General features: G+C 39.8%; 1 long non-coding RNA gene across 2 annotated transcripts; it reads right to left on the bottom strand.

The window, feature by feature from the left end:
* Positions 1-28,026: 28,026 nt before the first annotated feature.
* Positions 28,027-52,362, bottom strand: LOC132598154 (uncharacterized). Of its 2 annotated transcripts, none has more exons than XR_009565924.1 (6): positions 52,267-52,362; positions 35,534-35,686; positions 34,867-34,998; positions 33,284-33,477; positions 30,303-30,427; positions 28,027-28,171 (listed from the first exon to the last, which is right to left on the bottom strand). It is a non-coding gene; the product is annotated as an uncharacterized lncRNA (long non-coding RNA). The 2 variants fall into 2 exon arrangements; XR_009565923.1 differs by having other exon boundaries at positions 35,534-35,734; positions 52,267-52,347.
* Between the last annotated feature and the right edge of the window lie 19,727 nt (positions 52,363-72,089).

Genomic DNA, 72,089 nt, shown 5'->3' with positions numbered 1-72,089 from the left:
ACTTTTGTTTTTACAGCCAGAAGGAGTCTTAGTGACTATTTAGTTCCACACCTTCACTTAATAAAAGCAACACCTGAAGCCCAGAGAGGCAAAGTGTCTTATCTCTGCGGGGCAGCGGCAAACTCCCAGGCAGGCTGTTCCCACTGCCCCATCGAGCCCCTCTGAACCTGGCGGCCAACTGATGAAAACTCCGTGCTGAATCACTCGAGAGGAATACTAAAGTTCCCTGTTCTTATCTGTGTTCGAACACTATATGGTTACAACTATGAGGAAGTCACTCAAACTTTCCATGTCTCATTCTTCGCATTTGAAAAAAAAAATACATAATCCTTCATTTCTTGTCAGTCCATTTAGAGACAGAAATACACACACACACACACACACACACACAAAGAGGGCCTTTTAAAACAAGTAGAACTTTTGAAGGCATCATTTAGAAATTGAGTTCTCCTCAACCACCAATAGCACGATCAAGAGAGAAAATAAATTGCCTTCAGTCTTTAAACCATCAAGAAGACTCTATCTCTTATCCATCAAGAGCATCATTTAATTACCTACAGTGATACCAACTCAATGGACCACCTATCCCAATTAAGCAGCAGTGCATGCTAATTATCATTAGACTTAATTGGTTTCCCAATTCAGCAACTTCCCCGATCAAGTCTGCCCCAGTTAAGTGGCATTTATTGAACCACCTGCATCTTGCTTAAAAGAAACAAAAGAAAATTTCTCATCTCAAGTTCAGCGAATATAACCTAGTCTCACCAAGTCACGCTAGCCAGTTTCTAATTAATTTCGCAAAGCATATGCTGAGGTTGCATCCAGTATGCGTATCTTCTCCAATTAGACTGAATATTTTATTAAAATCAAGTAACATTAAGCAAAACATTTCAAACAACAATCAGTAAATGTGTGAAAATTAACAAATATTTACTAGCATTTCCTCTTTTCTTCTTGTACACATTTTTGGACCAAGATGCTATGATTATTTCATCTTTTCAGATTTTCTACCCTTGAAATGTACTTTTTTTGGTAATAACACATATTCTGAAGAGTAGGTAAGCATAAAGAAAGGTGAAATTATGCTTGTGGGCTCAACCTTCCCAGATAAATTTATGTGCATGATGGTTCCTTTGCTTAAATTACATCAGTGAACTAGATGAATGTAAAATCTGGCACTTGAGAACTGCTTAGGACAAGGAGAGATGCTGGCTGAATGGGATGCATAATCTGCACAGGTCTGGAAGGTCAGGGCTGAGCATAGATTGGAAAGAGAAGCCTCTCCTTCTGGAAAGCTGAGCATTTGGGGTGGCGAATAACATAAGCACACACGTGTTGGTGTGCAAAGTAATTGTTCCAAGTCCGCTCAGAGACAGCTCGAATGCGCTCTCGGGATTCAAGAAGACAGATGAGCATTTCTGAACCCTTCCTCCAGGAGAGCTAGAATTCTCACCTTAGACTCTTCCTGCCCATGTGAGAGCACAGCCCCAAAGAGAAAACATAACTCCAAGACTCCCGCTTTCCTCAGTTCCCCCAAGAAAAAGATGGACAAGAGGGAAGGTGGGAAGAGCTAGCAGAACCAGGTTGTGTCCAGGGACCACATTTCTTCCGAGGGCAGTAAAACTATTCAGGATTTCTCTGAGAAAGAGCCCAGAGGTCAGAGTGGTCTTGCTGAAGGTGGAGGTGGGGATGACAGTAGAGCCTGCCCCTGGTAGCACATGTATGGCACTGGCAGTGGAATCACCCAGCAGAGGGAGGGGGCACGCTGTGCCCTGGGCACGGTTTTTGGTCAGCACACTGGGTAGGCAAGGATTTGAGATCAACAGTGAAATAATAAAAAGGACCAGTGACACACTGAGTGGGAGAGAAGGGTGACGGATGACAGTACAAGGGCAAGGGCATGTGGAGAGAGCTACTTGGGATGGAGAACTTTCACACTTTCCCTGACAAGTGTAGTCCCATCTCAGATGGCCTGGGAAAGGTCCACCAAGGAATTCAAGGCTAGTCAGCAAGAATAACTCATCTTCTGAAGTTGCGGATTGTCTAGAAGATGCATCCTCAGGATCAAGGAAAGGGTGGACATTCCTCAGAAATTTCCCTTTATTTTGGCATTCTAATGATGTTGCAGCAGAGGAGTTTCTTATGCCACCAATAGAGAATAACAACCACAGTAATAATAATAGAGAATAATATTGTCATATTTGATCTCCGTTTTCTTTGGACTGGCTTAAAAACTTCAAACTTGGGCTCAGGGTTCCAAAAAGAGAATATATATAACAAAATGCTTTACCTTTTCTCAAGAAACTAGCACACGTTTAGATTATATGAGTTGATGGAGCCTATTACTATAGTAGAGCCCTTTATTGGCAACACCAAAACACAGAGAGTAGCCTACATCTCCAGGATTCTACTTAACTAACTGAAATCAGGATTCCTAGTAGTATATGAAATCACCTCAGATACAATTCTATATGTCTGCTCATAATTGAATTAAACTATTCTGGCCTGAAGCAAAATTGTAAGGTAGAATTATTGAAGGTAGAGCTAGAAAGAATCTTAGAGATCAGTTATTCCCAGGTACTGTTTTTGCATTTAAGGAAACAAAGCTTTAACCATTAAAGGATTTGGCCAAAGAAGAACCAAATTTCCAGATTATTATCTAGTGCAGTTTCTGTTACACAGGATGGAAACCTCTTATGAACTTTCACTATGATTCTGGTTTCTCCTTTCTTACCAAAATTGGAAAGATCTGGAATCAGTTATTTGTTGCTGTGCTTTCTGAAAGCCTTGCCTCCAGATCTGACTGAGTCAGATAGCAATAGGTCCTGAGACTCTGACATGTTCTAGTTGCCACTGGCTACTTCTCTGAGGAGATGAGGGGGGTGAGAGAGGGGGTCATTTCTGAACCCCATCAGGTAGGTGGAGAAGAACAGAGGAACCATGGGCTACTCCACTTCTTGGGGAATCATTCCAGTACTTGTCAGCAAATATATGATTAAGGGTCAACCGTTTGTAAGAAGGGTGAAAAAAAAGCCTCTGAACATTGATGCTTGTTCTTAAACTAGTTAATTCACAACGGAAAAGATTATAAGCTATAAAGATCTGTCAAAAAGTAGTACTAATTACAGTTATTTATGTGGACTACTAAACTATTGGCCTGAAATGTCATGGAACAACACATATCATTAAATATGTGTCAGATTAACTTTGTTGTAAATCGTATTTCATTCATTTTCTGTCATCAGCAATTACTGAACACCTGCTATACACAAGATTTCTATTTTTTTCTTTCTTTTCCCACTGATCTCCAACTTTCCCCTTTTAGTGTTTCCCTGTCTTTCTCCTTGTCCCTTGCCATCACGAGATGGCTCTAACGGACTTTATTGGTTGCCTGCTGGAACTATGCCCCACTCCCCACTTTTGATAAAGAAACAAAATTTTGTTCTGATACCCACATTTTTTCCATGCAGTGTGTCCTTGAGGAAAGGACAGCTCTAGCTCCAATAAATTTTGATTTGTCTAAATCAATTGTGGTAATTTAATTTCCTTTATCAATGATCTATTTAGAAAGGGCCATATGACCCAGCTCTGGCTAATGAAATATGAGGGAGAGTTTTAGAGAAATGCTTCTTAAAAAGTGTCCAGAAAAAATATGAGCTTTTCGTACCGTATTTTGACATTGAAATATAAGAATGGGATGCCTAAAGCTATAGCAGCCATCTCAAGACCATGAGGAGACTCCACATATCCACTGAGAATAACAGGTAAGAGAGACGGAAAGAATTTCTGTTCTCTGTAATATTGCTGAGCTACTGAATATCTGATGATACAGCCACCCTACTTGTGATCACATGTTGTATGAGATAATACAATTTTCTTATTATTTAAGCCACTTCGGGTTAGATTTCCTGTTAAATGTTGCTAAGTGCATTTTCTGACACTGTAGTGAATTGGTTAAGTGAAAAGATTTTGGAGTCGGGCAAACACAGGTTTGAGGGCTTGCTCTACCACTTACTATCTTTGCAACTCTGTTTTTTATCCATAAAAAATAAAATGAATAATATGGTGTTGTATGCATAGTATTTGCTCAAAGAAAGTTTGTTAGTAGTTAAATAGTGGTTCTGGGTGGTATCAAAAATTAACAAAGTAAAAAAGGATATTTAGAAGAAACATCAGAAACAGTATCAAGAGGTATAAAGCAGGCAACTCTAATCTAGAGTACTTTTTAAAATTCCAAATTCACTTTCTCACAGCATTGAGTCCGAACTGATAAGCTTCCCAAAACTACACCAGAGTTCTGAATGTGTCTAGGTCTGACACACAGAAAAATAGTAATTGAAGGAAATTTTTATTGACCATCTTTCAACATGTTGCTATGTCCTTCAGGTTATGCAAAAAATAAATAAGACACCTAAACAAAAGTGAACTTTGAGAAAATAAAGCTTATAGAACTTTAATTAAAAACATAATCATGTTTAAGTGGCACAAATTTATTTCAAAATTCAAAAAGATCTTACTGTCAAATCACTAACTTCCTTGCCATCTAAGGTATTTGTTAGTATATAAAAGTGTGTGTGTGTCTGTCTGTGTGTGTGTCTGTGTGTGATGCAGCGTACTTATCTCCTCCCTTCATATTAAAAATAGAATAAGTCAGATTATACATGGGACAAAATAAAAACTGGACAAAATAAAAAGAGACACACATTAAAATATTTACTGTAGCTAATCTAAACCTTAGACTACCCTACTAGTCTTTAAATTATTATATTCTCAAAGTATCTTAATTTCTCAGAATATTATATTCAAATGTTGTCTTTTTGAAACGGATGTTCAGACTCAAGAAATAGTACTTTGAGGTGATTTTATTTGAATTCCATTCCACACAAATTCCTAACATACTGATTTACAAAGAAGACCTGATAAAGCTTTTCAGAATATTGCTCAAGAAAAGCGGAAATGGAGAAACAGGCTACACTCAACAGTACCATCTTTGCTGCTGTTCATTGTCTGTTTGAAAGTTTTCTGCCAGTAAGGTATGACTTCACATATTAATGCCTAAGGGAAAAGGTTTATGCTTTGTCAGGTTTAGGAATGCACAAAAGTGACACTGATACCCTTTCTCCTTATTTTTCCTTCTTCAAATCCTTCCCTTAAAAATGCCTTCTGTAGTAGACTTATGTTAAAAAATGCAATGTGACTGAAAGTGATTTGAAGTCAAATAGCCCAGAAATGGTGGAGGAAGAAGGCAACCTGTAAGAGCAAATTAGGGTGGGTAAATATCTTAGAGGAATAACTGCTAATTAGGCCAGAGTACTTATCCAAAAACAGAGTGGAAAGAAATGCTATAAGAATGGGGATTCATTCAGCAAATATTGAATGATTACTATGTGCCAGGCAGTATGATGGGTGTTGGGGACATGTCTGTTCTCTCAAAACTCTCAGTAAAGTTTACCGTTGACAACTCACACCACACATGTATGTGGCTGATGTTCATTTCCAAGGTAAAATATTAAAAATGAAAACAACGATTATATTTCAGAGTTTTTTAAAATATTTATATTGGTTATATCCCAAGGAGAATTTTATATTTTGATGCATTTTGTCTTATTTTTAATGAAGAAGGTATTGTTAAAGGAGAATCCCTACCAACAGTTGCTAAAAAAGAAACTGGTTCTGGGATATTCCAGAGGTCTCTGGCAGAGGGGCATTCTGGGCTACAAAGTGGCAGTTGGATTTTCTTTCCCACACCTGGAGGGGCTCAGCACACAGCAGCTCACAGGTGTCACCCAAGTCTGGCTGAGGCTGGCTCCACTGAGTCTAGCCAGGATCTGGCTTAACTATTCTGCTGCCTGCCTCCTGTGAGCTTGGGCTGGAGTGCATGTATGTGGGTGGCTGAGAGTATATAACACTCCCTCTTATAACTCTCCATCCCTTCAGCATCTAAATAGTAGTCAAGCACTTAAAATAACATTAAGACACGTTCCACCTTGCCCTGCCAGTCAAAGGGAAAACGGAAAAAAATTGAAACCCTGCATTTCAGAACCTGCAAGAAGGGCTTGCTGATTTGTTAGGTTTAGTGGCTCAGAGGATATATTAGGAAGAAAAAAGAAAGAGGCAGCATACCCATTGAAGCAAATCTAATGGGCTGCTGGGGCCCAGAAGGGTCTACTACCTGAGCAAATCTTATTTATTATTCTTGTTTCACAATTAAAAAAAATTTTTTAAACTAATAATAATTTCCTAGACATTTTTCTTTTTTTGCTATGCTAGTCACATTTCCCAAATCCTTTATCAGCGCTGCTCTGCATATGAATGGGCTGTAATTGAACTGTCACATTCATGAAGGTCAGTAACCTTTCATTAGGAAGAATGTGTTTTCTTGATAAATTATAAAGTCCCTGAGGATTTGAAAGCATATTAAAAGAAAAAAAATCTCTCTACTATACCTTGAAAAACAAAATACAGATTTTTCTTTGTTATTTTGTGTGGGGTGTAGGAGAGAGTGATTGCTTGTATTTCTGTTTAATTTGCTTTATGTGGTTTTTTTTTTTGCAAGGGGTGGGGAATCCTCTCTACACCCCACCAACTCTAACTTTTTTGGTTTTTGTCAGCAGCCCTATGCAAAATTGTCTAATGTAACCTTTCCCTGAGTCCTTCTTAAAAGCAAAATGGAAAACTTGAACTCCTTCTCTAAAGAAATTATAGCCATTCTGTCTGCTATTTAAAAAAAAAAAAAATTATGGACGTTTTCTTTCTCATAGTACACTTCAGCATTTGCTATGGGAAAGACCAAAGTCATTAGGTGCAAATGAAGACCCACCTGAGTTATGCATATTCTGCTAATCCTACCCAATGATTTAAGCAGTAATTAACACAGACAAGCACTCAGCCATCCCACCTTTGTGTTTAAGATGGCTGACCCCAGAGTGTTTCAAGTCCTGCCAGGGATGTCTGCTTCTGCTTCCATGTAATTTGACTTGAGACCCCTCTGGGGATTTTCAACCAAAGCTTCAGACTTAACCAATACTCACTCCCTGCTGCCCTTTAATTCAACTGATCTTTGGTCAAAAACTACAAGTTATGTATGCCTTTTAATATGTGCCAGTATTTTAAATGGAAAGTATGGGAGATATCTGTCAATTTTGAACATAGTTTCTTTATTTGGCTTTTTCAATTTTAAGTTAAATTCAAAAGATTCTTCTAGCATTCTTGGTATTGAAAAGCACTTAAAACATTTAACATGAAATTTGAAAGACATTGGTGCAAAAACTAAGGCCACACGAGGGACTCAATGCATTATTTTTTCTGCCATATTGATAGTCTGCATGCTTATCTGATACACTTAGGACTTCAAGTCCTCACTACCCAAACATGTGGACAAGCATCAATGCAAAACATAGTCTGCAGGAGAAATTTTTAAATTTTCTATAAAAGAAACAAAGAAAAACAGAAGTCAATTTAGTACAAGATGGTTCCACTTTCAAAGAATGTTATTATCATTTGTAGTTCTGTTGGTAGCATGGTGGGTATATCAAAAGAACATCCTATTAAAGCAACTAGTATTTCCCTATAGTATTCATCAGGTTCCAACTCAGAAAACAAACCTATGTCAGATAATTCAAAAGGGGGAATGTAATAGTAGAAAATGTTTTCAATGTTTTTACAAGAGCTGAAGGACAACCAGGGGAGGAAGGTGAGTAGAAACCATAGTGAGCTACTACCACCCATAGGGCTAGAGGGACAACGAGAGGGGATGACGTTACTGGGACCTTAGTGCTGATTGCAGCTGCCCACACATGTGCATTGGGATGTTGCAGCTGAGAGCCACGGGTGCTCTTATAAAACATGATTTCAAAGAAATCAAACTAATTATTCAACCAAGTATGTCAGATTTTGCACCCAAACAGTTCAGCTGGTGGCAGCTGAAATTGCAGCATGTCTGCCTGGTAGGAGGTGGGAACATGAAGGGAGGAACTGACTAGTGGGAACTGAAGCCACTGATAAGACACAAAAGAGACCCTTCCTGGCAGAGAGAAACAGGGAAATAATCTGATGTCTCCTTCCCTCTGATCCTCCAATCTCCCACTAGGGCCTCCTGTTGTTAGGACTTAGCTGGAAGCAAGTTGGCCAGGAAGTCAGGAAATGTTGATGAAGGATTCAGCCCCAGTGATACAGGGAAAAGGCATGGGATACATTTGAGAGCAAAGAGGCAAATGACCTGCAGTAAGTTCCTATAAGAACATGCAATCTGGGGCAAACACTAGTGTTAAGTTCTACAAATAGGATACATAGGCAGGAGAATAACAGCATTAAATTATGACATTAAAATAGACAGTGTTATTTGGTTCACTGTAGTGGTCAACCAAAACAGTTCCTTAGAGATTTCTCAAGAAGTGAAAAAGAAAAAAAAAAAGAAAATTTTCATAAAGGAGACCCATTTTGCCAGTTAATGGCTAAAACTAACCATTTCCAATGCTCTGGTGTGAAGCTCACTGTAACAGTATCAGCACGGCCTTCCCGATTTCCCGGGGTGGCCTTGTTTCAGATTCCTGTGGGCTTCGTTGGTGCTCAGTGCAGTCGCCAGGCCATGTGCTTTGGGATGCTGAGAGCCATGCCTGCAGTTCTAAAACATGATTTCAAACTAGAACTATTTTTTTCAAACAATTTACATCCAACTAGTTTTTCTTTTTACGTTCCTTTGACAAATTTAAACATTAAAAAAAATCAAACAAAAAATCTTCCCAATAGTGCACATGAAGGATAGAATATTTGTTGACGTACATAAGAGTCTATTCGGGATTCTTATATTCCTTCTTTTTTAAAGAAATTCTTAATTATGGAATTCTGTGTTGTTTTGCTTTGTTTTATTTTTTTGGGCCGGGAACTTCCTATCCATTATTCTGGGTTACTTCTCCTTGCACAGACAAGGAAGAGTTTATATGACAGACTAAAGGTACAGGAGCATGTGGCAAAAGAGTCTTTGATGTAAGCTCAGAATTTCTAAGCCTTTAGAGAAGGTAATTACTCAGACTTCACACCTACTTGATTTCTTGGGTTGATGTCGCCCTTGCTCTGACAGTGGTTTCAAGCTAGAATCCTAGAAGCTCCTAGAAAGTACAAAGTAGTGTTTGAAGGGTAAAGATAAATGAGAGGCAGGGGTGAGCAAGGGGGAGGAGTGACTGTGCCTTCCACTCCCACCTCAATAGTGGCATCGTTAATTAGGGTGTGGATATCGTGCTTGACTTCCTAAACCATTCATCCCATTTTCTACTGGTCTCTCATTCTGCACTATGAGAAACTGATGCTAGTTCCCCATTAGTCCTCCAGCCAATCACATAATCTCAAAGTCCCTTTTACTAACTGGTTCAGGGGCTCAGGCAGAAGCCAATCAGTGGATGCCATTCCCTGCAGGTATGTGAACGTGGGTGGCTCACTGAGACGAAAGGGAAAGAGACTAATTCCATGTTAAGAGAGAAATTCTCTCTCCCACCAGCTGTGAACAAGGAAAATACTGTAGCCTGGTGCATAGTAGCCATCTGATGACTACTGAGGGATCATTTCTGGGATTAAATAACACTGGCATTGTTAGGGTAGACAGAAGGCAAGAACTGGGTTTTTTATGAAATTATTAAACAACTGACTCAACTAACCCTAAAGCTCACTCTGACATCTGGGTGTCTTTTTACATAAGGTAATAATGTCCCTCTCATTTAAGCCTGTTTGTTGAGTTGCATCTTCAGTTACCTACAGCAGACACCATCACGACTGATATGTTCCACCTTGAAAAACACTGCCTTAGAGAATCTTCTACAAAACTTCACATTTCAGATAGACATTTTGACTAAATGTTTTTACTTTTCTAATTCTAAATAAGAATTCTAATTTTTATGGATTTTAATATACTGAGTTTTCATGTTTAGAAGTCCTTCTCTTGTTTCAAAGGGACCATCTTACTCCAAAGTGTATGGCTGTACAAGTGATCTCTAAAACAAAACTGTGTAGCCGAGAAAGGGTTTTGTTATTGTTTTCCATTTTTACATCTTCTATTTCCTTTTCCCCTCTGTGACACCCCCACTCCTTCCCTTCAGTCCATCATCGCCCTCACTTTGTCCCTGGGCCACCGACGATCCTGGCCAGGTCCTACCTAGGTCTGTGCTCTTTAGATATGTATCTTGCTAATCCTGTACCTTAATCTTCACTATCCATTTAGTCACCCTGTGTTGCACCTGTCAAGTTGGTTGACTGGAATCATTGATGAAATAGTTCATGCTAAGTTCTTCATGGCCAATAATGGCAATAGAAATTTTAATTTGGGACCAAGGTGCCTTGCCTACAACAGAAGATCTGGCTCAGTAAAACGGTTAGTGAAATAAATATGTGATTCCATCCCTAGTATATTTATGGTGGAAGAGGGAGGTTTTAAAATGTTACATCATAACCCTTACAGATGAATCTATAATAGAATCACAGACCCAGTGACCAGACACTGGACATTTTTGAGCCCCCTTTCTCAGGGCTATTTGAATCATAGCATTTACTTAACCATGTACTTCACCTAGCACTAAACCAACCAACCTAGGTGGCAAAGTGTTCATAATTTTTTTAAAAAGGCCTGAGCGCTGGGGACAGGTGTTGGGGAAGCCAACTGTAACGTAGCATGAACACCATCCAACATTCAAAGTGCTGCACACGCATCTCTGCTGGGGCCTGGCAGCCGGCCCTTCCCACCCTCCTTCCACTCTGGGCTGCCTCATGTTTACACAGTGAAAATGAAACTGATGCCAGTGTTAATACAGCATAATTTATAAGCTGAGAAGAGAACTCAGCATGCATTCCCTTTTCAAGTGAAACAGACTGTTATTTTCAGAACCAACTGAAGGGTGGAGACATTTCTTGGAAACCAAGGCAACTGCTGAATTCCCAGATCCTTTCTGCCTCATAGGATTCACCTCTCATGAGGCAGGTAGGACCACCTCACAGAAATGCTCAGTCTGACAAACCTCCTCCTTGAATTACAGGAGGCAGATCTATCTGATAAGGCCAATCTGTCTAGGCTTCAAAAAGTCACTTAGACCTGCAGGACAGCAAAGGGGCTTAGGGGACTTGAGATCCGCGACCTTGCTTATGAGAGAAGGCCCATAGCACAGAATCTATGTCTTACCATTAGGTGTGACTTCAGGAATACCACAAAGCCAGACTGTATCTCAGAAGCTGGACACAGGGCATAGGACACTAACCCCCATATCTATGCCTTTCGATTCTATAGAAGTTGCCTGAATCCCTATCGTAACAATTGTCCTTTGTTTCTAATATAGAAACTGAGATTGTTTAACTGAAAACACATACACATTTCCAAATTTTGGGAGCAATCTCAAGGAGGGAAGGAGGGAGGTTGGTAACCAGTGTCAAATCTATCTTGCTGGTACCATCCTAGATTTGGTGCTCAGACCTCTTCAAAACTGGGTCTCTATCTTTTCTCTAGGTCCCACAGTGATTTTACCCTTTTATCCAGTCTCCTAATTCCTGAGTTTATTAAACCTCTTTTAGGCATCTGCCATCTCAGATTTTTCCTATGGGCCTTCCGTGGCTCTCCTTTTGCCTGATTACTGGCTTCTCCAGATCCTAGACTTGAACTGGACTTTGTACAAAGATACCTTCCTTTCCTCCATACCTTGAAATTGTAGGCTTGCTTTTAAGCTCATATTCCTATTTGCCTGCCATTGGAATCATGTGCTGCCATGTTTAGATGCTCAGCTTTTGCCTAGCCCCACGCTATCTGTCTGAATGACAACTAAACACCAGTTTTAATAGAGTATTGAGCCCTAGATCCCCCTTGGGACATGATGGCCAGGGTCAGAATGGGTCAATTATGCTGATTATCCTACTAATCCCCACCATTGGTATTCAATGTAGTGTGAGGATAGGCACTCAGGAATAAAGCAGGAAGGTCCCTAATGCCTGGGAGGAGTATGATAATGACCAACATCACATCCCACTTTGACGGCTTCAATCTTCACAGCTTGAACACACACATATCACCCTATATGACGAACTTGGCCTTGGACACGGATCCAAACTTACATAATTGTTTCTCTACATTTGCATTGCTAAACCACACATACTTCTTTAGAGTACAACATTATATCTCCTATAGACCTGTTAAAGTTTTGAAAGTCTGGAGATAGAAACTGCCAATCCGTTGTTAGTCCATCAGTACCTTATTGGAAATGCTTCATTCAATAATTATTTACTGCTATTATTTCCCAGTGTAATACCAAGATGAGAAAGAATGATACATTTTTACTGTGGAAGAGAAATAAGTAATAAAGAAACAGATTTCTCAGTTAGAGTTTTCTGTTGGTGGAGAGGGTAAGACAAGAAGCTTATGTGGAATGAAGGCCTAGGTGTGTGCCTCTGAGATTCACTCAGCTGTAGCATTGCCAGGAAACAAAATAATCCCAAACAGATAAAGGTAAACATAGAGAGTGAAGTCCCAACACTTTGGGGCAAGTGACCATCTCCATATTCCCTATATTTGCCAAATACCCAGCTCCTCCCAACCTCCTTTCTACAAGGAAATCTGTTACCCCAAACCAACATAAGCATGAAGACGTTTGTGTCACGAGTCTTGAAATTAATCCCAGAATCCTATAAAATGTTGTAGTTAGTTAAAGAGAACTATATGAAAACTATCTTGATTTCCCAGGAGACACCAAGTGGAATTAAGGTAATCCCTCTTTTCCATGAGGTTTCCAAGAAGAGGCATAGAAAGATTGACAATGTAAGTTCAAAACACATGTAAAATAAAACCACTCTAGGTAATCCATGGCTTAGTTAAGCAAACCTTGTTAAAATAAATAAATTTTTAAAACAAAAACAAAAACACAGAAAGACATGCAGGTACATAATCCTTGTAAATAGCTCTGTTCATATTCTCTTTCGATCTTAACGTCTTACTTCTCCAGCAGTTTTCCTCTGAATCCACCCTTCATTAAGCAAGGGCATCCTGATAGTTCAGGAACTATCCTCCTTGCTTGTCTCCCAGCCACATGGGTTTCCCTGGCTCACTGTTTTGGTGTTACTTCATGATCTCAATGTCCCAAAGGCTCACAATTTTTTGTTTATAAGCCATATGGTGGCAAGAGTCCACAGGCTCTTGTCTAAAATGCTGGACACCACAGGCAGGGGTCCTTTAAGGTAATACTTTAGGTACATGGTGGGTGAATTTAAAAATAAAAGGAGTTTTTGCTTTTTTGTTAAATGGTCCAGTTGACAGACCTCAGCAAGACCTCTCTCATCAGCTAAATGAAAAAAATTTGAACAAAACATTTTTCTCTTGGTACCCAACACAAACATAAACTTCAAAATGTCAGACTTCATCTAACAAGTATTCTAGGCCAACACTCTTCTATCGTTACTTAAACCATGGGTACCAAGATCAGAATAACCTTGTCCACTACCTTATAATAGGCAGGTCTGTGTTCTGGCTGCTGTGTATACTTGCCCTTCAAAAAAGCCAAACTTAAAGTTTTTATCCTCTTTTTGGATGGTTTTTAGAAATGTCTATTTGGCCTTTTTAAAGACCTAAGTGAGCATTTAAGTAGAATGATATTTCCGACTCTTCAAAATTATAAATAATATTATATACAAAACCAATACATCTTTACATGACAACAGAATTCTGCTGCATCCAGATACCTTACTAGCCTTAACCATTCAAAACAAATAACTAGGAACCATCTTGCATTCTCACTGGTTTGAGTTTGGGCACACTAATAGAGAGATAATACTTGTTAAGTGCTCTCATGTAGATTATGTGGTCCTAGGCAACAGTCAACAAATCAGAGACAGTTTTCTCTGTCTGGATGTCTTATGCCCTAGATGCCCCCATGTTCACTTCCTTCACATACAAATGAGAAATGTCCTGACTTTTGGGAGTTTTACAAGATTTAACTAGTGAACGTTCAAAAATAAATTTAGACTTACATTAGAAAGAGCCAACTGTAAGTCCCTGCCGGGATGAAAGGCAAACCTGCCCTTCTTTCAGGAACAGTTCCAAAGGCAGAAGTGAAAAGTTTCTCTAATGTGTGACTCATTTATCGGAATTAGTTAATGGCTCATCATTCTTGCTCTTTGCAAATATCTCAGAAGATATTTGGATGCCAAACAGAAGGTTCTAGATATTATCGACTCCCGAACTATCTCTGCTAACAACAATGTAAACATTTATGAGTCCATGATGACACTAGATTCAGAAACAATCATCATCCTCTTTCTCACCATCTCCGAGATTAAATTATATATTTGCAAGACCTTCACCCCAAAACAGCTGGGTGGCATCAAAGACAAAAAGGGTCAGGAGTCTAAAGGAGACTAAAGAGAAATGAGAAGGAAATGTCATGCTTAGTCCCTTACTAGATTTTCTAAAATAAATAAATAGATATATAGATATAGATATAGATGGCGGCATATGTTGATATGATTGGGGAAAACTGAATACGGATTGTTTATTAGCTAATCATGTATAAATGTTTTATTCCTGAGTATGATCATTGCATTTGGTTATGAAGGAGAACGTTCTTGTTTTTAGATAGATGCTGAAGTAGTAACAGATAAAGTGTCATCATGTAGGCAACTAATTTCAAATGACTCAAGAAAAAAAGTACAGATATATGATAGATAGATAGAGAGACAGACAGATATAAAGAAAAGGTGGCAAAATGTTAACAATTGGTGATTTCCAAGACAAGTGTGAAGGTAATGACAAATGGTTGCTCTTAACACTTTTCTTGGAAATTTCTCTGTAGGTTTGAACTTTTTAAAATAAAAAGAGTTAGGGGGAAATTGAAAAACAGCCCAGGATGGGAGAGGCAGTGTGTGAAGTAGAGATGAAAAAATATTTGTCATTTGTCAATGATTGACTATGGCGATTTATGGGAAGTTCATCGAACTAGTCTTTCTTCCACTTCCATATATTTTAGAGGTTTCTATAATAATTTTTTTTTTAAATAGAGCAGGAATATTCCCTCTTCACCCCATCTCTTAGTTTTCCCCCATGCTCTGTTTGGATCAGAGCCCCTCTCCACTTTAAATAGTCGGAAAACCAACAACAATTATAGCCTCATTTTTGTGACAGGGCAGTGGACTCTAAATTGAGGTGATACTTGTGTTGATAGCAACTAAATAATGTCTACAAAAAAGGGCACTGGCTTAACATGATGCTAGGACAGGACAGATGTGAGAACAGCATAATTTAAAAGAAAGCCTTGGTGGAAATAACCCAATGTCCATGGATGGATGGATGAGTGGATAAACAAAATATGGTACATCCATACAATGGAATATTGTTCAGCCTTAAAAAGGAAAGAAATCCTGACACATGCCACAACAAGGATCAACCTTGAAAATGTGCTGAGTGAAATAAGCCAGTCACAAAAGGACAAATACCATATGGTTCTACTTATATGAGGTACTTAGAATAATCAAATTCACGGAGACAGAAAGTAGAAGGGTGGTTGCCAGGGTCTGGGAGTAAGAGGAATGGGGAATTATTGTTTAATGAGATAGAATTTCAGTTTGGGAAGACAAAAAGAGGTCTGGAGATGGACGATGGTGATGGCTACACAGCGATGTGAATGCATTTAAGGCCACTTAGAAATGGTTAAAATGGTAAACATTTTATGTTACATACAGTTTACCACAATAGGAAAGAAGGAAGGAAGGGAGGGAGAGAGGGAGGGAGGGAGGGAGGAAGGAAGGGAGAAAGGAAGACAGGCACCAGGTCTCTGTCATTCTGATCTTTGAATGTTGAAGCATCCTTCAATACTTGCAATGTCCATGGGTAAAAATGTTGTGTTTCCCATGACTGTGTAAATTTCAGCTACTGGTAGGAATTCTCACATTAACACAGACCCAAACCTGGGTGCCATGAGGATATGAGTTTCCTGACAACAGAAGCCTTTCTGAACGTCTGCCCTGAGGGCAGACCCTGCTGTGTAGCCCCACAAAAACCTAGTTCACCAGTAGTTGACTTGGGGTGAGGGGAGAGGGGAAGATTTCCTGGTAGTGCTTCTTGTAATGCCTTGTTAGTGCTTGTAATCAACATGGCTAGGATGAAAGAATTTTGGCTTCAGAACAGAAACATCGTGCTTTAAATTAAATCAGACCCCGCTGTGAGCCACTTACTCCCTTTCCTCCCCACAGCCAGGGGAACAATTCAGAGGCTTCTCTGCAGGGTCAGCAGCATGAGTAACCTTCAGTCTTTCCACTTAAAATCGATTCAAGACGATCACACTGGCTTAAATAAAAGTCTCCATCCACTCGTCTTCCCACTCTCTCCATCTCTCTTACCTTCTCCGTTTCTGTCTTGGTCTCTTTCTCACACACACAGACACACATACCCTCACGTTTACTCCTCTTCTGTGTATGTGCCCAAAAGCTGCTAAACCCACCTCCACAGGCATCGCCTCACCCTTCCACCTGGCTCAGAACTGACAGAGATTTTTCACCTCGTCGCTCGGCTTGCTGCTCTCTGATGAACAGTGAACCAGATGGCCATTCCCCAGTCTCCCAGCATGAGTTTGACTGACAGGGGCCTTTGATAAACCTCTGAAGAATGAAGTCATCTCCAGGTCAGCGCTGCAGCCTGGCCTTTAACACCCCACACAGACCACCATTATCTGCTGAATAGGAGACAAAGGAAATTAGCCCTGCTTCCCTATCATCCCCATTATTTCCAGGCTGATTTAAACAAGGAAGCAATGAGATGCCCTCCACTCCTCCAAAAGGTACAAATGTCAGCTGTTAAAAAATGCAAACAAAAGGCTTTCCTATGTTAATGGCTGGGTTTCTTTGTTAAAGCTGACGAGTGGAAAGTGTATTTAATTCACCGCCTTTGAGAAAAGACTTAACAAGCTTCTAAACAACTTCCTCAACTACCCCTACCTCAGTCTAGCCCATAGGTATTCTTAAGCCTTCAGGTTTCAGCTGGAAAGGAAAGATGGAAGTGAGGCTTCATTTCCAAACACTTTAACAGCAGATAATGAAAGAACCTGGAGAGGTAAGTGAAAGGAGTTTCCTATCACTGTAATCTTACAATTGAAAAAATAGGAAAAGGATCATTCCCCCTTTTCCCAAAACATTCTTCCCCAGCAACTAAATGTTTAAGTGTCTGCAGAGCTAACAATGAGGTGTGGGTACCATGTGCCCCTCTCTATTTGACACTCAGGGAGATTGTTTCTCGTTGCCCCCTGCCACATTGCAAAGGGCAGGTGTGTGTGTGTACTCTAGTTGTTTCTTGCTATGGGTGAGTACCCCAGCTTTAGCTGGAAAATGGAAAATGATGACAGAAGGGCTCATTATTGGGAGGCAATCTGTCTCACAATTCCATAGCTGTTTGCGAATATTAAGGATCATAGCACATTTTCTTTAGGTGACAGCCTGTACTTCTAAGCAGGCAATGCTTGCTGTTGTTATCATCCAGGCTATACTACTTTAAAACTGTTGGTTCTGCAAAAACAGCCAGAAGATTGTAATAAAAGAGCAGGTATCAAAAAATCATGACAATCCAGATAAATTAATGACTCAATCAACAGACACTTGTTAGACATCAGAGCCAGACAGTGCATTAGGTCCCTCATGTGATACTAATTTGGAGGCATAGTCCCCACAAGGAGTTTACGATCTAGATAAGGAAACACAAGTGAGACGAGACCTCATTCCTAAAGGCCAGGTAGGACCTACGTAAGTGAAAATATGCAAGAAGCCCCTCCCAGAAAGGAACAGAAGCCTAGAAAAGAAAGAACAAAATGTTGAGGGGTTTCTTTGGAATAGGGAGCACTTCTATGAATGAGGTTGAAAGTAAGAATCAAATTGTTGATGGGCTAGATTGTCTGGATGAAGAATTGACACTTCCTTCCTGTTAGCTAGGGCTGCCATAACAAAACACGGCAGAATGGGTGACTTAAACAACAGAAATTTATTTCTCACAGTTCTGGAGGCTGGAAGCCTATGATCAAGGTGTTTGTAGGTTTGGTTTCTCCTGAGGACTCTCTCCTTGGCCTGCAGATGGCTGCCTTTTCACTGTGACCTCACATGGCCTTTCCTCTGTGTGTGCATCCCTGGTGTCTCTTTCTCTTCTTGTAAGGACCGCAGTCATATTAGATCAGGACCCTACCCTTATGACATCATTTAGTCTTAATGACCGTCTTAAAGGTCCCATCTCTAAGTACCGTCACATCAGGGGGTAGGGCTTCAACATATGAATTAGGGGCAGGGGTTACATAATTCAGTCCATAACACTTTCTTTGCAACAAGAAAACAAGGAAGTGATGAAACAGGGGGATCCACAAGATGAAAAGTTGCTTTAGAACTGCAACTGAATTAGTGAAGAGAGAGAAAAACTAAGAGACAATTTAGGAGGCTATTTCAATAGGCAACAGGTAAAATGTACAGGGCCTGAATTTGATGTTGGCAGTAAAAAGAACTGGAAGCAAAACAAAAGCATTAAGGAAAAATTAATAGGATTTGATGACTGATTAGATATGGAGAGTGAGAGAGAAAAGAGATGACTTCAGGTTATTAATTCTGAGAGATTGGGGAAATGGTGACCTATGAAATGAGTATGTAGAGGACACTTGTACCACCAAATAGATTGGGAAGACCCGAAGTTCTGCAGTCACACATACTACTTTAAACATGTAACTTTGTCACATTTTAAATGTATAACTTTAGCAATTCATTTATCCTTCCTGGGCCTCAATTTCCTCTTGTATGAAGTTGGGGTGATAACACCAACTTCACTGGGTGGTTTATATTTTATGGATGAAAGGATATCACCTAATTCAACTACGACATAGAATTCAAAATTACTCTGGTAGATTACAGAAGCTTAAATCTGGAACATAGGTATCTTTTGATTTTCATCTTAGTTGGAAGTCTTCTCCCTGACATAAAGAAGCAAATTGAATACAATGTAGTTGGAAGGGCAGGTCAGCCCCTTGATAACATTCAGGCTGTGACCCAGTTCTTTGCAGAATTATAAACAACTGTCACTGTCTTATAAGTCAATTCTTTACAAAACAGAAATGTGGCTCTAAGAGCAATTCAGTGCCCACCTAGCTTTACCAATCCCCAAACCTCACCTATTCATCTCAAAATGCTTGCAGATACTGTAAAAGCCCAGGATATTGGAAAGAGAACTGCCCTGTACTTAAGAGAAAAACGGAAAATTTTAAATAATAATTACACTACATTTCAGATATTAATGTACCTGACACATGGCTAAAATTTTAAAACAAAAACTATAAGGTCTCTGTTTGCAACTGTCTATATATTTTTATATAGATATAATTTGTGATATTTTTCTACCTCTAAATGGTATTACCAAATTAATTTATTAAATCCCTTAAAGGAGTTCAAGTTGGCTTAGATATAAATGAGCACTCAGGTAAATTAAGGATTCCTAAAACTCTCAGAAATATAGAATCTAACCCAAATGTGTGTGTGTTTGTTTGTTTTTGCGGTACGCGGGCCTCTCACTGTTGTGGCCTCTCCCGTTGCGGAGCACAGGCTCCGGACGCGCAGGCTCATTGGCCATGGCTCACGGGCCCAGCCGCTCCACAGCATGTGGGATCTTCCCGGCCAGCATGTCCCCTGCATCGGCAGGTGGACTCTCAACCACTGCGCCACCAGGGAAGCCCCCAAATGTGTTTTGAAGTTCACATGAACTAGGATACTCTTTGATAAATAAAGCTAGTTTTAAAATTGTTGGTAAAATTAAAATAGGTATTTCTTCAGCATCATCAGCATTATATATAAGGCATAGATACAATTTTTATCTACCTAGGTTTGCCTCTCAAATAAGCTTATGTTATCTCTACTAGATATTTAAAATTAGAAAACTATAAATCCAACCTAAGAACCAAATGTACAATAAAAATGAACTGCTTGATGCACGTCAAGCACAGCAGTTTAAAAAAAAAAAAAAAAGGAAGGGAAGAACCATATGCTTAACTTCCTAGAGTCTTTCTTCAGTGATATTTTGATACTTGCCTGCTTTGTCAACAAGAAAAATAACTTAAAATGATGGCTAGCTTTGTTTTGTGTCTCATGAAATTTTCATCAGCAGTTCTAGTATAGTTAAGAACATTAAGAACATGTGCATTAAATAGACGTCTGTGGGAGAAAAGTTTATAAGTGAACTTTTCAACAATAATTATGTTTTATAGTACATTTACTTAAAAATAATTTCAAAAATCTTTCTGATAACTTAAAACCTTAAAGCTATACAAAGTAAAATGATGAATATTCATTAAATGTATAGATTATTTCCAAATGAGATAAAACATGAAGAGCTGAACAAAAGTTTATTTATCTACTTTTGGCATCTTGTTTTTATGTGGTATAGAGAACGTAAATATATTGGGTCAGTAATGAACATGAGAAATTGTACTATGAAAATACATATGCCTCTAGAAATTATGAAAGGATGTATTCCCAATTTACTACAGAATTACAGTATGTGGAAGACAGTTCCCAATTGCTTACTTCTTAGTTTTCACTGAGAAGAAAGATTATTGATGGTTAAAAAACTCTAATCCATACATATAAATAAAACTATGACAAATAATAAGGATAAAAAAATGGCCCATGTAGGAAAGGAAGATGTATTTTTGCTAAGGAAAGTTATTAAAGACATATTTAAAGGAAAGAGAATAATTTTGTCCTAAAGTAGAAAGATTGATTGTTGCAGAATGAGGAGAAAACGTATATGACAAAAACTGGATAGATTAAAAACATGTAGACAGTTGTGGAAAAGAAATTTTATTTGTGAGTAAGCTGCTAAGATTAAACAGATTTATTTATAGGTTTTTTAAAAATGAACCTAAATATCAAAAATACATTGGTACAAAACTAGAATTTGGCTTTCTCTTCGGCTAAAACAACCAACTTTTTTTAGGTTATTGGTCTGCTCTTGATAAGAAACTATTTTAAAAAGTAGGGGGCAGGGGGGTCTTTACCTTTTAAGTAATTTGTGTGGGAAACCAATATTTCTTGTCTTAAAATAATTTGCTGCTCTTCATATTGTCTTTATCAGGCCTTTGATTACTTGAGAAAACCAAATCTTCTCAACATTAAAGAGCTAAGGGATTTTTGTTTTTAAAAATCATGTAACCTTCTATATTTATATTTTAAAGTCTTTTATTGTCACTTTGGTTAAATAGGTAATTAAGTATTGTTTTATAATAATCTGTGATTCTATTTAGTCAAATGTCCATACTTTTTCTTTTCTTTTTAACATCTTTATTGTGTATAATTGCTTTACACTGGTGTGTTAGTTTCTGCTTTATAACAAAGTGAATCAGTTATACATATACATATGTCCCCATATCTCTTCCCTCTTGCGTATCCCTCCCTCTCACCCTCCCTATCCCACCCCTCTAGGTGGTCACAAAGTACCGAGCTGATCTCCCTGTGCTATGTGGCTGCTTCCCACTAGCTATCTATTTTGCGTTTGGTAGCGTATATATGTCCATGCCACTCTCTCACTTTGTCCCAGATTAGCCTTCGCCCTCCCTGTATCCTCAAGTCCATTCTCTAGTAGGTCTGTGTCTTTATTCCTGTCTTGCCCCTAGGTTCTTCATGACCATTTTTTTTTTTTTTTAGATTCCATTTATATGTGTTAGCATAAGGTATTTGTTTTTCTCTTTCTGACTTGATGAGTCTGGCTAATGGTTTATCAATTTTATCTTCTCAAAGTACCAGCTTTTAGTTTTATTGATCTTTGCTATCGTTCCCTTCATTTCTTTTTTATTTATTTCTGATCTGATCTTTATGATTTCTTTCCTTCTGCTAACTTTGGGGTTTTCTTGTTCTTCTTTCTCTAACTGCTTTAGGTGCAAGGTTAGGTTGTTTGAGATGTTTCCTGTTTCTTAAGGTAGGATTGTTTTGCTATAAACTTCCCTCTTAGAATTGCTTTTGCTGCATCCCATAGGTTTTGGGTCATCGTGTTTTCATTGTCATTTGTTTCTAGGTATTTTTTGATTTCCTCCTTAATTTCTTCAGTGATTTCTTGGTTATTAAGTAGTGTATTGTTTAGCCTCCATGTATTTGTATTTTTTACAGATTTTTTCCTGTAATTGATATCTAGTCTCATAGCGTTGTGGTCAGAAAAGATACTTGATGTGATTTCAATTTTCTTAAATTTACCAAGGCTTGATTTGTGACCCAAGATATGATCTCTCCTGGAGAATGTTCCATGAGCACTTGAGAAGAAAGTGTATTCTGTTGTTTTGGGATGGAATGTCCTATAAATATCAATTAAGTCCATCTTGTTTAATGTATCATTTAAAGCTTGTGTTTCCTTGTTTATTTTCATTTTGGATGATCTGTCCATTGATGAAAGTGGGGTGTTAAAGTCCCCTACTATGATTGTGTTACTTTCGATTTCCCATTTTATTGCTGTTAGTATTTGCCTTATGTCCAGCACTGTAGCTTGCTGGTCATTGAGTGAAGCTGGGTCATGGTGTTGAGATGGAGATCTCTGGGAGATTTCTGCTGTTTGATATTACGTGGAGCTGGGAGGTCTCTTGTGGACCAGTGTCCTGAACTTGGCTCTCCCACCTCAGTGGCACAGCCCTGACGCCGGGCTAGAGCAGCAAGAGCCTGTCATCCACATGGCTCAGAATAAAAGGGATTAAAAAAAGAAAGAAAGAAGATAAAATAATGAAAATAAAAAATAATTATTAAAAAAAATTTTTAATAAAAGAAAACAACCAAACCAAAAAACAAATCCACCAATGATATCAACTGCTAAAAACTATACTAAAGAAAAAAATAAATAAAAACCAGAGAGACAGAACCCTATGACAAATGGTAAAAGCAAAACTATACAGACAAAATCACACACAGAAGCATATGCATACACACTCACAAAAAGAGGAAAGGGAAAAATATATATTTATCGTTGTTCCCAAAGTCCACCTCCTCAATTTGGGATGATTCGTTGTCTATTCAGGTATTCCACAGATGCAGGTACATCAAGTTGATTGTGGAGCTTTAATCCGCTGCTCCTGAGGCTGCTGGGAGAGATTTCCCTTTCTCTTCTTTGTTCGCACAGCTCCCGGGGTTCTGCTTTGGATCTGGCCCCGCCTCTGCGTGTAGGTCGCCTGAGGGCGTCTGTTCTTCGCTCAGACAGGACGGGGTTAAAGGAGCCGCTGACTCGGGGGCTCTGGCTCACTCAGGCCGGGAGGAGGGAGGGGTACAGAGTACGGGGCGAGCCTGCGGCGGCAGAGGCCGGTGGGACGTTGCACCAGCCTGAGGCGCTATGTTTTCTCCCGGGAAGGCTGTCCCTGGATCCCGGGACCCTGGCAGTGGCGGGCTGCACAGGCTCCCGGGAGGGGAGGTGTGGAGAGTGACCTGTGCTCGCCCACAGGCTTCTTGGTGGCGGCAGCAGCGGCCTTAGCGTCTCATGCCCATCTCTGGGGTCCGCGCTGATAGCCGTGGCTCGCGCCCGTCTCTGGAGCTCCTTTAAGCAGCGCTCTTAATCCCCTCTCCTCGTGCACCAGGAAACAAAGAGGGAAGAAAAAGTCCCTTTCCTCTTCGGCAGCTCCAGACTTTTCCCGGACTCCCGGCTAGCCGCGGTGCACTAACCCCTTCAGGCTGTGTTCACGCCGCGATTCCGGATCAGACCAAAGCCCGAGCCTCAGCTCCCAGCCCCGCCCGCCCCGGCGGGTGAGCAGACAAGCCCCTCGGGTTGGTGAGTGCTGGTCGGCACCCATCCTCTGTGCGGGAATCTCTCCGCTTTGTCCTCCGCACCCCTGTGGCTGCGCTCTCCTCCGCTGCTCCAAAGCTTCCCCCCTCCGCCACCCGCAGTCTCCGCCCGCGAAGGGGCTTCCTAGTGTGTGGAAAGCTTTCCTCCTTCACAGCTCCCTCCCACTGGTGCAGGTCCCGTCCCTATTCTTTTGTCTCTGTTTTTCTTGTGCCCTACCCAGGTATTGGGGAGTTTCTTACCTTTTGGGAGGTCTGAAGTCTTCTGCCAGCGTTCAGTAGGTGTTCTGTAGGAGTTGTTCCACGTGTAGATGTATTTCTGATGTATCTGTGGGGAGGAAAGTGACCTCCTCGTCTTACTATTCCGCCATCTTGAAGCCCCTCTTCCTGACAGGAAGCTCCTCTTCCTGCCTTTTATCTCTCCCGTTGCGGAGCACAGGCTCCGGATGCGCAGGCGCAGTGGCCATGGCTCACGGGCCCACCTGCTCCGCGGCACGAACCCGCGTCCCCTGAATCGGTAGGCGGACTCTCAACCACTGCGCCACCAGGGAAGCCCATTTCCATACTTTTTGGCATTTTTGACAACTTCCCCAAATTAAATTCTAAATGAAGTCTTTCTGACCGCGCCTGACTTTGAGATTTCCCAGAGGGCCCCTGGAAAATCTCAAAGAATTTGTCTCTTACCTTGTGAAAAAGAGGTGTAAAACTAATTAGGTTTGGAGGCTTCCCTGGTGGCGCAGTGGTTGAGAGTCCGCCTGCCAATGCAGGGGACAAGGGCTCGTGCCCCGGTCCGGGAAGATCCCACATGCTGCGGAACGGCTGGGCCCGTGAGCCATGGCTGCTGAGCCTGCGCTTCCGGAGCCTGTGCTCCGCAACGGGAGAGGCCGCAGCTGGGAGAGGCCCGCGTACCGAAAAAAAAAAAAAAAGCTAACTAGGTTTATTGGGGATGTTAAATTACATGGGAAGCATTGTCAAATAAGAAGTGATGGTAAACTTTCTTAGGTCATATGTGTATGACTATTCTGGAAATTGTATAAAGTTCGTAGAAATTTGTCAATACCCTCATCATCTGGTTACCATGTTAGAATGTTGTAGTCACAGAAATACCTGAATTTCCTTATCAAATGAACTTTCATCAGATCTTTAACCATGGCCATCTTTAACCATTCACAGACAGTTACTGGTTTACTCTGATTCTTCCTGGAAAGCATTTACAATCAGCTACAGGTGAGAATGCTCCACGATGGCGTCACCTGAATAACATTGAGACCCTTCCACTGGACTGAGCAAGAGATTCCAGAATTAATGAAAAAACGGATGGATTCATAAAACTGCTAATTCAAGATCAAGCAGAATAAGGATTAATTACATGGAACTGAATGAATTAATGAAGATGACTAATTTTTAAATGACTTTGTGTGAAACATGACTGGTTCCTTAATGGATTGTTTTCCACATTTAAGGAAATCTTTTTTCTCTTAAGCTACGTGCAACTTAGAGCAATTTGATAAAGTATGCCTTTGTGAACAAAAATGAAACAATTGCTTTTTCTCCCTATTTGATCCCTCCAGAATTCAAAAACTCTTACCGTATATTCTTATTTTTATGGCAGTATAGTTATTTGCATACGCTCAATAAGAATCTATTGTCCTGGTAACAGAATACAAAGGAAACACTGGTTATTTTACCAAGGCTTTGACTGGAATGTCATATTTGGGAATTTGGATATTTAGGAACTCGGGTTGACTTTTTTGAGCCAATAAAGCCCCTTGAAGAAATTTCTCATACTTTTCCAGGTACCAATCCCTGGTAAGGGATTCCAGCCTTACCAGGTAAGTAAGGAAGGTCACTTCCTGGTAGGGCTCACAATGTAAGGATATTTTGGGGATCTTGAGAAGAGAGGAATTTACCCAAATCCATAGGTAATACAGGCAAAGTCTGATGGTGAGTTCTTAGCTTAGCTTCCCAGTCTCTAGAGGCTTTCCAAAGTCCAAACTGAGATTCTTTATGAAAAGTTCCAGCAAAGCAGATTTCACGATTCTGATTATGTAAATAATCAGGCCAAGTTTCATAATGCTTGGCTTATACTGCAAAGAAATTAGTGTTACTTCAATTATCTTTGATAGAAATGGAGGTGACTAGACAAAAAAAATTATATTTTGATGGAAAACTATAGCACACTCTTGTGGGTATTAAATTCTAGTCCTATTCATGGTCTTTCAGGTCTTGTTACCTACTTGTACACTAGCATGGATCCTGAATTCTAGTTTCTTCCAATATCTAGCTACCTCTCTCCAAAACTATTATTTCCAATTTTTCTCTCACCCTTCTGAGTTGAAATCACTAAAAATTAAAACTGCCCTTTTTCCTGCAGCCCTGCAAGCTGAAGTTGGACAACTTGATATAAACTTCAGAGAAATCACGACAGCTCATGTTTGGACAATTTTTACAGCTGTTGTTGTGTGGGCCACTCAGAAAGTTTACCAGAATAATCAACAACATTCCCAGAGACATTCAAACTCCAAACCAGGAAAATCTATAAGATTGCCACTGCTTGCCCTCACTCCTGAAGACATACTTTGAGCCTAACATCTAGAAATGCCCTCAGGACTCAAAAGCTGAATTTATAGTAGTTTGTTCTAGCCATTAACCTTTGTTTTTCTTTTGTTTCCATGGAAATGCCCAGCCCTAAGAGATTAGTTCAACTGATTATGAGACAATTTACTAACTCAGTTTCTGGACTGTGAAACTTCTTAGGGAAGTTTCAGATGGAGGAATGTTCGTGCTCAGGACACACCACCCCGAAACATGGAACCTTGGCATATTGAATATTTTAAGCTAAAGGACTTCTGAGAAAATGGCAGAAGCAGGAAGGTCACTCTGCCCTTCTCCTCTGAAACAGATCATAAAACCCTCATGTGAGAGGTGCCTTCTCTATACCTGGAGGAAAGAAAGATCCTTATCTCTGAAGTCAAAGGGACACCAAGTAGAAGCCAAACAAAAAAATCTTGCTAAGTTTCCCCCAGTTTACTGCACTTATATACCCTTTGTCCTATCATATTCCTCATGAATGTCCACTCTTCATCAAACCTAGCATAAAATATAAGGTCTGTTTTTTCAGGTCTTCATTTCCTTATGAAGACTCCCATGTCACATAAAACACATAAAAAGAGAGAGAATCATACACACACACAGAGAGAGAGAAAATGCAGTACTCAACGTGAGTTGACTGGTCAGCAGATTCCTTGGTTTGGAGAATATGCTCCCACCAAATATATATCAGCATATATTACTATAGCATCTCCCTGCTCTGTCATCATCGAGAAGAGACTGAACAAAATTTGGAGCAAGATCTTGTCAAACCCTCACTTAACATTTTGATTTCATGACTACAGCTCTCACTGTTGCCAGTTCAGAAAGCTTTCCTTTCGTCTTGTACTCAATGTGACTTTTAAATAATTTTAGCTATGTTCAGCATCACAGAAGCTGGTTTTATGGAATCCCAAAATTGCAGAATACAAAGGGGCCCTAGAGAATATGGTTTAAATTTATTATGTTGCTTTATTGGGTCAATTCTCATAGTTTTGCTGTAATCCTCAGGTCCCTTGAGATTCAATGCAGTTTTTAAGAGTGGTGATTATTTCATTTCTTATACTTGGAACTGGATTCTTTGAAATTAATTATGCAAAAAAAAACATAAGGAAAATTTATAGAAGTAAAGCATCTTGGTACTGTATGAAAACTTAAAGATCTTCTAGTCAAATTCTAACTACCCCCCCCCCCGCAAAAAAAGAGGCACCAACCTCTTATTATTAGGGCTTCCCTGGTGGTGCAGTGGTTGAGAGTCCGCCTGCCGATGCAGGGGACACGGGTTCGTGCCCCAGTCCGAGAAGATCCCACATGCCACGGAGGGGCTGGACCCATGAGCCATGGCCGCTGAGCCTGCGCGTCCGGAGCCTGTGCTCCGCAATGGGAGAGGCCACAACAGTGAGGCCCGCGTACCGCAAAAAAAAAAAAAAAATTCTTAACCCGACACGTGAACGCTTTCGACACAACGTGTCACCCACCTGCTAATTAAACACTTCCAATGATCAGAAAGTCACTTTCAGGAGGCTGCCCCTATCATCAAACTGAGCTGGAGTCGGTCTCCTTGTGCCTTTCACTGGCTGATAGAAGTTTACAGCAGTTGTTATTTTAATCTGACCTGAATCCTCCCTCCCACACACACACCCCGCCGCACCTCACCCCTCACCTTGTCCATGACCCAAGCACACTGGGGTAGAGTCTTTTCCAAGTATTTTTCTGGTTGAGTTGACAGTGAAGAAGCTCCTTTTCTCTCTGGTTTTCTAAGCTTGATGGATGGGAGTTCAGATCACCCGGCAGCAGTAGGAGAATATGAAGTCTGTTCCAAAAGCAGGGATCAGAGTAAGAGCGGCGAGAAGGAGACAGAGAAAGAGAACACCTTGGTTCCAGGGCCCTCTCTGGCTAGCCCTGCTTCTGCCTTTCCCACAATTTAGTTACGTGAGCCCTTAAACCCTCCTGTTTGCTTAAGATACTGATATTTCAAGTTACCTTGCTGTCACACACAAACATGAGACTTGGTTGAGTAACAAGTCTAATTCATCCTCTTTCAGATAGCTCTTAAAAGCCATCATTAGAGAGATCATATTTTAGTTGTCCAAACTGGGGCAATTTTGAGAGTGAAATACAACACAACTTGCGATTATGCGGGAACAACAGCCATAAACTTGGACCGTTCCAGTGAACTTATCGTTAGCCATCCCACCCCTATTCTTTCTAGTCCACGCATCCCTGATTCCTTCACGCTTTGTTACAAATCCCCTTGCCACCCTGATAGGTATTCTGTGAATATTTGGCAATTTGTCAGTGTCTCTCTTAGAATGTGGAAGCCAGAATTGAATCCAGTGCTCAAGCTGTGGTTGACAAGGGCAGCACATTACTTGGTTTGGAGAATACACTCCCATTGATCCCACTGATGCAAACTCAAATTGAATCTCACTCTAGCTCTGGGTCTCTCTCTTGAATAGCACTTTACATTGTGCCTGGCAGGTGGTTGGCGCTTAAGGACCAATGAATACATGGCTCATTTTGAGCTGGAGGTCAGCTATAATCCATTTTGCTTTTGAGGATTCAAATATGGGACCTCTTGTTTCTCTGTGTTAAAGTTCATCTTGTTACTTTCAATCTACTATATCAGTTTATATCTCACAGTATCATCATTTCTCCCTACTTCTGTTCTTCTATGAATTTAATAAGCATATCATCTATGTATCATTATTATTGATATTGATATTAACTAACAGTGCTTCTTTTATGCCAGTCATTGTTTTAAGCATTTTAAACTCACTTAATATTCACAATAAAATTATGAAATGGATATTATGATTATTCTCATTTTACAGATGAAGAAATTGAGGTACAAAAAGATTAAGTAAACTCCTAAGGTCACAGAGCTAGTAAGTGACAGAGACAGTATTCAAAACCAGACATCTGGCTCCAGAATCGGTGCTCTTCCACGCCTTTCTATTCTCATCAAATTCATTGATTGCTAAGACATGGAACAGAACAGGGCCAAGGAGAGAGACCATGGGTCTCTCTCTCTCATCCCACCAGAGCCTGGGTACACAGCAAGCACTCACTGTGTATTTCTTGTTCCATCAGTTACTACTCTACCTAACTATATGATGATAAACATATAAAAAGAAAACGTCATACGTTTTGCTGAAGCCCAGATACACTCTTCTAGCTTAAGTGTTTTAAGTACTTGCAAAGCATCACCTTATTAATCCGATCTAGAATTCTTTCTTGGACCAATGTCAAACTCATAGTTTTTGTCCTGTAGAATCAACCTCCCTTCCTTCCTTCCTCCTTCCATCTCTCCCTCCTTCCCCTCTTCTTTCCTCCTTCCCTCCTTCCCACCCTTCCTTCCTTCCTTCCCTACTACATCCCTCCTTCCCTTCCTCCCCTCTTTCCTTTTTTTTTACTCTCTCTCTTTTTCTCTCATCCTCTTTCTTTTTCTCTCCCTCCTTTCTCTTCCTTACTTTCTCTCTTAAAGAGAATTGTATTTGCCTGACTCTAGTCTACTCTCCCCTGCTCCATGATTTCTTAAAGATCATAACATTTCCCTAGAAGTTCTCTCCTAGCCCAAGACTCTAATTTCCTTGGACAGAAATTTGAATTTATTTACACATGCTAGATAATCTATAGCTTCCTCACCTGAGAAATTACAGTGCCCATCAAAAACTGCAAACCAACCAATGACCTGGACTAATTTAAAAGTCCTTCTTCTTTTGGTGAACATAATTTCACTTGGACAAATTTGTATCTCAACCTGGCCATTGTAAGAACAAGTCAAAACACAACGCAATGATACTGACCAATATGACGGGCACACAGAAAATGTACAGTGGTTACAAGGTTAATGGTTTCAAAGATAACAAGACAATTATTTGAATAACTCCAAATTTAAATATAAAAAGTGAGAAATAAGTGTAAAACACTCTGAGATATACCTGATGCTATGGCCATCCTAGATCCAAGTCCTTTTGGAGGAAGAGTATAGCAAAGTCATTTATGGAGGAGTAGCCACGGAAATTAGTTTACACAGACACAGGGCCTCAAATTGATTTGGACAATCCTGAAAGAGTTAAAAAGAACCAATATATAAATAAAAATGAAAAACATCACTCTTGACCAGCCTGTCTATTGGATGCCCAACACCTCGCCATGGGGAAGGACAGAGCAAAGTGACAAATATCGCCAGCTCGGAGAGGAGTTTTTTCACCTCTCCTCAAGGCTGAATAGAAGGAATTTAATTTGCCTGCTTGGCTCTTATGCAATGCCAGGTAACCGTAGAATAAAGAGGGCTTTGAGGGAGAAAGCCAGACTTCCCAAACACACTGCTGCAATCATATCCTCCTCTTGTCAGATGCCTGCAGACACAGCGACCAACGTGTCCTAGACTGCTTACTGCTATCACTCAGATGCATAAGGCTCTGTCTCCCATAGAGAAGGATGGGAGATATAAAGGCTCCAACCTCTCTCCTTGTGAAAACTCCACAGTGAAATTCCATCAGACAGAAGCCAGTTCTCTGCTGAGTGAATTGAGCCTTTTATCAGTCAGATTTGTATACATTATAGAAAGAGCCAAAGAAGGGAGTCACTGTACACCTCGAATATTTTTAGTTCCCCAGGATTAGTTGCTATTGGACTTAATGTGAGGGGAAGAAAAGAAAAAAACCAACTTCAGTCTTCTGTGTATATTGGTGGCTTTTTGAGTCTCTAAGTTTTGCTGGACTTGCCTGCTTCCTTTTCAGATATACTCTGGTAGCACAAAGAGCATGCTATCTGTTTCATGTTCCAAATTTGACCCCGATTTCATTTTCATTTATTTTTCAAATAATTTACTGATGAGAGCGTGTGAGTGTGTGTGAATACATGCATGTGCACAAACTTACATTGACCTGATTTCAGTTTTGAGACTCATTCTGTTTACCAAAACAGCACAATAAAGGCATTTCAGTTGGCAGAATCAGCTGGGAAACTTTTGCAAGTCCCTCACTTTCTTCATTGACTTTAGTTATTGCTGAAGCAATTCCCTTGGGAAAAGAAACATGAAAACAAGCCAATGCATAAAATATGTGGATGCAGAGATAGAGCTAGTATTGATGTCACTAGATTTATAATAATAATTTAAAAAACCCGACTTTTTATACTTGGTGTCTTGCAGAGTTTGGGGAATAGAAATAATCCTTCTACCGTGGTATTCACTCCTATAGTTATTTTAAATGTCAGTCTTACTACTTCCCCTACAACCTCCTTTCAATCATTCAACAAGTATTTATTGAGCACCTATTATGTGGCGGGCATGTACTGGGTGCTGAGGATATGACAGTGTATAAGACAGGCACGGTTCCCACCCTCCTAGCCTAGAGGATTTTCAATTAAAGAGATGATACAAGAGTCGTTACCATAAAATCCCTCGATCTAAGTTGTAGACACTAAAACTAGGGCACAATGCCATGTCTCTGGGGAAAGGAGAGGTGGTAAGGGGATAAATATCCTCCAAATAGAGTAATCTGTTCAGGAAGACATTTCTAGAAGCACTGTCTATATTACTCTCAGAGCCTGTGCATAGAAGAGGAAGTCTTTCTTCCACCCTCCTTTCGTTCTTCCCTAAGAGGAGGTGATATTAACAGATGAATCTGATTCCAAACTTGAGGTTGGTTTACATGTACCCCTAATCCACTTTGTATACTCTCTTCCAGTTTTTATTTTGATGCTGCTGTACCAATAAACTTCATCACAGTCTACTTCTTTGAGGTACATTTTCAGGGTACTAAAGTGAACATCCAATCTCTTTAGACCTAAATGGCTTTATGGGCATACAATCTGTTCACTCACACAGGGCCCCAAGCTCAAAAAGGTCCTGGGCTTTGTTTAACTTTCTACTGTTGCTGTCTTGAAATTCTTGATACTTTTTGGACAAGGGACCCTACGTTGTCATTTTGCACTGAACTTGCAAATTATGTAGCCAGTTCTGTTTTTAGAATTAGTAGGCAACTGGTGGAAAGATTTGGACATGGTGTGGGTAGGTGGGTGGAGAGACTGCTGGGGTGCCAATTCTAAGCTCTTACCCCCCCCACCACTTAAGTTTACTAGAGACCCAAATTTTGGAGATGATGGCACTGGATAGTCAGTCATAGATGCTCAAGAAATAATTCATTAAGCAATTACTTTTCTAGTATTTATTTATTCAACAAAAATTTACTGAGCAAAAGTCTTGAAGATGGACCAAATAAAGCTTAAAGGTTTACCTCATTAATTGCATTTGAGCTCTTTGGCAGTATTACTCTAAAGGAGCAATGGAGAATAACTTACACATGATTATTAAATTATGTCTAACAATTTTATGTAGAAGGCAATGTTAAATATTAAACTTGGAATCAGAAAACCTGGTTTCCTATGCAGGATTTTTGTCTTATATGATCTTGTCTGGCTACTTAAGCATTTGAGGTCTCTGTTATCTTTCTATTAAAAAAAGATAATAATACTACGCTGCTGCTTGTTGAAAGGATTAAACAATATAGGTTAAAGTGCCTCTCAGAGTCTGTCTCTCAGAGTCTCTGTCTCTCAGACAGTCTCTGTCTCTCAGAGCCATATAGTAGGCACTCAATAAGTCATTGTGTTGGTTTGATGTACTTATAGGCCTTTCCTTAGAGATAGAAATAGAACTGCACTGTCTGAATCCACTGAGGAAAAAAGTGAGGTATTATTAACATATTAGAGGTTAAAAGATTATAATTTCTTGAATAAAAAGATTATAATTGTACTTAAAATATTTTATCTCTCCTTTATTCTTCTTCTCAACACTAACCAACATTACTACCATTGGATTCTTCTCTTTATTACTACAACAGGATTCTTCCATTTAAATAGCACTTAAATTCTCTATACATCCAAAGATAGAAATTCTGACACAAATTTCACTCACATTCCAGGAATTTTGTTTCTGTGGTGTGTGTATGTGCACAGCCATGCACAATTAATGAGAGTTTTCAAAGTAGAATCAAGTGAACTTGGCACCACCAGTTCCCCCAAATTACTACCATCGCTCTTTCTAGAACTCAACCAGTTAAGAATTTGGGGTTTCATCTCACGCTCTTCTCAGTCCAGTGCAAATCATTCCTACATCAGAAAACAAATAATCATTATTTGCTTTAACCAGTGTCCTATTAGCCAACCCAGAACATAGATTTTTTTACTTTTTTAATTTAAAAAGCAAAATTCAATCCATTAAATTGGATTTGGTATAATTCTAAGAGGGAACGCTATCATTATATTCAATTCCCTAGTTACTTTCCTTCTGACTTTGAAATGTATACATGAGGGTATCACTGTTTTGATGAGTAACAGAAAATAAGATCTCTGTCAGATATTACAGATGACTCCTGGTTCATGGAAAGCATTAATGATAGTCTCAAGAGAAAGGGCAGTTTAGGCAACTCCAAAGTAATAGTCATGGTTATCCAAGAGCTTCTATTCAGTGTTGCTGAGAGCACATTTGATCATAACTATAGACCATAGTGACTGCTCATGAAGTAAATTTCATAAATTGTAGAAGTTCTTTAAATATTTATTATAAAATATTTGGAAGGATTTTACGGAAGGGGAAGCTGAGGTTTAGAGAATTTGAGCAACTTGCCCAGAGTTACATTTGGACCTAGAAGAACCAAGCCTAAAACCCAAGTGTGTCAGACAACAAAAGTGGTGCTCTTAACTCAGAGTATTATCACCATGCCTCCCATTTTGCCATTTACCATCCGGCTCTATATCCCTGTTGACTTTCCTTCCCTAGAACTGAGAACGTAGGTAAGTGAGCTCACCTGCAAGGTTTACCACAGGCAGAAGAGCACCTGGACTGAAACTAGTTACCTAAATATTATATTCTCAACCTTGATGTTCAGATGAGATGTTTTCTAGACATCCCGACCCCTAGACCTAGCCCCATGCAGTAGTATATCACTAAAAACAGATTACTGCACATGCATACACATGCAAGCACAATCTCCTAATTTTCTTCTTAGAAATGAGAATAAGCTTTAGTTTAGACAATAAATACTTCCAAGGTACAGAAACTTTTAAACATGTAGCATCATCTTGCTATTTAAACAAATCAGTAACTTAGGAGTAAAAGTCAATAATCATCATGGAACTATCTTTGAAAATCAATTTATATTTTTCACATTCTATACTTCTAAATAAACCATTTGCAGTCAGGTTTGGCAAACATTCTTATACTCAATTTCATTCGAAGCACGTGTTCCACGTGTGAAGGATTCTTAGTTTACATGTTGATGTCAGCCAAGTTAAAACCTCCTTTGCCATCTGAATTATGTGAGAGCTTTCAAATCTAATGTGGAGTTTGCACCTTGCAGAAGGGAAAGACATTTTAATAAGCCTTATTGTATCCGCTGAAGGAAAATGAAATGAAATTTGCAGAGATATTTACTTTTTAACAAGGCTGGTGAGAAAGCTATATAGAAAGATAGATAGAACACCAAAAAGAGAACTCACTTGGATTTTGCCTTTTTTTCTCATATCTTGTTTTTCTCTCACCTCCTTTTCTCTGTCAACTTCTGCCCAGGCTGAAAGATATAAAGTCCTTTTGTATTTTTTCATGCCCATTCCCACAGCTTTTGCTTCTTTCTAGGAAGTAAAAAGAGGTCAAGACAGAAGACAGCAGAACACACTGGTTACTATGCCACACACCCCAGAAAATCCCCAAGAAAACATTCAAGGCTCTATCCAAATTCCCACTGAAAGAGAGAAGAGGGTCAGGCCTGTGGTTATTTAAACTGGGCATCTCTGAATCAAAATAACTTCCTAACCCTTTTACTACCTTATGCTAGCTCACCCCTTTCAAAAATCTATAAAATTAGTTTCCTGGATTCAATAGGTCACTTCGTTTAAGCTTCTGTTCAAATGTCACACCTCAGGGTGGCCTTTGCAAAACACACTCTCCTTGATCCCACACCCTCGATCCCATTTTCTTAATAACAATGATCACTACCTGACATTTTACAATATGTTTCCTGATCATTTATTTGTTGTTTACTTCTCCTTCTGGAATGTAGGCATTGTGAGGGTAGATTTCTCTAACTGACCACCATACGTCCAACGCCTGGAACAGTACCCACGCGTGATAGGAACTCACTAAATATTTGTTGAATTAATGAAGTACCTGTGAAAACAAGCTGGACCGTATGGAGCTGGCAGAAGTATACTGACACGTTGGTTTCTGATGTCATTTCTTCTCACATAATTCCGCCTGAAGGAAACCTTTTCAGGAAGGCAATCTCGAGTCCAAGTTTCTTCCACGTCTTTCTTCTGTTCTCTGTGTAGTCAGCCCAAAGGATATTTGAGTTCAATTTGCAGAGAAATGCTATAGATAGAAATGATAATGTCCCCTCAGCTTAAAAGAGCTGAGCACGTTTTGAAAGCGTTTTATGAACTGGAAACCTTTCTATGAGGTATTTCACTACAGCCCCATGAAACCTGACAGCCTGCTGGAATTTCATCCTGTTAAATCTGGCAGTGTTTCCTTCCTCATGTAATGAGTTCGTGTTTTCATTTAAGTTCATACCCAGATACAAATCAGTGTCACTGCCACAGGCAACGATTCACAGAATTCCCAAGTACTTGGGGCTGAGGGACTCAGGGTTTAGAAGCACAGATGCCAAATTCTCCTCTTCACATGGGGGCTCTGTGGCATTGACTGTCTTCTGCCCGCCTCGGTGCCAGGTCCCGGGGAGGCCATTGGCTAAGTGGGCTTCTGGCTTCTATCTCAATGCAAGCTAGTCCTCTCAAGCCTCTCTGGATTTCCTGTGGTGATCCCTCTTTGCATCCCTCTGAGAAAGAAACAATAATCACGATTTTTTTTGTCTCCAGGAGGAGAGTTCAAGAGCACAAGTGGTTTTAGTTAGGGATTCAATAAACACTTTGGCAGGAATGAGGAAAGCAGTGTACAAAAGACCTAGTTTTTCTTCCAGTTCTAGTTTAAGGTGGATATTTTCACGTGAGGCAAATTGGGCATCGTCGATACGATGAGGGACCACCTCTGTCCTTGGCTGATACACTAGGTAACTAAAATCTAATCCCTAGTCAAAGGCTATTTCTTCAAGTGCCATTAGCGATAAATGATGGTTATTGCAGCAAAGATGGTAACAATGACAGGGAAAGCACCCAGTGTATGAAAGTTCTGTCCTGCCAGTGGGGAACTTGTCCCGATTTGCACTGACTTCATGACTTCCTGCAGGCAAACACCTGGAGACTCTTTCCTAGAGGTACTGCTGAGCACAGGACAGTGCCATCAGGGTGTCTTCACCACTTAGAGGGGTGGGATAGGGAGGGTGGGAGGGACATGCAAGAGGCAGGGGATAGGAGGATATATGTATATGTATAGCTGTTTCACTCTGTTATAAAGCAGAAACTAGCACACTACTGTAAAGCAATTATACTCCAATAAAGATGTTAAAAAAAAAAAAGCAATACAGCCAGCTCTCCCCTTTCCCAAGCCGAGTTCTCAGACCGCTAGGAGCTGATTTGGAGGAGACGAGGTTGAAAAATAAAAGGATAGTTAGAAGAAAGTTTAAAAAAGAATCCATTTTTCTTCTTTGTGTTCAAGAGAGCAAGCTAATTTATACACTCACATTCATATTTCACTAGTTTTTTTGCCCAGCACTAAATTTGTAACTCTGAACTTTCCTTATCACAGGATTGAAGCTGTACTATTAGGAACCCCAAATTTCAATACTGATAATCCCATCACTGTTCTTGATTCCAGGAGAGGCAGACACAGAGCCCACCCTGAGCCAAGGGTTGACCTCCCCCTCTGAGTTCTGTCCTTGGGACCCTCCAGTAGACAGATGGCTGCGTTGTGGCTTGGGCCATATTTTCTTTGTCTGCACCATTTATTCAGATGCCTAGTGATGACTGACAAAACGTGCTCTATAAAACAACAGTTATTTTTCTACTCTTCCTTTAGGGAATTCTTATAAATTCGAATTTGGCTTCACTACCTAGAGATCAATATGCCACAATTCTTGTCTAAAACTGCATGCTTTCCAGATTGTCCCATAACAAGCTAAAATATATACACATACATTCCTTTTAATCTGACAGCTCTGTATCAATGTGATTCATTTATTAATCAATTAATGTGTTCATTCAACAATTATTTTATTGAACACCTACTAATTCCAGGCATTGCACTAGAAGCTGGACACCGCGACAAAGCATAAATAATACAAGTTCTTTGGTAGGTATTAAAAATCTGGGGCTAATATGGGAAATAATCAGTCGTTAAAGTAAACTGGACATAATGCAGGAGAAAATATATGAAAAAGCCACTGCAGACCCTAAGGCATGTGGTTTAAGGCATATTCTCTATGTTACAGATTCTATTTTGCTTATTCAAATAATTCTTGGAATTTTGAAGGGTTACATTTAAGTTGTCCTATCTCAACCCAACATTCAGGTAGTGGGCCCCTTTTTTAAAACTGTGTTTTATCAGGAGTTTTGATCTGGTGTGACATCAGTGTGCCTGTCACAAGAAACTGTTCTAAGTCCAAGGAGATAAACTATTGTCTCCATTAACGAGGTCACACCTACAGAGACACTGGGTTTTCCCTTGGGGCATTGGAAGGTGTTAAGTTCACAACCCACAACCTGGGGCTTCAGTTGAACAAACTGAATAGTGGATTCAGACAGCTGCAGAAATGGCAAAGAACCCATCACCCTGCGGAGAGCCACGACAGAAACCACAGAATTTTCTCCTGCAACCTTCCAGACTGTTCAGATAGGCACTCAGTGATTTCAAGAAAGAATATGAGAGGGAAGAGGGAAGACTGGGATAGATCTTAGCATGAGCTGTGAGGGGAACCACACCAAGGGAGGGAACGGCTGATGCCCAGTTGTCAGTAGAAAAGGAGGGTGACGCTGTTACAGAGCTAGAAGAGGTCAATAAATCACGACCCTTATCTTGTGAACAGAGCCTGTGACTTCAAAAATTAGCTCATTTATTCTGCACAATTAAATTTATTGAAGTGTGACAGAAAAGTTTAGCAGCCAGTGGAGCATAAAGCCGCTAACAGCCGAGGCGAGCATCTGAGTGAATGACACAATTAGTTGATTTTCATTTTATTTATCAATATAATTATTGAATTGTATTTATCCTTTTTCACAGATTTCTACAATTATTACCGCTTGGGCCTCTAGGGAAAGAATTAGTCCAAATTTTCAGTTGAAGTTAATGTGATTATGGAGCTGCTAATAAAAGGAAAGTTCTCTAAAGTGCTACACAATCTTGTATTCAATGTCACTCCCATCATCGGGCTTAGAAATTCAGTCCCCTTTCATAAGAATGTGGTAAATTGAATTTAAATTTGTGAATGTGACAGATTCCCTAGGTGGGGACTGAACTGGGGATGGCCAGTGCCCACCCTCAGGAGAGGGGCTTTAAAGCAGCTAGAGATTTGTCTTGTATTGAAAATTGGAGATTACGACACATTTTTTTTTTTTTTTTTGGTTTTGAAAATGATGAAAAAAGGAATCCTGGAATTATTTTCAGCCTTAACGAGGTTTGGGAAAGAAAGAAGACTAGATGGGAATGCTTGCTTTTTTATCTTCCCCTTTTCACTACCTGGCATTCCGCCGTATCCCTGAGAAAGCCTGTCACAAAGATAGAACAAATAAAAGTAAGACAGTATTCATATTCCAGAGGGAGATGGAGAGCGGCCTGCCGCACAGTTTCTGGGAGACTAGTTTATCCCCCTGAAGCAGCAGCATCTGAATACACCAGCTGTCTGGGTCTGAATAGTCTTCTCCCCATGAATCAAAAGACTTATAGGTGCCGATGTACACACTTCCTGCAAGGTCTGAAAAATGACCCATTTCCCACAGGGAACTCAATCTCATTCATCACCCACAGGCCTCTCAGTTAAATATTTTTTATCTTCGGCATCTGAGAGATGCTTAGTTTCTCTGTTAAGGTGGAGTGGAGGTAACTCAGGTTCAACTTTTAATACACCCAACCAGGTACACAGTTCCAAAGAAATCTATTAAAGCAGTTATCTTTAGGCTTAGAATCTGTAAGGATGTGGGATCTCGTTACAATGAAGATCCCCAAATTCCTCCAAGAGAGGAATTTGTTACTCATTTTTAAATGAATAAGAGACTCCTTTGGCCATGGCCTCGGAATCAACTTCAAGAAGTCTTGAAAGTGTAAAGTAAATCATGTACTTGAATAGTGACGGCCCCTCCAAAGAGCAGCAGTCCTGTTCTCCATGAAACCTGGGGAACTGCTGACTCGCAGGTGAAGACGAGAACACCAAATTTTGACCCCGATATGGGCACCTAACATGCAAGCTAAAGCAAGATTATCACTGCCACATTTTCATGAGTTACCATTTATCCAGTTATTATTAATATTTGATAATACTCAGAGTTAAGAGCTAACATTTACTGTGTCCATTATGACTTAAAATAATTCTGTATTCCTCTTTTGCTTCCACTCTCGTATTTAATCTAACAGCAAGACCGGTCTACCCTGCATCCAAAATATATCTCAAAACCATCTACTTCTTTCCATATCCATTAGTTTAAGTCCTTAATTCCTCACCTGGGAGGTCAGAGTAGCTGCAGCAGAATGGGTGGGAGGCAGCTGGAAGTTCAAATCTGTGCGATAGCCAAGGACCAGGTTAAGTAGGGCCTTGTAAGCCTTCAACTTTGGATTTTATTCTAAATATGATGGGAAGTCACTCAAGTGTTGAGATGTCATGATCATCAAGATCTGACTCACCCTTTTAAAAGATTCATTCTGACAGCTCAATGGAATATAAGCTGTAAGAATGTATATAAAAATAAGTCCATTTTGAGATTAAATTCTGAAGTCACAGGACAGGATTTTAGAAAGGTACCCTAGCCCATTGTTAATTGCAAAATAAACATATATCCAAAGGGAGTGAGGAAGAGGTCTTCTTTTGCAATTCTTTTGCAATTCATGGGCTACTTCTGACATGATTCTACCTAATCTTTATGCTATAATAATGCAATTTTTGATACATACTTTGAATTATATTTCCAATGATCACAAAGGTTTAGTTATCTTTTCTCTCCCTGTATTTTTTGAGAGAGTCTAGCAATGAGCTGCATAGTTAGATAAGATGGAATAACCACATAATTTGTGGGAGGATATTAAGTTAACCCCACAGAGTTTGTGGTAGACATCTATCATTCATAAACTTCTATCATCCTAGGCTACCAAGGCAGAAGTTTTCATTAGTGGCAGGCCACTCACTTTCCAACCCATCCATTTTTTTAAAAACTGAGGGAGCTGGGAGAGGAAAGAGGAGCATAGACTATTCACAGGTCATTGGAGGAAGGCTCGACTCTCTTCTGTGATGACTGGACCTCGTCATAAGAGTACAGGGGCTAAAATTACACACGGATGGAATAAATGGGCCTCTCTTAAATAAAAATAGAGAAGATCAAATATTTCACTTCAAGTTAAAAGAGCAGAAGAAGATAATGGAGTCTACAATTCTATTTTGTAGTGACCCAGTTGTACCGATGACCCGGGGCTCCATGTCAATTTACAAGTGTGCACAAATTTCAAACACCGCTTTCCAGCTGTACATGGACAAGTTAAATAAACCCTAACAGTCCTATTTTGAATGTAGCATTTCCCTGAAAGTTTTGCTTCTGTGGCAGATACTTTAGACCTTGAGGTTGTTCTTGGTTAGCTTCCAATTCAAACTCTTAATAATACACAAGACCAAATGTATATGTTGAAATATCCAAGAAATTGCCATTTTCTTTTGAGTTGGATTTCCTGGAAATCTCTCATGGATTTTAATGCATGTGCTATCAATGCACCAGCTTTTGCATATTGTTAGGACAATTGCTTAAGCCCTGGGCTGCTATCTTTCTCCAAAGGATAGGTTATGGCCATATATATTAAGACACAACTCCTTTTAACCTTCTTAGATTCCCTCAGTACTGGATTTTAATAAAACACCACACCATGGGGTGCAGTATCAGCTTCTAGAGAAGTGGTGGAAGGCCCAAATGACACAGCCTAGAAGATAGAGTTAGCTCCTCATGGGGTAGAACCTGGCCAGTTGGAAATGGAAGATAGGAGAGAGCCGGACAAATAAGTTTCCCCTTCTTTTTGTGAGTTATTCTGGGGTGAAGTTTCTTTGCATAAACCTTCCAGAATATCCCCATGTACAAAATTAATGATGCTACTAAGTAATCTGCTATGGCTTGTTATAAAGTGATAATACATTGCTTCCATTTCACCTTGCTTTCCTTATCTTTTGCTCTCACCTTCACTGCCCTGGACATGTACCTCCAAGGAAAGTGTTAGCATCAGTTCCTTGTCTCAGGATCTGTCTTTTAGAGAACTCAAGCTAAGACACAAAGTTTTCTATAGATGTGGAGGAGGAAGGGAGCCCAACCAGCTTGCCGCAGCCATTAGGATCCTTAGCTCCGAGTGAGCATCAGAGTGACTCGTTTATTAATAATGCAGTCCCTCTCACCACCTCCTCTGCTCAAGCCAACCTGAGACCTACTCGGTTTCTAAAGGTGGGGCACTCACAGACTGAAAAATCTCCTCCAATAATTCTGATGTGATCATAGGTTGCCTTCAGTCTAGAGAACCAATACTACTCAGACCTCTGAAAAATTAAGGAAAATAGGAATGGGGACTAAGGAGTCCAGGAGACTGTTACATTCTTTCCCCACTAGAACCAGTCAGCTAGACAGGCTTTAGAAGTTTAGACTGAAACGCAAATATACCTAAGAGAACAACATATACCCTTCACAGAGTAATATACCATGTCAAAAATGTAATAGAACTAAAAAGTTAATTAATCTCATTTGCCTTTCTGACTAGAGAAACCCAGAGAAGTGGCTTCCTAAATATGACTTACATGCTTAGTAACAGACTTGAAACTAGAGGCTGCCTCACTATTTTTCAGGCTAAGTTCCCACTCTACTCCCCACTAGGATGACAAGTCTGGGATAAGAGACAGGTTGCCATAAAAGCTTGAGTTGAAGAAGGAGTAAGGTTAGAATGGAGAAAACTGGCAGCAAAATGGAGGATGAGACCCTTCCAAAGCTACACTTTTCTTATGTCATCTTTGGGTCTGGAGTTGGCTTGAATGTCACATCTCCTTAGTAGAGCCAGGTGACCGCCACACTCCTGGGCTTAATTTGACCTCTGACGCACAAGTTGTAGACCTCTCATGAGGAGAGAAAGACTGAATAACAGCAAACATCTATTTTTATCTCACTATCTACGGGACCAAGAAGAAGAAAGTTGGGTAACTTTTATGTGTCTAGGTTTCTTCTTTTGTGAGCTGTAGAGCAAAAACTGGAACTTTGATATAATAGATTTCACTAAGAACAAAATCTGACATTAGATAGATTCATTCACCTTGGAGATTAAGATGAAATATTTTTCACAGAGTTCATCGTATCAGCAAGACTCCATTAGAATATATAGCTATCTATTTGAGGGTATTAAAAGAGTAAGGGTTAATGAGAATCCAAGAAATAGCTTGAGCATCAGGAAACAACATGGAATCACGAGACATAATGCGATTGCAGGCCCACCATGCCATGTCTACCATTCTACACGTTTCAAATGCTTTCGATCATTTAATCACTGATACAATCCTATGATGAAGGTATTATTATCCTAATTTTGTAGATGAAGAATGAAGGTAGGTTGGGTGGTTAAGAAGTTAAGGAGCTGGATTTGGAATTCAGCTCCAACTCCAAAGTCCATTTTCTTCCTTTTATACTGTAAGGACTATGGGGTTATTTTAAATGTGAGATACATTTTTTTAATTTTTTTATTTTTTGGCCACACTGCACAGCATGCTGGATCTTAGTTCCCCAACCAGGGATTGAACCCGCGCCCGCTGCAGTGGAAGTGCAGAGTCCTAACCAGTGGGCTGCCAGGGAAGTCCAAATGTGAGATAAATTTTGACAACTTAAGTTACATATAAAATGGTATAATTAAGTAAATTTCTTAATTTAGAGATCTGGAAAAAGAGGTTTGTTTTTTGTTTTTCTTTGGTTTTGTTTGGTTTTGATTTTTGCAGACTATCACATAGATGGTAGATTTGCTCCTCATGTAGGAAAAAAAATAACTGGGGATGCATTCAGTCTTCTTAGAGTCATTTTCAGTTGCTTTTCCTGGCCAACTATAATACACAACCATAAATGGCTGTTATCCTTGTCCCACTAAAACTAGCTTTGTTTGAGTCTTGTCATGAAAAAGCCATTAGACATGAATTAGGCAAAGTAAGTAGAACACAGATCACTTAAAAATGAAGAGACTTCTTCCTCCACCAAGAAGCTGTGCAACAGATGTGACGTGGTCACCAGTTCCAAAGCACATCGATCACAGAGCAGTTATTAGAGAGTAGTCTGAAGCACATGTTCCATTATTAATTGGTGTTTAGGGGAAGAGCTTTCTCTATGCTCAGTCCCACTCTCTTCTCTACGGCATCAATTACAATGAACTATCACCTCCCCTTAGTAGTTCTCCCCACTGATGTACAATATCCTGGCTTTCTTATCAGTGGACTGTCTTCCAATATCTTTTACCCAAACAAAATACACCAAAAGATACAAAAATAAATTGTTTTGTGTGTTTTAGTCAAACTTTACTGCTAATAATATAACAACTAAAACTTACTGAGCACTTAAGTGTGAACAGGCACATTACATACATTTCCTTCTTCAAACTGCTCAGTAATCTATGCATTTGCCATACATGACTTTTCTTTCTCTTCCCCTCCCCTCCATTCATTTCTCCTTCCCTCTCTTCTTCCTTCTTCCCTTTCTCTTAAAAATGTTGAAACTGAGCCCCACCACGTTAATTTATCTGTATTTGATGACACATGCACATGTAGGAATCATGCCTGCCGGATTTCTACCCCAGCTCCTTGTCACTATAAGAGAACATCCAAAGGGGGCTGGGTAGAATACATACGGCTGTGGTTCAAAGAAAACGGATTCATTTGGCTACTTGGAGGGTGATGGTAGTGGTAATTCTGTATTCTATGTTCCAGAAATAATTGACCTGACTTTAGTTTTCTTGAGGATTTGGGTAAGACAGTCAGGTTCTCTCTTTTTCTCACAAAATAAAACTAAAACATAAAGCAACAGAAAATTAAAACTTTTAAAAATTTGCAACCAAATGGATTAAGTGACCTAAAAGGGCTTGGCTGGATCTTTTTTCTCCAGATCATTTCAGATGGATTTTTTTTTAAAGAAAAAAGCACCTTTTGATAAATATTAATTATTAGTGAATAATGTTAGATTCCATTTTGTCTTATTATATTGAGTCTACCTGAAAGAAGTTTCCATGATCCTGAGCAATTACATCTTCCCTCTGTACTCTGGATCCTTTGGTGTATACAGTCTTTTGTAGCATTTGTCAAGTTGCACCCATTAAGGAAAAGTTAAAAGATTTTTTCAGAATTTTGGAAGCACTTTAGTGTCTGGGGTGTCATTACCCTCTCTCTGTTTGGCTTGCATCCCCTGTCTGGCACCTTGAGATAAACATATATGATAGAAGTAAGTCCTTCTATTTCCATGGGGTAAAACTCTGTCACTATAAGAATCTGTTACCAGTTAGAGCTCTGCATTCTCCTTGAAGACAGTTTAGGGACTTCTGATATTCACTCAGAGCCCCAGGAAGGAAGCTCAAAACAAGAGACCTCATGAAGGATTGGGAATGAAAACTAATATATATGAGAGTATTAGTCTAATTTCAGCCCAGGAAGAAGGGAGGGAGGGAAGGAAGGAAGGAAGGAAGGAAGGAAGGAAGGAAGGAAGGAAGGGAGGGAGGGAGGGAGGGAGGGAGGGAGGGAGGAAGGAAGGGAGGGAGGGAGGGAGGAAGGGAGGGAGGGAGGGAGGAAGGGGGGAAGGAGGAAGGAAGAATCAAAAAGAAAAAATGTTTTTGATAGGTTTTCTGTAGCTAGATCTACACAAACAAAGCAAGGTAAAGAGTTGAAATTAACTAGGTGAGTAAATAAGAAGATAAGACTGTAACAGATGCAGAGAGCTCTGCAATATCCGCTATCACGTTAGTATGGCTCAGAATATATATGACTGCTTTGGTCTAAAAAGCAGTGGGAGAAGGAGTGGTTAGAGTTGGGGAGTGTGGCTGGGAGGAGTTAAGGTGCAAATATCAATGGGGAGGGGAGGTTGAGAAAGAGAAAGTATGGAGAAAAAAAAATCAAACAAACAAGGGCTGAGTAGGGAGAAAGCTCACAAGGAGAGTAAAAACTACTCAAACTAAGAAATCCTTTCTTATAAGCTTAGCAATACTTTGAATCTCTTAAGTAGCTGTAGTGACAACTTCTTCATTATTGTTGGTATAAGACTTCATGGATCATAAACTCTCTAAGACCATCATCTAGGTCTCATCTATCTCTTCAAGTTCTTCTCCAAAAATTACAACTAAGTTATTTATTTAATGATGATCAATGTGTTGCTATGATCTAAGGATATGACTTGGTATCCCACAGTATTAAACTTAATACAAATTTCTCTGTGGCATTAATAAGGAAAATATCACATCAAGTCTATATATATATTTTTTAATTAATTAATTAATTTATTTATTTTTGCGGTACGTGGGCCTCTCACTGTTGTGGCCTCTCCTGTTGCGGAGCACAGGCTCCGGACGCGCAGGCTCAGCGGCCATGGCTCACGGGCCCAGCCGCTCCATGGCACGCGGGATCCTCCCGGACCGGGGCACGAACTCCTGTCCCCTGCATCGGCAGGTGGACTCCCAACCACTGCGCCACCAGGGAAGCCCTAATTAATTAATTTTATTTTTTTATTTTTGGCTGCATTGGGTCTTCGTTGCTGTGTGTGAACTTTACACCTTTACATTTTCTCAGACAATCTATAACTATCAATAACATTCTCAAACACTTATTTAGAATTAGTTAGGAAAGTTTTGTTGTCTGTTGTCTCAGAATAACAAATCTATAACTTTAAATATGAAACCCCAAATCATCCAACTGCATACATTATTGAAAATCTGGTCATGCTAACATTATGTTTTTGCATGTTCTGTGTGCCTATTATATGAAACAGAGTAAAACAGGCACCAAATCTAAAAGAATACTTAATGAAAAGAAAATAAATTTAAAATTTGACAGGTACTTTATTATCAGTGTATAGTACATGACAAAATTAAAATTCTTACCAAGGCCTAGTCACTGTGAAAATCTAAATTTATTGTAATTGTTTAAGCAACTGCTTTTAACCCAAATGGACAGGGCCTTAGTTTCATTTTCATGCTTACTATAAATGTGTCCATCTCTTTGTAACCAGTGATAAATGCTACTGACTTGATTGTGTGACATATCATTTGAAATAAGAATAATGTCCTATACTTGCATATACTTTCCTCTTTACAAAACACTTTTAAACATTTTTCTAATTCTTATACCTATGAGTTAAATTGCTTTGCCCATATTACAGAAAATAAAACTAACGGTTAGAGTTACAAAGTGATTTGCCAAGGTTCACAAAGGTAGTTAAGTAGTAGATCAAGATTACAACCCTCTTTACCTGAGTCTCAGCCCAAGCAGCATCCTATCCTCTACAGAAGAGCTAGCTCCTTCCAGGTACTAAAAATGTACATAGATACTGATTCTTACCTTCGAGAATCTGTGAACCCAGCTGGCTCAGAGAACTGTTTAATCTAGACCAAGTCACCTGATCTCTTTCTCTTTCTGTTATCTCTTCTGTACCTGCCTTCATTTAAAGGTAAACAATAGTATCCAGGAAATAGAACCAGGAAATGGTTCACAACCCTTCAAGCAAATTGGCCTGTGAAAAGAATTAGTTCATATGTACTACATTAGAAGCATAGCAATTGGATTTATGCCTTATACTTTTCAGCCAACAATGGATTAAAAATGGCTGTTCCCTTTCCAAAACTTCCAACCTTAAAACAAGGGATATTCTTCTGCTTCAAAGTTACCTTTCGGAGATTTTTCTCTGAACAGATAAATAAATATAAAGTTGAATTTGAGCTTTTGCATGATTCTTTGAACTGTTTTCCTTGAAAGGTCAATTTTTTTTTTACATGTAACATAACCAAATGAGGAAAAATATCAAGATTTAAAATTGGCACAAGGTTACTAGACCTCCAGAAACGTTTTTACTTAACAAATTTCTCAGTTAAAACATTATTTCCTGAAGATTACAAAATGCTTCTTTGCCTTAGAAAAGCTTAATATAAATCTGTACTTTTACCTCTTTCCAGACAATGCAAAGTCCTAAAAACATTTTAATTCCATTTAGCCCCCTCCCATCTTGTATGCTATTATTATTATGTATTTTAATTCTACATATTGTAAAATTCCATAAGACATTATTATCTCATATAATCAACACCAATTTAGATTTAGCTGCATATTTACCCTTTTTGTTGCTCTCCATACCTATTTATTTATTTATATTTATTGGTATATATTTATTTTAATTTTCTATTTTTATTGTGATAAGACATTTAACATGAAATCTATTCTCTAAACAAATTTTAACTGTTGACTATGGATAACTGTTGACTATCTGTACAGCAGATCTCCAAAGCTTATTCGTCTTACTTAAATGAAACTTTATGCCTATTGATTAATAACTCTCCATTTCCACCCCTCCCCTCACCCCCAGACCCTAGTAACCACCATTCCAGTGTTTGAGTTTATGAATCTATGTTAGAAATATGTGTATGGCTTTAGGAGAAAAAAAAAAACCCTCTAAAATCAAGGCATTCTTCTCTGGTTTTCATTCTTCTCCCTGGTTTTGACTCTAGTTCCTCACTACCTTGTTAGTTTTCTAATGCATCAGTAAAATATATTCTATACTTTGTCCAGGTTTTCTAGTTGGTCTGAGAAAATGAGTTAGTCATAATTTCCTAATCCATCATAAATGAAGAGGGATTCTGTATTGTTTTAAGAGAAAAATAAACCAATAGTAATGATGTGTCTATGGTGCATGGGAACTTTACATTTGTAGCTAAAAAGGAATTGAGAAATAATCACTTAATTTAACTCTCTTGTTTTACAGGTGACCAAAATAAGATAGCTGGTTAGTCAATCAAAGATAGTTGAAGTATCTCATTCTCAGTCCAGTAATTTTCCCCCTTTATAATGAAAAATAATAGATAACTAGAAACAAAAATGATTGACACTCTATTCACCCCTTTCCTCAGTATCAGGGAAATGGATATACTATTGTATAATTATATTGTATGTAATAGAATAAGATATAAGGGAAGAGATAGTGACCTCAATGCAGTATTAAGGCTCCAGCCATTTACTTAAATCAGATAGAGAGCCAACTATCTATGTTTTTTCTTAAAGATCTCTAGGAAACGAGATTCACCTAGGTATCTAGACTCATTATTTGAGAAGAAACAGGAAACATTATCTTAAATTCAATATAACCACTACTGTTGTAGCCATTTCTAATTTTTCTGCTCTCTTTGGAAAAGGAAACGCGTGTTTTTTTTCTTCCACTGAATGATATCTCAAACACATGAAAACTATTTTTAGGCCAGCTCACTGGAAACTTTGCTTTAGAACAATGGATTTTAAATCCTTTATACACTTTGTTCTTTATACTGTATTTCTGTGTCAAGACCTGACAAAGTATGCTCTTTTTCATTGTCATCACTGTTTGCCGAAATGTCTTTTTAGAGCCTCTACGTATGACCACACATGCTGCCAATTGAACAACTCCAGGGGGTCCCATTTACATAACCTATGTTGTTTTATAGACAAATCTGTGGCTTTTGACCCTTCGAGTTACACATAGTTGTGGTTCTGTGGCCCTTCAAGTGAGTTTCTCTTTTTGTTTTCTAAAATAAATTGCTTAAGTAGTCCCATTAATTTGAGTCCAGACATCCTTCTTCCAACCCACTCTCCATAAGACTGCCAGAATGAGTTTCCTGAAATGTGTATGTACAACCAGAAAGACTAGAGTGGGCCCCAAGCTCTCTACATGTCCTTCCCAGAATGTGTAAATGCACGTGTAAGGGACGTGAGGAAGCTCAGCAACAAGTAACAGCAAGAGAAGAATAGTAAACTTCCTTACATTTAAGTGTAACCCAACCCACATACCTTTACATTGGTTAAAGGTGGAAGCTTTACCGACTAAAAGCATTTAAGCACAACCTCTGACCAATTATTAATGGACACTATTATACAGACCGTAGAAAGCTACACTTAACTATAAAAACAATGATTAAAAAAAAAAACTGAGCAGAGACATCAGTGGCTGTACTCTGTGATGCGACAGATTCCACAAATTATTCCAAGCAAGTCATAAAACAAGGAAACAAATAAGCAAGCAAAAAAAAAAAAAAAAAAAGCCAAAGATGGACTGTGTATCTCTCTGTTTCTATATAAAAGAACACCAAGTTTCTACTACTTCCACCCCATTCGATGACTGTTATTCTCTATTTGGAATTAGCGAGTAGCAGGTACAAGTTTTGGGATTAGGGGCACGGGAGGGACTTTTGGAGTATGCTAAAGCTAATAACAAAACTAAAGGAAAACTACATTAACAATTTACATATATATGTAATATACATTTTAAATATATATATTTCAGGAAAAGGCCTCTTTGTTATTGTAATTTCAGAACAGCAGCAAAGACTCTAGAGCCCAGGATTTCAAGCACTTCCCTGCTGGGTTAGTGACTTAATTTATTTCTTTAATTTGTTATAACCCACAAAAAAACGATATTCTTTGGAGACCACAGTAGCCTGAGTTCTGCATGTATTATTTGCTGTAAGAGATTAATGAGATAGCAGAGGCAATTTCTAATGGAGTCCCTTGGTTTTCATCTCCCGCCTACCCACCCCCGCCTTCAAACTCAGTTGCCAGTTCAGCATTATGAATCTACTAAGTGTTTTTGGCATGTCTGGTGGGGAAAGGGAGAGATGGTATAAACTGCTGGCTAAAAATATAAAAAACCCTTTCCTCCCTACCCTCCCTCTGCATCTGTTAGCTGCAATGCAATAACTGACTCTCTCATCTTACATAAGACATGTATGTTCACATTTAGCTCGAAATCTTCAGTCTTCCAAGACTTGTAATCTGGGGTTTTGGACATTTCTAGGGTCTGATTCGAGTCCCATCTTTCTGTAGAATACCTAACCCACCAGATTATGAAAGTCACCATTATTGCCCTTTCTTGATAATGTTACCTTTCGTATATTACAGTATTTCTGGTATTAAGACATACTTTTTAATCATAATACCTGAAAGAAAAGTAAAAGGTAATTCAAAGCATAGACATAAGAGTTTTGTGTTTTATTTACGACTGTTTGAGGGGAAAGTTAAAGATAAGTCTGCTGCTGATGAGCTACAGGACTCCCTATTTCCACTACAGAGAATAGTCCTGTGGATTCCCCACTGGCTAATAGCGCTACTAACTCTGTAGAATAAGTGACAGTCAGGTGATAAGAGCCAAGAGAATTTTTTGACAAAAGCAGTATTTCTCATAACAGCTGCGGAAAGGCTGCTACAAAAGAAAATTTAGGGATTCAAAACTTTCTCTGACTCTCATTGCAAATTTAAATGGTTACTGTGGCATAATGTAAATTGGGCCCTAGAAATGTTCCTTGGTTGGAAAAATGTTTACTACATGATATTCAGTGAAAAAGAGAAAAATACGAAACTGAATGGTATGAACTCAAATTTGGAAAAGAGCAGAAACAAAGACAAAGTAAAACAATGTGTGTGTATGTGTGTGTGTTTGAAAAGAGAATAAAGGCAATTAGACCAAAATATTAATAATGAGTATTAAGATTATCTATGGTTAGTTTTAATACTAATGTTTTAAAAAACATCTTTTTTGTATTTACCAGAAAATACAAAATACATATTTAAATACATTTTAAGTAGGGAGAAAAAAAAACTTCTAAGGAATTGAAGCCTTAACTGGGTTAACATATTAACACTGCACCTTCTACATTTGCAACATCTTTCTATGAATCATTTTCTTGTCCACCAAAGTTTTCATCTAGCTTTTCAGAGGTTGAAAAATGAAGGCACTAATGATTCAAATGATCCGTCAAATATCACATAAGTGTATCAGAGTTAAGATTAATGAAAACTTTTGAATGCTTATTAAGGACAAAGTATCAGAGCTGGAAACCAGAGTTTCTGGGAGAGTAAAGGACTGACTATGCCATTAGGAAAACAGAGGTTAGAAAGGAGTGTTTCATGGTAAAAACAAAATTTAAAAGAGACCATAATCTGGGAGAAAATAAGCAGGGTAAATTAAATATCCACAGCTCTCACATTAGAGGTTGGGTCTCTGAGGATCGATCGACTCTCTGTTCCTCTTGGAACATGATCCACAATATATATTTTTTAACCAAGAGAAAACCTAAAACATGTACTCCGTGAGTAATAATTATTACTAATATTATTGTTTGCATACCATGTACCAAATATTCAGAAAACCTGTGATATGGTATTTTATATTATCATATTTATTTCTCCCCAAATACCCTATTTTTTCATAAGATGAAATTATGGTTTAGAGATTAGCCTACCTATTCGATGTCACATAACTAAAAAGTATGTAATTCACACTTGAACCCAAGTCTGCCTGACCTTAGGGCCTATGCTTTTTCCAACATTCTATACCATCTTACATAGTATAATGGGAACACAGTATACTGTTGAAAAAGCTGGTTGCACTAAGGTAAAGCTAGACTTGCTTTTAGGGAGAGAAATTTACCCTTGGTTAGGAAGCCACTTTAATGGGTATGTTTGGTGAGGAAGGTTAAATTAGTTAGGATATGACAATAGTAATTCAGTGATTTAAGGATATAGAAATTTATTTCTCGCTCACATGATCTAGGATGTATCCGTTCAGAGCATGGCTCTCTTCCACTTGATTATTCATGAACGCAGGCTAAGGTCATCTCTTCCATCTGCAAAATGTGGCTTCTGATATAGTTCTTGTTGTGGCCATTCCTACCCTTGGGAAGAAGGAAAAGGCACAGAGGAGGACACACATATGAGTATCTCTAGGTCACGCTTGGAAGAGGCACCTGTCAATTCCACCCACCTTCCACTGGGGAGAACTCAGTTATGTGCCCATACCTCTAGAAAGAGGACTTGAGTTGAAGAAACACAGTGCAGAGCACAGATTCAGAAGGCAGAAGAAACAAAAAACTGGAGCTAGAGCCAAAAGGGAAGGCCTTCATCAGTCTTGGAGATATTCTGGTATGCGTGGTGCCCAGAGTTTAGGATTGGGGGCATCCAGCCATTTTATTGAAATATTCACTGAAGGTAATCTCAGAAAGCATGAAACTTTGAGAATATTTCAGGTACAAATGGGATAGCTGTGGTAGAGAAGAAAGATCACTGGACTTAGAAGCAGAAATCGAGGAATCTTAATCCAGACCTTGCTACTAACCAGTTCTTTGATTTGGGGTAAATCTCTCCATCACTTCAACCCTCAACTTTCTTTTTTTTAATTGAAGTATAGTTGACTTACAATATTATATTAGTTTCAGGTGTACACTGCACTCAAAGTTATTAAAAAATGTTGACTGTATTCCCTGCGCTGTATATAACATCTTTGTAACTTGTTTCCAACCCTCAACTATCTATGCAGTTAAATAGGGAAATAATATTGTCCCACAGTGTTGTTGATCAATGAAATAAGATAATGTATGTGAAAAGCATTTGAACCTGTAAAGTACTATACAAATATAAGGTAAAACTATATCACTGGCCTGGAAAATGTACAGAATATGAACATTTCACATTTTCTGGGCTATGTGGTCACTTTGGTTAGTGATGGGATACAAGAGCAAGGGCTGAAAAACACCATGAGGTTTAACCCTGTGACAAAAGAACTATTTGGAGTTAGGAGAAGATTCTGGTGCAAAAAAAAATCAGATGTCAGAATTAGTCTTACGTTTCAAAGGAATTTTGCCAACATTGTATGAAGCTCTTCTATAATATTTGGTACTTTGGGCCAATGAAAAGACCAAGATAATTAGAAGTGCAATGCACAGAAGAAATTGAGCACATTTCAAATTTAAAATCCAGTCAGCTACAAATTTTGCACGTGTATGTATGTGTGTGTCCGCGCAAGTGGGCGTGTGTGCATTTAAATGATGCTTTCTAATAGCTGTGATTGCTGTTTTTCCTTTAGAAATGGATTTTATTTGCCTTATGTTCTGTAGAGTTAATTAAATACCAGAGAAATATGTTTACTGTCTCAACTTCCACATACTTGTGAGGATTTTGTCATTGACTTTGGTCCAAACAGAACACCTTTAGAAACGTAGCAACACTTAGCTGCTCTTGGGAAAACCTAATGAGTCATTAACGTATCAATACTGCTATTTTCTTCCTTAATATCCCATCTTCCTCCTTCACCCAGTCTCATTAAATACATATTTTATATATTTTATAAAATTATATATATTCCTTAACACTAGGAAATTAATTCCTAGGTAATTTTAAAATATATCTCCCCTTGTAGGGTGCACAGAAAATCCCTCTACGTTTCTTTGCAACTTCCTGTGAATCTGTAATTGCTTTAAAAAATAATTATTTTCCCTAAATATTTGCAATACATAAAAGAGCACAGGAAGTTTGTTTGGAGCTCTGGTTAAAATATTTCTATTGCCTTCCAAATGCAGCAGTAGAAATACTACCCACCAGATCGGGGTGCAAGAGGATTCTCCATTTATATATTATAATTATGCAAAAAGGATTATAATAATGCAAAAAGGATTTCTTAAAAGTGAGGTTTCTTAGTAGAAGGCATGCCTTGATTTAGAAGAAGCCACCATGGGGAAAAAAATTACAGGAGTTAGAGCTGAGTCCTTATTTTTCACAAAACCTCTTAAGAGAAAAACGAATATTCTGCAGAATCATAAAAGTCTTTGGATGGGACTTCTCAAAGTATCAAGAGTCAGCCAGAACACTGTTATTTGGCATTTTAACACTTCAAAAATATTTACTGAACACTTTTTATGTGAGAGCTACTGTGCTAGGCTTGTAGAAAAAGTCAAAGATGAAGATGTCATCAATACCCACCCAGTCATTGAATTCACACCCCCATCCCTTCATCATTCTCTGCATCTGAATCCATCCTAAGGGCTATAGATTCTACCTTCTCAGTAACTCCACACCATTCTCTCATTTTCCTCTCTAATCCCAACAATACTTTTTAGTCATAAGACCAGCTTGTTCCTGGACTGCAAAAAACTGTGCTTCAGACTTGTTTCTAACCGCACCATCAACGTAATTTTTTTTCAAATTAAAAAAAATTATCATGTTGCTCTTCAAATCCTTTACGGCTCACCATTACCTATGTTCACAATTTTTAATTCCTATCTTGTACAGGTGGGATACTGTTTGAAAACAAAATATTACCTCAAAGTAGTAAGTATTTGAAACTGATTAAGTATTGGAACAGGAATTTATTTTATGAATTCCAACTAGTTGGTTATTAGGTCAATCAATGAGAACATTGAGATTATTAAGATTATTACCAAAATTTAAAATCAGGTTTGTGAATAAAGTTTTAGTTGTGAATAAAATTTTACTCTTACATCAAGTTCGATGTCCAGTTTTATTTCTGTGTTTGGTTTAGAATTTTAAGAAATTTTGTTTTAAATCCTAATTCACACTGATAAGTACTTGAAATTAGGAACTGGTTTTTAATAGCTACTCTGCAGTCTCATGATATTTTTCAATTAAATGGAAATGACAGGAGAAGCTTTATTTGAAAGCTGTGCAAAAGGATGTGAACGTGGCAGCACAGGTTCATTGTGTGGGCCATCTCTGGTGTGTTCAAATGTAGGGTTTTTTCTTTTTACATATTTTTACATATCTTTTTTCTAATTAAGGCCCTTTATTCTTTTTTACTGATTTATTTATTTTTGGCTGCACTGGGTCTTTGTTGCTGCACACGGGCTTTCTCCAGTTGCACAATTGCGGGCTACTCTTCGCTGTGGTGTGAGGGCTTCTCGTTGCGGTGGCTTCTCTTGTTGTAGAGCATGGGCTCTAGGCACGCAGGCTCAGTAGGTGTGGCTCACAGGCTCTAGAGTGCAGGCTCAGTTGTTGTGGCTCACGGGCTTAGTTGCTCCATGGCATGTGGGGTCTTCCCGGACCAGGGCTTGAACTTGTGTCCCCTGCATTGGCAGTTGGATTCTTAACGACTGCATCACCAGGGAAGTCCTGGGGTTTTCTTCTTTGATTAGTTATTAAAATAGTTTTACATATCACAATATAAAACTCAAATCAACAACCACGAAGCAGAATCAAGTCCAAACTTCTTACACCTTAGCATGGTCTATGAAATCCTCCATAATCTTGTCCTTTGTTTTTTTCTCCAATTGTTTATCTCATCTTTATCCCCAGGCTTAGCCCAACCGTTTCCGATTTTTGAAAGTACCGTGATTGTTCAGCCCTTGGTTTTCTATCTCTTGCTTCTTCCTCTGCCTGTGATGCTCTTGGAGTTTTCTTCTCCATGAAATCTCCACTTCTCTCCAGGGAACTTGGCCACTCCCTCTATGCCCCATCTACTCTAGAAAAGGAAATCTGTATTTTACCTTTTGAGACATTTATTTGTTTTTGGTTTTTTCCCTTCATCCCTCCAGACTTGAGGGAAAGACCCTATGTTACTCGTATTTGGGGTAGATGTGCACTTTGTCACATTAGCTTAGCTGAAACTGTGGTTCCAAGATCCCCTCTACTGGCCATCAGAGAAGATAGTGTGAGAGTTCGTGGCAGAAGTATATCAGCAACCATCCATCTCTGAAGGTTGGTGTCGGGCACCAATGGCTGCTGCAGCTCACAGGCATCCTCACTGATGCTGTGGTGGGAGAGCAGCTGAGCTCACAGCTCCAATTCCTGCCAGATTTCCCCCCGTCACTTCTCATCCGGGTCCAGGCACGTTTGCAGCTCCATGGCAAAGGACAGCCCTTCTTCTGCAGGTTATGCATGTCATTGATTTCATGTGTTTCAGGTTGTTGTTTACAAGTTCCAGTTTGTCTTCACTCTCCTCTGCTTCATATGCATGTTTTCTTCCCAACTGCTGGCCTTGATGACCTGCCATGATTTCAGGCTCATCACCAGATTCAGAAGTAATAGCCTTTCAAAGGCTTCTTCACCAGCACCTACAGTTGGTTAAGGCATAGTCCCTAGAATAAATTCCTTACTCTGTATCACTTGAAGTGTCTTTACTTTATGGGGCAAGACTTATCTTACAAAGTATTATACCCTAGAGCTTATTTCAATTCTTGGTCCTCAGCAGGTACGCATTCAATAAATACTGTTGCCCTCATTAACAATCAGCACTGGTCTATCTGGTGGCAAGAGTAGGGACAGGTGTGAACTGGAGGAGAATTAACAAGGACTTTAAGGTTTAGTGTTACAGCCGTCAAAATTAGAGGTCACTTTAGATAAGATTATGTTCAACGTGACTTGAGGGAAGATAAATGTGTATAAGACAGTGTCTGCACATTTTTCTGGGGAGACCGTGGGTCCACAGCTTTTAACATATCCCAGAAGAACTGGTGTTGTAGGATACTCCATTTTATAAACGTGAAGCTGGGGAATCCCACAAATGGTAATAACAGAATTCAGACAAGAACCAGGGTTTCTGATCTTAAGTCTTGTTTTCTCTCTATTCCAGCATGAAAAATTAGAGAAAACAAAGTTGTTAATGATAGAAGTGCTGTAGCAGAAGAGAGAGAATGAAAGAGACCAGGAATACTTCTGAGGTCTCTGCTGCATCAGCCTCACTAGTCCTTGTGGGTGCCCACTGACAACTGCACTCATCTGTCTGTCTAGCTTCTGCAAGCACATGGGCACAGAGAAGAGTGTAAAGCACAGATGGATCTCAAGGAGCAGTTCTGAATATGCTCAGAGGTTCCAAATGTTCACTGCCACCTTAGAAATGCCCTTCAGATGGCACAGTTCTCCAACATATTCTGCCAACTCAGACTTCCCACAATAATAAATGCTGTGCTATTTCTCTGGTAACTTGACCCTACTCTTCTGCCTGTCGTATAGCCCTCTTCACTGCCCCCATGCCATATATGGAGTATTAGTACCCTTGTATATAAGATGGAAAAAACATAAATGTTTTTGGCTTTCTCCTTTTAGAAAGGGAAATTTAAATTAAGAAGGTTTATTGAGGAGTTCTCACAGGACCAATACCCATGGGAAAGGGGAGGAAGTGGGATTGAGTACAGGGAAATATTGAACGTCAACGATGTTGCTGCAAGAAAGGTCTCAGCTGACTGCAGAGGGAGCTCTGAAGCTGGAATGACCCTTCAGCATTGTCCTGAATTGAGGTAAAAAGTCAGACCTTTGTACCACCTATATCGACTAGTCATTGGATGCAGGCCTAGTCTTGAGAAAGGCAACTCCCATCAGCCAACGATTAATTCCGGGCAGGGATTCCTCTACAATCTATCAGCCACCAGCACTCCTGGCAGGTGGAAGAATGAGCGCCTGGGTCCTGAAGGGGGTTGGACAGTTCACCACAGCGCATCAACAACCCACTGCTTGTGCCACTCAGATCAACTTGCTTTGTATATTAAGTTTATCCCATCTGGGAGCAGCCCCTTCAGAATTTCTGATGGTCTTGTGTTGTGGGGAAACTTACAGGAGGAAGGTCAGTGAGGTGAACCAGAGCCCCCACTGCTGCAGTGGGTCCTCAACCTCTGTATCACTCCCAATGCTCCTCTACTTCCCACCCAAGTGTCCCACCCTCCACTAACATCACTGCCAAGGTAGCTCTGTGATTCCTCTTCTTTAAGCATTGGTCATTGCAACATCCAAGCTCTACAAGCCATCCCAGCGGCATTTCTTGGGGCTTTACAAGGCTGTTAAATCCTGTGTCACAGAAGAGTGCTCCCATATCAGTACACTCTCCCTTAACTAATTTTACGTCCTAACCCTGTGGTCTAGAACCCTCAGGATTCAGTTCCACGATACTCACCTCGCTCTTGCCAGTGTATGTTAATTAGGTTCTATGACCCTTTCAGAGTATAGTTCTGTCCTTCCCTACCAAGCCCAGCACTTCCCAGCATGTTATATAAAGACTTGGCCCTAATTTCTGGTCTAGTGGCCAGGAAAACAGAGGAGGGGTAGATTCTAACATGATAGAATGCTGTCCTGCAAGACAGAAGTGTCCTCATTGTCTTCAAGAAAGAAGGGAGTGTTGGTGCTTAATAGGGAGGAGTAGGCCACTTCTGCAGGTCCCAAGTTTTGTAAGTATCTGGGATTTTCATATTTTTGGGTGCATTGATTTAGATACTTCAGGGTTAACTCTTTCTCAACAAGGGCTCTGACCTTGGGAAAGCAGATTTCCCAGAGTTGAGAATGTAACCTTTCTGGAGCTTTGTTATCCTTATAATTAAGTCTTGGGGCTGATCTTTGGCCTGCTCTGCCCTCTGGCTCTAGGAGATAAGAGTCCCTTTATGTGTTGCCAGAGACCCTTTGACTTTCACACTTCGCCTTCAGTTGGTGATTAATCACTCTCACCTTTCACTGTCTCTCCAGTGCAAAAATTTCACTCAGCAACAGCCTTCGGATTCCTTTGTCTTTGTAATACTACTGCTCCATCCTCTCACATGCCTGAGATATTGCACCTGCCATTGCACCCCTTCCATCAATATCCCATCCCAGTTTACCATCAGTGGAATGTTAACAATTGCACAGCTGCCGCATGCCAGGGAGTGTGAGCGCTTCACCTACCACCCATGATAGGGTCCCCATCCCCAGCCAGCCCATACATAATCCAGCTTCAAAATCCCATTTTAGAATCCCGCAGAACACTCCTGACACCAACTGTCTCAGATCAGGTTCCCTGAAAGATGACCGTGAGATGGAGAGTTTCACTGCAGGAAGATAATCAAGGAAATGTGGTGACCATGGTGATGTCACTCAGATCTACCCACAGAACAACCAGCTACAAGGAAAGAAGTTGGATGAGAACCTCTAGATGACATGACTTTTTTTTTCTTTTGTGCAGCATTCACACTGTAACCATGGTCTCCCTGGGGTCCTCCAGGCCAGGTACTTACCATAGCAGGGGTACTAGAGCTAGAATATTTCTGCCCAACTCAGGACTCCTCTAATGGGCAGTCATTGCTCTGGGACCCCTCATCAGCCTCACTAAGACTTTTTGAGAATTATACTACAGTTTGAGGCTTTTCCTACTCAATCCTACTTCCTTTCTTCTCTCCTTCCATAGGTGTCAGGCCTACAGCCCACACTGAAGGCCCTCCTGCTTCCTCCTGCTTCTTCTGCTCTTTCTCTTTCACAAGAATGTCTAATTCTAGTTTGGCATCTTCTTCTTGGAGGACATTAACTGACACTTGAGTGCTCTTGGAACAGCTCCTATCAGTGACTCAAAGAAGGAAAAGTTGGACCGCAAAGCAGTTCCAATAAAGGGATCCTCTGATTTCATGGGGAGTTCTGGGCCTGGGGTGTCCCATATTGAGACAAGAGGGCTAAACCTCATACCCTGCATCCATGAGTCATTGGATAAAGGCTGCCACAAGAAATGGACATAACCTTGGGGGAATCAGCTCCTGTTGGCTGAAAGTCCCAGGGAAAGACTCAGCTGTGAGCCATTAGCAGCAGACACTCCTGGCAGGCTGAGGGAAGCAGTGCCTTGGTCCCCAAGGGGATAATCTGGGTAGCACATAGCTTCTACTTCAAAGAGGAAACTGAAAACTGTTGTTCTGATGAAAGGACAATGGTAATCCTTTCTGCCCTCTTTGTAAAGGGAGGATATCACATTTTATAAAACTCTGTGGATGAGGAGAGCATATTTCTGGGATTAGTTTTGGGGTCAGGAAGAGAAGCCCATAAGCAGAGTAGTGTTGAGCAAGAGATACACCACATGCTGATGAAGTGAATTTTGTATGGGCTGTATTTCTTCCTGATGTTCTGTGCTTCTGTGGCACATTGGGAAATGTTTCTTCCTCTTTTCCTTGTAAAGAGGACAGGAAAGATACCATCAGTTATTCAGCCATGCTAAAGTTATCCACAAGGACAGGCTGAAGGGAGTCTCTACTCTTTTTAGTGCCTATAAAGTATTTTCTCCCAACAAATAGAAACAGCAATATCTACAACAACAGCTAACCGAGTGTCTACTAAGAAACAGGATCCCCCATGGTGCTTGCCACACCAAGTCATCTAGTCCCCAGAAAAACCCTACAAAGTAGACATCACTATCTCCATTTAATGGCTGAGCCAACCGCTGGTTGGAAGGTTGGTATTTTCCCCCAGCGTCACACAGCCAAGAATCAGTAAACCTGGGGTAAAACCCTGGTTCTCCCTGGTTCTAAGAGCAATTTTCTTTGCACTTTCCTATGCTTTCAAATCCACTTGGAAATCAGAATTCCGACTGTAAGTGCTTTTATTCTCCGTCACAACTCTCAATGTAAAGGAAAGGCAAAAGTCAAAGCCTCAGAGCCTCTGGACTGTCACGATCAAATCCATTGATAACTAACGATCGAGAGATAATTGCACAGGTGTTTGGTAGCAGCACTAGCAGATTTCATCTAAAGATTAGGAAGTTACTCTGTGAATTGTGTGCTTTTGTCTCACAGTACCTCCATTCTCCCGCTGATTATTTCCCCCTCGTTTGGCCATCCTCAGCGTAGGGGCTGCTGCGTGCATGTACACACACACGTGCAAATGCACACAAAGATTCTCCTGCTCTTCAATGACCAGGATGCAGCAGGCTGCTAGGCTCTTTCATTCCTTTTCCATATTCAACCTTTTGATGTGTTGCCTGTACCGTTCTTCCCTGTGAGCTAACAAGGCTGTCTGCGACGAGAGTTTCACGGGCAGCCAATTATAGCAATGATGTGAATGTGATCAGAATAGTGCAGCCTGCTGGGAGACTGTCATTTACAGAATTAAAGGCAACGCAATCATTACTAAAGGGTTTAGTTTGGACAGGAGCTATAACCTTCCAGCCATACATCTAGCCATCTGAATTTGATGGGTTGTTTTTGTGTGTTTCAGGTTGTTTAATTTTTTTTTCTGTTTTGTAAGCAACGTATTTGTAAGCTCATATTTTAAAATACCTAAGAGTAATGGTAATCTCTTTGCAATAAAATATGGATGAAGGTAGCCTGCTGCATAAAATGCAATGCTGTGAAAAGAATCCAACAACCATTTGAATATATATATGTAAATGAATGAGAGTTGTGAATAGAATTTCAACATGCAAATGAAGAAAATGGAAGAAAATTGTGCCATTCTCTGTGTATAAAAGCCAGGGGTGATGCCATATTACAGTTGTAAATTTAGGGGCTCCCAAATAAGAATACGTAACATTTAAGTTTACAGTAACCCAGCTAAGTCTCTATGATAGTATGTACTGTCCTCAAATGTATATGATCAGAGCACCCATGTTATTCTATAGATTGATGGCAAAATGGCGGAACAGAGTGAAAAAGAGTCTCTTTTATGGCTCAATTTATCCACAGTGAGAAATCAATCCTTATTTTTCTTAATTTACTTTAGTCTTGACAGGAAAGCTGACCTGATTTCTCTTAAGGAATAAGAAAAGCATAGAAAGAGAAATAGCAGAGGAGGGGCAAGAGAAAGGGTGACTGTCTACCTGCCACCCACCAACCCAACAAGTGATGGGCTCATCCAACCGCACCCCCCATTCACCTCAGCCATCGTCCCTAAGTGACCTAAGTGATGCTGGATTGTGCCTGCGACGATTTCCATCAACTATTAAGGAAGACACATACAGGCTTGACACATTCAAGTGTGTTTTCTGACCATGTTGAAACACGAACAGAAGAGTTGTGTGTTTAACCAACATAAGCAGATGTCAAGGAGTGCAAAAATATGCCTCTTTTCAAGTCAGTATGTCTGCGTATTTGTGCCGGCATATGCCCAGAACGTGTGTATTTTGAGTGGTAAACGTGACGAGGAACGAGGAAAGGAACAACAGTGCTCTTTCAAAAAATAAAAAAAAAAGCCTGTTGTAATGTCAGTAAGTTGAGAGCATTTTAATATCACAAGATTTTTATATCTATTCAGGAGGGTGGGAGATGGGCAGGTTGATGTGGGTACCGAAGGGAGAACCCTGCGAGAACGTGGGGATGTGGGCAGAGTTGGTGGCCTGAGTCACAGGTTCACTCTTTTGCTGGAAGGTGACATCAACTTTCCCTGATATAAACATGAGCTGATCTCAAGAAATATCCCTCCAGGGTAGAAAAGAAAGGTAGAAATGGGCTAAACTTGGAAAGAGACTTCGAAATAGGAGAAGATAGAATTCAGTTAGGAATCTACTAACGTAAAGCAGATAGTTCTGGATATTACCTTGGAAAGGAGGATGAGGTGAAATTCCTTATAAAAAGGATAAGAAACAGACTTAACAATGGACCAGGGGAATATTCTTCAGGCGACCTGAGCAAGGGAGGGCACCAGAAACTAATATTTAAATAGTTGCTTTGTGCCAGGTGCTGTACTAGGCACTTCCTACATGTATTATTTAAACTGCATAACAACCTTCTTGAGGAAGGGACAATAGTTCCCATTTTGCCAATGGAAAATCTATGGTGACACAGCTCAAATGCTTTTCCGAGGCTCACATCACTCAACTAATATTCAAGTCAAGCTCTGCCTGACTTCTGGGAGCTAGGACCTAAGAGAGCTTCAGGTACAGTCAACACACCTGCACGAGGTTGGGGGCGGACAACCTGGAAGTTGTCTTTGGGGGGTGATAATAGAATGTCCTAATAAGAAACAGAGATTAGGATGCAGATTCTTGAAGGCACTGAGAATTCTCCAGACTTTACAGTAGTGCCAACCTAAATCTAATGCAGACAGTCTGAGAAACTTGGACTTTATCAAAAGAAGATTAGATGGGGTAGACCCCAAATGGCTCTGAGAAGACTTCTGCAGGTCTTTGGTGAGCCACTGGGAACTCCCTTGAAGTGAGGAACTGCTGTGAGTAGAGTCAGCTGACCACCTCCAGTGCCACACCCTCAGGATCCGCAGAGGCACTCGCGTAGAGGTCCCATTCTTCCCAAATATTTGAGCTGATGTCTGAGCACGTTGAGAGTGCTCAAGTCAGGCCACTTCTGCCACTGCAGAAATGTTCTATTAGGCAGTCATGGCTCTCGGGCTCCCATCAGCTTGGCCGTGACTTTCTCAGAGCTGCAGTCCGAGGTTCCTTCTACTCAGTGTTCCATCGTCCTCTTGTTCTTTTAAGAGGTGTCAGCCCTCTGCCTCGTGGTCTAAGGCTCTTCTTGCCCACCTCTGTTCACTCTGCCGTTACTTTTCACAGACAGTCCTCCTTAAAAATCTCTTGTACTTTTAATTCAGTCTTGGCAACTGCTTCCCAGGGAGCTCAAAATGACTCAGTCAGCACTGGTTACGGTTTGAGAAAGCCAATGATAAAATGGGATGGGTGTTTTATGCTAAAGTCAGAGTCCTGCCTGGGAAACCAGGGCCCCTGCACCATGGAATAGGGTTACCCGACTGGATGCCTTGATGACTGTGTCTGCAGACTCACCTGTCCTCTCAGGATCCACAAGCGTGCCCCATCCCTCCCTGTTAAGAGTTAGCACTTTCCATGTGGAAGAAGACACTGCAGAGGTCTCTCCCCTAGAAGCAACGGGTGTCCCCTCAGGACGTGTCACCTCCTCTTCTGGCTGCCAAACTGATCATGACAGTTAAATCCCAGCATAACCCTTCTGGGGGATCGCTTAGACTGATAAGTGAGCAAGGAGACTGCACCTCAAAGAAGCTGAAAGAATTATCAGAAGCCATTGTTGGATTTTACAGGTACCTGTTCAAAGGAACCAGGATGTGAAAAGCAAGAATTTATTGATTTGGGAGCACTTTCTTGGGACACAGGATACAATACTTTGGAAAGAATCCCCAGGACTGATGGCTCTTAGAAGCCCAAAGAAAGCAGTATTTGTCCCTGTTGAGCAAAGATGAAATGTCTGAGTTGCCATAACAAAAGGCACATGAAGGAATAAGAAACCTGAGAGCATGGGCACACTGGGGTGGATAGATCATGTAAGGTCAGGAGACCCACCAGAGCTGTAGCTCCCCTGGAGGACCCAGTGCACACACCATCCACTAAGACCATTGGGAATGTGGCACTAAGAAGGTCAGTGGTAACACTTCTCTGCAGCTCAGGGCTGACAGTAGATGTGTTCACAGATCTTGGCAATGGGAGAGACAGAGGCTTGTAAGAGCTGTGGAGGAGCTGCTATTCAAATGCGTATGAAGAGGTGGATCTGAGTGGTGCCCTGGATGGGCTGGTCTAGCCCTGGACGTGAGCTGCTCCCATCACCCACGAAGAGAAGATTGTTGTGAGTAGTGCGGCTGGTGGACGGTCTGCAACTGCTACACCTGCATGACCTACCTTAGTGTTCACTTCAAGGTCAAGCTTTTCTGCTCAATGACCAAGCATGATGGAGTGGAGGAGGGAGGCATACCATCAGCAGCCATGTGCCCAGTGTGGGACTCTAAGGCGATCTTTGTTGCAGGCACACCCACTGGTCTGGTAGAGATGTTTTTGGAGCTGACTGCTATCTGAGGCTTTTTCTACTCAATCCTCCTTCGTTTCCCCTCTTCTTTCACAGATGTCACACCTGCATCATGATCTGAAAGGTCAGCCTTATTCCTGTTCCTCTTGCCCTTTATACTTTACAGTCATTTCCCTCAATAAATCTCTTAAATTTCTAATTCTGTCTTAGTGTCTTTTTCCCATAGAACCCAAAGTGAATGGATAAAGGAGATGTGGTACATATATACAGTGGAATATTACTCAGCCATAAAAAGGAATGAAACAGTGCCATTTGCAGAGATGTGGATAGACCCAGAGACTGTCATACAGAGTGAAGTCAGAAAGAGAAAAATAAATATCATATATTAATGCATATATGTGGAACCTAGAAAAATGGTACAGATGAACTGGTTTGCAGGGCAGAAACAGAGACACAGATGTAGAGAACAAATGTATGGACACCAAGGGGGGAAAGTGGCTGGGAGGGGGGGTGGTGATGGGATGAATTGGGAGATTGGGATTGACATGTATACACTAATATGTATAAAATAGAGAACTAATAAGAACCTGCTGTATAAAAAAATAAAATAAAATTCAAAAATTTTAAAAATAAAATAATCTAATTTTTATCATTGCTATATTTTTGATTAACTAAAATTTCTGTTAGGTTTTTCACATACTGAGTAATGTGACAAATTATGTCTGTCTGTGCTTTATTACCTTTATCCTCTCGCTGCATCTGATTTCAATATCCAGGCTTTTTCCACAACACTAAGAGATGGTCTTGCCTCATTATAACCAGTTAAGTTACTTAACTTCCCTGAGTCTTCATTTGCTTGTCCATGAATCAATACTTGGAATGCATCTCATAGTGCTGTTTATGAAGACACAGAGAAAATGTATGTGCAAGTCCTTTTGTAGTTTCTTGCATACAGTAGATGCTCAATATGCTATAATTATTATTAGTAGTAGTTGTTGTAGTAGTAGTAGACACCCTGGCATCAGGTACTGAAACATGACATACCCTAAAATCCTTATAGGAGACTTGGAAAATACACAAAACTTAAGTCACTTAAGGAACAAGATGACTAATCTTGGTCATTTTATTTGAGCCCACCTGAGGTAAACTAAGCACAGTCCAGACAAGAAGAACCACCAAACCCACTCATAGACCTGTGAGAAATATTTAATGATTGTTCTTAAGCCATTAAGTATGGGGGAATTTGTGAGGTATCAATTGCTAATGGATACACAGAATAATGTCATAAAATTTTGATAGACTACATTTTATGTTGACGTTTTGTTACGGATTTTTTAAAAAATAATCTTTTCATTTTGCAAATTTTTTCATCTCTACTAGTTACTTTTTCCAATCCCATCAAAATTAACAGCCTGATATATATCCTTTTCACAACTTTCTCCATGCTTTTAGAATCACATGTGCACTGATTTATTGGTTTTTTTCTAAAGGTTTCGTTTAAGGAATCATAGTGTATATAGTTTTCTTTGTCTTGCTCTCCTAACAGTGCAGTCTGGCAACAATTCCAGTCAATAAATATAGATATAGCCTATTCTTTTTAAAAGCTCCATATGAACATGCCACAGTTAATTCAACCATTTCCCTAATCATGATTATTCAGGTTTACACCAATTTCTTGTCACTATAAACAAGGCTATAATAACCATCCTTTTATCTATCTAAACATCTTAGCTTTAAACTAATTCTCTCTAAATTATTTCTAAACTTCTAATATCCATATATACAGGTGCTTTTATTTCTAGGACATGACGAAGACCCAGAAGAGATAGCTAGGTCAATAGGTATGTGTATTTTTTTAAACAGATGTTTCTATAATAGTTTTCCATAAGCGTGAAGAAATTGACATTACCACCAGCAATGTGGGCTATGCCCTTCTCTCCAAAATTCACCCCTGCCACCATCTCCTCTATCTCTAGGTCTTATCATTGCATCTGAATTTTGCATAACCATACACATGGGGCCCGGATTCTCGCTCCAGGAACACCAGCATGAGACAAAAGTTCTCTGCTTCCCAAGCTCTTCTTTCTTGCTCCTGACATTAGGGAAGGGCTCTCTGACCACATCAATGGTCCATTCAGCCTAGCCTGCTGTGCTCCAATCTGGCTGTTGCCTCCCACGTGTGAGATCCACACATTCCACCTTCTCTGTCCTCTGGCAGGCTTGAGCAGTCCTCTCCCCAAAGAGGAGAATTGTCCTTCACCTCCACTTTCCTGGGACTTCTTGAGTTCCCAATATCTTAACAGATATTTATGGAATTCTTTGTTTCTCCTTTTAATTCTCTCTGCTTTTATTATCCAGAGCCTTCTCTACCTAAAGCTCTTTGGGAAAAAATCTGCAGGGCAGGACTTGAGGACGATCTGAACACTATACAAAAGCCCTATGTACTTAAAATACTCCTTTATTTCACTTGCTGCACATTGACTATGTTCTGGGGAAAAGCTTCCTAGATCATTCTTTTCCTTTAGGGTCCATGGTCTTAGCCCATAACTGGCCTTCCCGAGATGTTTGGATTTGTAGTGTCCACAGTCTGGGATCCCCTTTAGAGCCAGAAAAGGTCATCCTTATGTATGGGTGCCAAGGAGGAGTGGCTTTTCTTCATTATCTGTTCTTCTCTAACAGGAATTTTCAATATTGACTAAAGAATGGTCCTCACACTAACATTATCTGATCCTATCCTACAAATGAGCATATGGTCAATTGTAAGAGAAATCTAGAAAAGCCTAAAAGAAAAAAAAAAGATAAACTTGGAAAAACGTGAATAGTTTTTGCTTCTTCTTTCAAATATGATTTCTTTTTTTCTGGAAGACAGGGTAGAGAGGATGAAGAAGGTGGAATTTCAAAGCAGCATCTGCAGTGATACGCATATGAGTACAGGCTGTGGTCACGTTCTCTAGCCTCTACGACATTGGCAGTGGCAAGAGAAAATGTGTGTAACTGAGGCTAGAATAAGCCTTCTTCCTTTCAATCTGTCTTTGACCCTGAATTATTTACTATTCTTAGAAGAACAATACAGATCAATGTGATTGACATCACAAGAACCAAAGATTTTACTTTCATGGAAACCTTTCAAAAAGTCACAGTGGATGAGCTAACCCAGCTGGGGACACAGGTACAATTTTCCTCTCTCTGTATCATCTTTTCTGACTAGGCAGGCAGCTGAATGGCTCCATAAGTGAGAGACCATTGTGATAGGAAACAAGGTGATGATTTGTCTCAAACAGGATGAATTGACACACGATCGCCTTGTAGAGATTTAAGTGCCAAAAACACAGTTGGAATTTTGATGAGTAATAATTATTAAATCTGAATAATTGAGTATATCTATTCTTAGGGATTATTTGACCCAATAATTATTACCCAGGAAAATTAAGTGTGTGTTTGAAATCCACATTTTATCACCAATGATGAGCCTGTCAATTCCATCCCATTAGCCAGTTTTTCTCACAGGCTAATGTTAATATTTAAAAAGTCACTGGAAATCACAGTTTATAACCATATATACTTACAGGGTCTGTGGATTATAAACTATCAAAATAATTTACTACTTACGTACAGAACATCTAACAACCTAATTCATTTGAAAACAAATATAATCTAACCAGATAGCATTTCACACTTCTCACTCCAACATCTTCACTACAAGAAAGGAAAAAGACAAGGAAACAAGTCAACATTTCCCCTAAATTCTCACAACCATTTTATTCTTAGCCCTTGGTTATGAGTAAGATGAAGATTTGAGAAATAAAGACCCTTGCCCAGTTCACTGAGCTGATCAACGATACAGGCAGGATGGAACCCAGATCTGAGTCAGAGTCACTAGCCCAGGCTCTTCCTATGTTTTCCAACATAAGGGATCTGCTTCACTAGGAGAGTTGACCAGAGTGCCAGGGACAAGGGCACCCATGACATAATTCAATAAAAGAAAAGAAAAACAAACCAAACCAAAATTAAGCCATTAAACTAATATTTCATTTCAAGCTATATGTAGAGTAGAATCCAGCAGTCACATGGATTTTTCAAAATAAACTGATATTTCAGTGATATTTCTTGCTTGTGACAGCTACTTTATGTTGTGTTTCCCCATTCACTGGAGTTAAAAACATTTTCTGTTATTGCTACAAGGAACTTTCAAAGGAAAATTGAGAAGAGCACCAAGCTGGGGCAGAAACAGACAAGTCACTGGGCAGAGGCAGAAGCTTAGGAATAACCAAAAGCTGGCATGATGCTGGAAACAGCTGCAGCACCTTTCATTTTATTCAGTTCATCGTATTTCAGCCATCAAACCAGGTGGGCTAGAGGAACTGAAACAGAGTCCCCCCAAACCTGAATTCCCCTGCCAAGGTTACGTTTAATCTCTCTATCGAAAACTTTATTCCTTTCTTGTCCTGCCCCTCTTCCCCTCAGAATTAAGGAGTATCAAAGAAAAGGGGGGACTGAAACCAAGCAGGACCCCACCAGGCCTTCCCAGGTACAAATACCCCTCCATGTTCTCTGTTTCATTTTTGTAGGAAAAAGGCTTAGTCTCCTAGGCCGTCGCCAGTTCCAAAGAGCAGACTCAAGCTCTAACTATTAGAACAATAGACTCTAGTTCCTCCTGAAGCGATATACATAACAATCTGACACGTATCTTTGAGTTGTTCTGCAGAAACTAAGACCCCCACTCAGGGGAGGATGGTAACTACATCCTGACCACAAGCATGTAGACCCCAGACTGGCTGGAACCAGAAGGCTGATGACTGAGATTCCCAAAACATCACCCTGTTACCTCACAACCAACTGATCAGAAGAAGGTCTATGAGCTGAACACGCATCTTACAGCCCCCCTCTCCTAAGACTGTCTTTAAAAACCCTTGCTTGAAAGCCACCGGGGAGTTCAGGTCTTTGGTGCGTGAGATGCCCAGTCTCCTTGCTTGGTGCCCTGCAAATAACCCCTGACTTTGCTGCAAATACCTGCACTGCAGGAACATGAGCCCTTGCTCAGCAACAGAACAAATAAAGTGTAAAGTTATCTTCAGGATTTTGCCAAATGTTTCTCTCAAGAAAAGATGATTCAGACCTGTTATATCATTGTGTTACTCACAAGGTCAAGATACAAAGGCAGCCCTTGGTGACATGTCAGACGAAGTACTAAGACTAGGGGTCCTGGACTGACGGCATGGACAACTTTCAGGTAAGCACCCTAAGTGGGTTCTGCTTGGCACCATGAATTTTATTAGAAATTAGCCCATGGGCTTTCCTGGTGGCGCAGTGGTTAAGAATCCACCTGCCAATGCAGGGACACGGGTTCAAGCCCTGGTCCGGGAAGACCCTATATTCCATGGAGCAACTGGGCCCGTGTGCCACAACTGCTAAGCCTGCGCTCTAGAGCCCGCGAGCCACCGCTACTGAGCCTGTGCATCGCAACTACTGAAGCCCGCGCACCTGGACCCTGTGCTCCGCAGCGAGAGAAGCCACTGCAATGAGGAGCCCATGCACTGCAGTGAAGAGTAGCCGCTGCTCGCCACAACTAGAGAAAGCCCGCACACAGCAACAAAGACCCAACACAGCCAAAAATAAAATAAATTAATTAAAAAAAACATTAAAAAAAAAGAAGAAATCAGTCCATGGTAAAGAACATGTAGATTTAAACTCCAAAACACTCAGAGACAATATTTATGTATAAGCAGTAAAAATAGATCACAGAGATTTTATTTAGGATGACCAGATAGAAATACAAGGCAAAAAAGGAAAAGTTCCAAATTCTAATTTTTTTGTCTTCAATACAGGTCTATTAGCATTTGTTTTTCAAATCACCAGTCATATCGTTCATCTAGTGGCACTGTCAACTATTATTTTAAAATAAAATAGAATAGAAAATAGTAGAGTATATTGCCCAAAATAAGTATTGTTGTGGTAAAGTTTTACTTGTCATACATGTAAATGTGGAAGTAAATTTTTTAGTACTGGGTCAAACTCTCTAAGATTTCTTAGTGTGTGTTACAACAAAATTTGAAGGTTATGGACCTAGATGACATCTAAGGTGACTTTCAGCTCTGAAAACCACGATTCTGCTTTTGTCCAAATTGGTGGCATCCAGTTCAACTTTTTGCAAACCCTGAGTTTCCTGGAGGGTGGTTACAAGTGGCCTCAGAGGGACTGATATATCAGAGCTCTAATCCAACAAATCCAGGGCAGCTCCACTTTCTTCTCAGGCATATCTCATATTATTAAGCAAGATATGCATTGAAGAACAACACAGCTCTTAGAACAAAAAATATAACTCAAGATGTGTGTTCTGGGCATATGCCCCAAAATCTGGAGTCAGTGATCTCCCACGCAAACAGGGGAAGATGCTGAAATGTACTGAACTCCCACGATCGGCCAAATACATTATATATCCTATGTATTACAAGTTATACATATTATTTTATTTTCACAACCCTCTTAATTGATTATTATGTCTCTCCTCCCTCTTTTCATAGTTGTATAAAATAATCCTTAGAAAAGTAAATGAATAAGTTGCTTAAGATTATGGACTTGGATCGGGTGGATTTGAACCAGGTCCGTCTAATTGTAAAGCTTATGTACTTTCCACTGCACTGCTGTCTCCACAAACTAACATATTCCCCTCATCACCAATGCTGAGAGAAACAAATGATGCCAAATGCTTTTAGAAAATGCAATTTGAATTTTCTTTAAGATGACTAAGGGTTTTGGAAGCTGGGTTGAACCAAATACTACAGTTGGAAAATTTTTAAATGAGAAGTGGAAGAGAAAAGGCAAGAATGTAGAGAGAATTATAGACAGATAAGGTCCCTGATACCAGACACATCCTTTTAAAACTACACTCTGAAAAACAAAGTTTAAAAAAAAAGGCGGGGGGGGGGTGTGTGTGTGAAATGCTGAATTCAGCTTCACAAAGTAATGAACAGCTGGAGTGTTTCTGCATGATTTCCCCTAATGTAACAAGTTTGGAATTTTTAAGTTTTGGGAAGGAGAGATGAGATGAAGTTCATGTTAGTTCTTGGTTATCTTTGTAGTAGTTACCTTTTGACACCTAGAAATCTTCACCTTGAAAGTCTAGATAATTGCGAGTCATCCCCAGGGC

The sequence above is a fragment of the Globicephala melas genome, chromosome 11 (genome assembly GCF_963455315.2).
Source record: "Globicephala melas chromosome 11, mGloMel1.2, whole genome shotgun sequence".
In the NCBI taxonomy this organism is placed as follows: Eukaryota; Metazoa; Chordata; class Mammalia; order Artiodactyla; family Delphinidae; genus Globicephala; species Globicephala melas.
Note: the sequence above shows the minus strand (reverse complement) of the source record. Positions and strands in the feature narration are given on the sequence as shown.